A 72,089-nucleotide genomic window follows, 5' to 3' on the forward strand; every position below is an offset into this window, starting at 1 on the left:
AAATTATTAGGTTTTGAATTAGTGTCAAAGCCTATATGGTTCCATCAGGTATTTCAATTTCATTTTTCACACTCGAAAATTTACAAGTGGGGACCTTCACTGTCATTTCAACAGACAAGTGGGGTCTTTAAACACACATTTTAAAATTTCATGTATATTTTAATTTTATAGTTTAAATATTGTTTATTATTATGAAATTTAGGTAATCGGACCTTTTAAAGGCTTAACACTTAAGTTTTGAGCTGATTTCAGGTTTACAAATGGGGACCTAAACCGTCTTCCTACCTTATATCTGGGGACATTTGTGTATAAATTTTTAGATTTTGAGTTTGTGTAAAAGCCTATATGGTTCCATCAAGTATTTCAATTTCATTTTTCACACTCGATAAATTTACAAGTGGGGACCTTCACAGTCATTTCAACAGACAAGTGGGGTCTTTTAAACACACATTTTCAAATTTCATGTATATTATAAATTTTTAGTTAAAATATTGATTATAAGAATGAAATTTAAGTAATCAGTCCTATTTCTAGCTTAACACTTACGTTTTGAGCTAATTTCAGGTTTACAAGTGGGGACCTAAACCGTCTTCCTACCTTATATCTGGGGACATTTGTGTATAAATTTTTAGATTTTGAGTTTGTGTAAAAGCCTATATGGTTCCATCAAGTATTTCAATTTAATTTTTCACACTCGATAAATTTACAAGTGGGGACCTTCACAGTCATTTCAACAGACAAGTGGGGTCTTTTAAACACACATTTTCAAATTTCATGTATATTATAAATTTGTAGTTAAAATATTGATTATAAGAATGAAATTTAAGTAATCAGTCCTATTTCTAGCTTAACACTTACGTTTTGAGCTAATTTCAGGTTTACAAGTGGGGTCCTAAACCGTCTTCCTACCTTATATCTGGGGACATTTGTGTATAAATTATTAGGTTTTGAATTAGTGTCAAAGCCTATATGGTTCCATCGAGTATTTCAATATCATTTTTCACACTCGATAAATTTACAAGTGGGGACCTTCACAGTCATTTCAACAGACAAGTGGGGTCTTTTAAACACACATTTTCAAATTTCATGTATTTCATAATTTTATAGTTAAAATATTGATTATCAGAATTAAATTTAAGTAATCAGTCCTATTTCTAGCTTAACACTTACGTTTTGAGCTAATTTCAGGTTTACAAGTGGGGACCTAAACCGTCTTCCTACCTTATATCTGGGGACATTTGTGTATAAATTATTAGGTTTTGAATTAGTGTCAAAGCCTATATGGTTCCATCGAGTATTTCAATATCATTTTTCACACTCGATAAATTTACAAGTGGGGACCTTCACTGTCATTTCAACAGACAAGTGGGGTCTTTAAACACACATTTTAAAATTTCATGTATATTTTAATTTTATAGTTTAAATATTGTTTATTATTATGAAATTTAGGTAATCGGACCTTTTAAAGGCTTAACACTTACGTTTTGAGCTAATTTCAGGTTTACAAGTGGGGACCTAAACCGTCTTCCTACCTTATATCTGGGGACATTTGTGTATAAATTATTAGGTTTTGAATTAGTGTCAAAGCCTATATGGTTCCATCGAGTATTTCAATATCATTTTTCACACTCGATAAATTTACAAGTGGGGACCTTCACTGTCATTTCAACAGACAAGTGGGGTCTTTAAACACACATTTTAAAATTTCATGTATATTTTAATTTTATAGTTTAAATATTGTTTATTATTATGAAATTTAGGTAATCGGACCTTTTAAAGGCTTAACACTTAAGTTTTGAGCTGATTTCAGGTTTACAAGTGGGGACCTAAACCGTCTTCCTACCTTATATCTGGGGACATTTGTGTATAAATTTTTAGATTTTGAGTTTGTGTAAAAGCCTATATGGTTCCATCAAGTATTTCAATTTCATTTTTCACACTCGATAAATTTACAAGTGGGGACCTTCACAGTCATTTCAACAGACAAGTGGGGTCTTTTAAACACACATTTTCAAATTTCATGTATATTATAAATTTTTAGTTAAAATATTGATTATAAGAATGAAATTTAAGTAATCAGTCCTATTTCTAGCTTAACACTTACGTTTTGAGCTAATTTCAGGTTTACAAGTGGGGACCTAAACCGTCTTCCTACCTTATATCTGGGGACATTTGTGTATAAATTTTTAGATTTTGAGTTTGTGTAAAAGCCTATATGGTTCCATCAAGTATTTCAATTTAATTTTTCACACTCGATAAATTTACAAGTGGGGACCTTCACAGTCATTTCAACAGACAAGTGGGGTCTTTTAAACACACATTTTCAAATTTCATGTATATTATAAATTTGTAGTTAAAATATTGATTATAAGAATGAAATTTAAGTAATCAGTCCTATTTCTAGCTTAACACTTACGTTTTGAGCTAATTTCAGGTTTACAAGTGGGGTCCTAAACCGTCTTCCTACCTTATATCTGGGGACATTTGTGTATAAATTATTAGGTTTTGAATTAGTGTCAAAGCCTATATGGTTCCATCGAGTATTTCAATATCATTTTTCACACTCGATAAATTTACAAGTGGCGACCTTCACAGTCATTTCAACAGACAAGTGGGGTCTTTTAAACACACATTTTCAAATTTCATGTATTTCATAATTTTATAGTTAAAATATTGATTATCAGAATTAAATTTAAGTAATCAGTCCTATTTCTAGCTTAACACTTACGTTTTGAGCTAATTTCAGGTTTACAAGTGGGGACCTAAACCGTCTTCCTACCTTATATCTGGGGACATTTGTGTACAAATTATTAGGTTTTGAATTAGTGTCAAAGCCTATATGGTTCCATCAGGTATTTCAATTTCATTTTTCACACTCGAAAATTTACAAGTGGGGACCTAAACCGTCTTCCTACCTTATATCTGGGGACATTTGTGTATAAATTATCAGGTTTTGAAACAGTGTCAAAGCCTATATGGTTCCATCGAGTATTTCATACTATTTTTCACACTCGATAAATTTACAAGTGGGGACCTTCACAGTCATTTCAACAGACAAGTGGGGTCTTTTAAACACACATTTTAAAATTTCATGTATATTTTAATTTTATAGTTTAAATATGGTTTATTATTATGAAATTTAGGTAATCGGACCTTTTAAAGGCTTAACACTTAAGTTTTGAGCTGATTTCAGGTTTACAAGTGGGGACCTAAACCGTCTTCCTACCTTATATCTGGGGACATTTGTGTATAAATTTTTAGATTTTGAGTTTGTGTAAAAGCCTATATGGTTCCATCAAGTATTTCAATTTCATTTTTCACACTCGATAAATTTACAAGTGGGGACCTTCACAGTCATTTCAACAGACAAGTGGGGTCTTTTAAACACACATTTTCAAATTTCATGTATATTATAAATTTGTAGTTAAAATATTGATTATAAGAATGAAAAAGTAATCAGTCCTATTTCTAGCTTCACACTTACGTTTTGAGCTAATTTCAGGTTTACAAGTGGGGTCCTAAACCGTCTTCCTACCTTATATCTGGGGACATTTGTGTATAAATTATTAGGTTTTGAATTAGTGTCAAAGCCTACATGGTTCCATCGAGTATTTCAATATCATTTTTCACACTCGATAAATTTACAAGTGGGGACCTTCACAGTCATTTCAACAGACAAGTGGGGTCTTTTAAACACACATTTTCAAATTTCATGTATTTCATAATTTTATAGTTAAAATATTGATTATCAGAATTAAATTTAAGTAATCAGTCCTATTTCTAGCTTAACACTTACGTTTTGAGCTAATTTCAGGTTTACAAGTGGGGACCTAAACCGTCTTCCTACCTTATATCTGGGGACATTTGTGTATAAATTATTAGGTTTTGAATTAGTGTCAAAGCCTATATGGTTCCATCGAGTATTTCAATATCATTTTTCACACTCGATAAATTTACAAGTGGGGACCTTCACTGTCATTTCAACAGACAAGTGGGGTCTTTAAACACACATTTTAAAATTTCATGTATATTTTAATTTTATAGTTTAAATATTGTTTATTATTATGAAATTTAGGTAATCGGACCTTTTAAAGGCTTAACACTTAAGTTTTGAGCTGATTTCAGGTTTACAAGTGGGGACCTAAACCGTCTTCCTACCTTATATCTGGGGACATTTGTGTATAAATTTTTAGATTTTGAGTTTGTGTAAAAGCCTATATGGTTCCATCAAGTATTTCAATTTCATTTTTCACACTCGATAAATTTACAAGTGGGGACCTTCACAGTCATTTCAACAGACAAGTGGGGTCTTTTAAACACACATTTTCAAATTTCATGTATATTATAAATTTTTAGTTAAAATATTGATTATAAGAATGAAATTTAAGTAATCAGTCCTATTTCTAGCTTAACACTTACGTTTTGAGCTAATTTCAGGTTTACAAGTGGGGACCTAAACCGTCTTCCTACCTTATATCTGGGGACATTTGTGTATAAATTTTTAGATTTTGAGTTTGTGTAAAAGCCTATATGGTTCCATCAAGTATTTCAATTTAATTTTTCACACTCGATAAATTTACAAGTGGGGACCTTCACAGTCATTTCAACAGACAAGTGGGGTCTTTTAAACACACATTTTCAAATTTCATGTATATTATAAATTTGTAGTTAAAATATTGATTATAAGAATGAAATTTAAGTAATCAGTCCTATTTCTAGCTTAACACTTACGTTTTGAGCTAATTTCAGGTTTACAAGTGGGGTCCTAAACCGTCTTCCTACCTTATATCTGGGGACATTTGTGTATAAATTATTAGGTTTTGAATTAGTGTCAAAGCCTATATGGTTCCATCGAGTATTTCAATATCATTTTTCACACTCGATAAATTTACAAGTGGCGACCTTCACAGTCATTTCAACAGACAAGTGGGGTCTTTTAAACACACATTTTCAAATTTCATGTATTTCATAATTTTATAGTTAAAATATTGATTATCAGAATTAAATTTAAGTAATCAGTCCTATTTCTAGCTTAACACTTACGTTTTGAGCTAATTTCAGGTTTACAAGTGGGGACCTAAACCGTCTTCCTACCTTATATCTGGGGACATTTGTGTACAAATTATTAGGTTTTGAATTAGTGTCAAAGCCTATATGGTTCCATCAGGTATTTCAATTTCATTTTTCACACTCGAAAATTTACAAGTGGGGACCTAAACCGTCTTCCTACCTTATATCTGGGGACATTTGTGTATAAATTATCAGGTTTTGAAACAGTGTCAAAGCCTATATGGTTCCATCGAGTATTTCATACTATTTTTCACACTCGATAAATTTACAAGTGGGGACCTTCACAGTCATTTCAACAGACAAGTGGGGTCTTTTAAACACACATTTTAAAATTTCATGTATATTTTAATTTTATAGTTTAAATATGGTTTATTATTATGAAATTTAGGTAATCGGACCTTTTAAAGGCTTAACACTTAAGTTTTGAGCTGATTTCAGGTTTACAAGTGGGGACCTAAACCGTCTTCCTACCTTATATCTGGGGACATTTGTGTATAAATTTTTAGATTTTGAGTTTGTGTAAAAGCCTATATGGTTCCATCAAGTATTTCAATTTCATTTTTCACACTCGATAAATTTACAAGTGGGGACCTTCACAGTCATTTCAACAGACAAGTGGGGTCTTTTAAACACACATTTTCAAATTTCATGTATATTATAAATTTGTAGTTAAAATATTGATTATAAGAATGAAAAAGTAATCAGTCCTATTTCTAGCTTCACACTTACGTTTTGAGCTAATTTCAGGTTTACAAGTGGGGTCCTAAACCGTCTTCCTACCTTATATCTGGGGACATTTGTGTATAAATTATTAGGTTTTGAATTAGTGTCAAAGCCTACATGGTTCCATCGAGTATTTCAATATCATTTTTCACACTCGATAAATTTACAAGTGGGGACCTTCACAGTCATTTCAACAGACGAGTGGGGTCTTTTAAACACACATTTTCAAATTTCATGTATTTCATAATTTTATAGTTAAAATATTGATTATCAGAATTAAATTTAAGTAATCAGTCCTATTTCTAGCTTAACACTTACGTTTTGAGCTAATTTTAGGTTTACAAGTGGGGACGTAAACCGTCTTCCTACCTTATATCTGGGGACATTTGTGTATAAATTATTAGATTTTGAATTAGTGTCGAAGCCTATATGGTTCCATCAGTTATTTCAAATTCATTTTTCACACTCGATAAACTTACAAGTGGGGACCTTCACTGTCATTTCAATAGACAAGTAGGGTCTTTTAAACACACATTTTATAATTTCATGTATATTTTAATTTTATAGTTTAAATATTTTTTATTATTATGAAATTTAGGTAATCGGACCTTTTAAAGGCTTAACACTTAAGTTTTGAGCTGATTTCAGGTTTACAAGTGGGGACCTAAACCGTCTTCCTACCTTATATCTGGGGACATTTCTGTATAAATTATTAGATTTTGAATTAGTGTCGAAACCTATATGGTTCCATCAGGTATTTCAATTTCATTTTTCACACTCGATAAATTTACAAGTGGGGACCTTCACTGTCATTTCAACAGACAAGTGGGGTCTTTTAAACACAGATTTTATAATTTCATGTATATTTTAATTTTATAGTTTAAATATTGTTTATTATTATGAAATTTAGGTAATCGGACCTTTTAAAGGCTTAACACTTAAGTTTTGAGCTGATTTCAGGTTTACAAGTGGGGACCTAAACCGTCTTCCTACCTTATATCTGGGGACATTTGTGTATAAATTTTTAGATTTTGAGTTTGTGTAAAAGCCTATATGGTTCCATCAAGTATTTCAATTTAATTTTTCACACTCGATAAATTTACAAGTGGGGACCTTCACAGTCATTTCAACAGACAAGTGGGGTCTTTTAAACACACATTTTCAAATTTCATGTATATTATAAATTTGTAGTTAAAATATTGATTATAAGAATGAAATTTAAGTAATCAGTCCTATTTCTAGCTTAACACTTACGTTTTGAGCTAATTTCAGGTTTACAAGTGGGGTCCTAAACCGTCTTCCTACCTTATATCTGGGGACATTTGTGTATAAATTATTAGGTTTTGAATTAGTGTCAAAGCCTATATGGTTCCATCGAGTATTTCAATATCATTTTTCACACTCGATAAATTTACAAGTGGCGACCTTCACAGTCATTTCAACAGACAAGTGGGGTCTTTTAAACACACATTTTCAAATTTCATGTATATTATAAATTTGTAGTTAAAATATTGATTATAAGAATGAAATTTAAGTAATCAGTCCTATTTCTAGCTTCACACTTACGTTTTGAGCTAATTTCAGGTTTACAAGTGGGGTCCTAAACCGTCTTCCTACCTTATATCTGGGGACATTTGTGTATAAATTATTAGGTTTTGAATTAGTGTCAAAGCCTACATGGTTCCATCGAGTATTTCAATATCATTTTTCACACTCGATAAATTTACAATTGGGGACCTTCACAGTCATTTCAACAGACAAGTGGGGTCTTTTAAACACACATTTTCAAATTTCATGTATTTCATAATTTTATAGTTAAAATATTGATTATCAGAATTAAATTTAAGTAATCAGTCCTATTTCTAGCTTAACACTTACGTTTTGAGCTAATTTTAGGTTTACAAGTGGGGACGTAAACCGTCTTCCTACCTTATATCTGGGGACATTTGTGTATAAATTATTAGATTTTGAATTAGTGTCGAAGCCTATATGGTTCCATCAGTTATTTCAAATTCATTTTTCACACTCGATAAACTTACAAGTGGGGACCTTCACTGTCATTTCAATAGACAAGTAGGGTCTTTTAAACACACATTTTATAATTTCATGTATATTTTAATTTTATAGTTTAAATATTTTTTATTATTATGAAATTTAGGTAATCGGACCTTTTAAAGGCTTAACACTTAAGTTTTGAGCTGATTTCAGGTTTACAAGTGGGGACCTAAACCGTCTTCCTACCTTATATCTGGGGACATTTCTGTATAAATTATTAGATTTTGAATTAGTGTCGAAACCTATATGGTTCCATCAGGTATTTCAATTTCATTTTTCACACTCGATAAATTTACAAGTGGGGACCTTCACTGTCATTTCAACAGACAAGTGGGGTCTTTTAAACACAGATTTTATAATTTCATGTATATTTTAATTTTATAGTTTAAATATTGTTTATTATTATGAAATTTAGGTAATCGGACATTTTAAAGGCTTAACACTTAAGTTTTGAGCTGATTTCAGGTTTACAAGTGGGGACCTAAACCGTCTTCCTACCTGATATCTGGGGACATTTGTGTATAAATTATTAGATTTTGAATTAGTGTCAAAGCCTATATGGTTCCATCGAGTATTTCAATATCATTTTTCACACTCGATAAATTTACAAGTGGGGACCTTCCCAGTCCATTCAACAGACAAGTGGGGTCTTTTAAACACACATTTTCAAATTTCATGTATATTATAATTTTATAGTTAAAATATTGATTATCAGAATGAAATTTAAGTAATCAGTCCTCATTCTAGCTTAACTCTTACGTTTTGAGCTAATTTCAGGTTTACAAGTGGGGACCTAAACCGTCTTCCTACCTTATATCTGGGGACATTTGTGTATAAATTATTAGGTTTTGAATTAGTGTCAAAGCCTATATGGTTCCATCAGGTATTTCAATTTCATTTTTCACACTCGAAAATTTACAAGTGGGGACCTTCACTGTCATTTCAACAGACAAGTGGGGTCTTTAAACACACATTTTAAAATTTCATGTATATTTTAATTTTATAGTTTAAATATTGTTTATTATTATGAAATTTAGGTAATCGGACCTTTTAAAGGCTTAACACTTAAGTTTTGAGCTGATTTCAGGTTTACAAGTGGGGACCTAAACCGTCTTCCTACCTTATATCTGGGGACATTTGTGTATAAATTTTTAGATTTTGAGTTTGTGTAAAAGCCTATATGGTTCCATCAAGTATTTCAATTTCATTTTTCACACTCGATAAATTTACAAGTGGGGACCTTCACAGTCATTTCAACAGACAAGTGGGGTCTTTTAAACACACATTTTCAAATTTCATGTATATTATAAATTTTTAGTTAAAATATTGATTATAAGAATGAAATTTAAGTAATCAGTCCTATTTCTAGCTTAACACTTACGTTTTGAGCTAATTTCAGGTTTACAAGTGGGGACCTAAACCGTCTTCCTACCTTATATCTGGGGACATTTGTGTATAAATTATTATGTTTTGAATTAGTGTCAAAGCCTATATGGTTCCATCAGGTATTTCAATTTCATTTTTCACACTCGAAAATTTACAAGTGGGGACCTAAACCGTCTTCCTACCTTATATCTGGGGACATTTGTGTATAAATTATTAGATTTTGAGTTTGTGTAAAAGCCTATATGGTTCTATCAAGTACTTCAATTTCATTTTTCACACTCGATAAATTTACAAGTGGGGACCTTCACAGTCATTTCAACAGACAAGTGGGGTCTTTTAAACACACATTTTCAAATTTCATGTATATTATAAATTTGTAGTTAAAATATTGATTATAAGAATGAAATTTAAGTAATCAGTCCTATTTCTAGCTTAACACTTACGTTTTGAGCTAATTTTAGGTTTACAAGTGGGGACCTAAACCGTCTTCCTACCTTATATCTGGGGACATTTGTGTATAAATTATTAGGTTTTGAATTAGTGTCAAAGCCTATATGGTTCCATCGAGTATTTCAATATCATTTTTCACACTCGATAAATTTACAATTGGGGACCTTCACAGTCATTTCAACAGACAAGTGGGGTCTTTTAAACACACATTTTCAAATTTCATGTATATTATAAATTTGTAGTTAAAATATTGATTATAAGAATGAAATTTAAGTAATCAGTCCTATTTCTAGCTTAACACTTACGTTTTGAGCTAATTTCAGGTTTACAAGTGGGGACCTAAACCGTCTTCCTACCTTATATCTGGGGACATTTGTGTATAAATTTTTAGATTTTGAGTTTGTGTAAAAGCCTATATGGTTCCATCAAGTATTTCAATTTCATTTTTCACACTCGATAAATTTACAATTGGGGACCTTCACAGTCATTTCAACAGACAAGTGGGGTCTTTTAAACACACATTTTCAAATTTCATGTATATTATAAATTTGTAGTTAAAATATTGATTATAAGAATGAAATTTAAGTAATCAGTCCTATTTCTAGCTTAACACTTACGTTTTGAGCTAATTTCAGGTTTACAAGTGGGGACCTAAACCGTCTTCCTACCTTATATCTGGGGACATTTGTGTATAAATTATTAGGTTTTGAATTAGTGTCAAAGCCTATATGGTTCCATCAGGTATTTCAATTTCATTTTTCACACTCGAAAATTTACAAGTGGGGACCTAAACCGTCTTCCTACCTTATATCTGGGGACATTTGTGTATAAATTATTAGATTTTGAGTTTGTGTAAAAGCCTATATGGTTCTATCAAGTATTTCAATTTCATTTTTCACACTCGATAAATTTACAAGTGGGGACCTTCACAGTCATTTCAACAGACAAGTGGGGTCTTTTAAACACACATTTTCAAATTTCATGTATATTATAAATTTGTAGTTAAAATATTGATTATAAGAATGAAATTTAAGTAATCAGTCCTATTTCTAGCTTAACACTTACGTTTTGAGCTAATTTTAGGTTTACAAGTGGGGACCTAAACCGTCTTCCTACCTTATATCTGGGGACATTTGTGTATAAATTATTAGGTTTTGAATTAGTGTCAAAGCCTATATGGTTCCATCGAGTATTTCAATATCATTTTTCACACTCGATAAATTTACAAGTGGGGACCTTCCCAGTCCATTCAACAGACAAGTGGGGTCTTTTAAACACACATTTTCAAATTTCATGAATATTATAATTTTATAGTTAAAATATTGATTATCAGAATGAAATTTAAGTAATCAGTCCTATTTCTAGCTTAACACTTACGTTTTGAGCTGATTTCAGGTTTACAAGTGGGGACCTAAACCGTCTTCCTACCTTATATCTGGGGACATTTGTGTATAAATTATTAGATTTTGAATTAGTGTCGAAGCCTATATGGTTCCATCAGTTATTTCAAATTCATTTTTCACACTCGATAAACTTACAAGTGGGGACCTTCACTGTCATTTCAATAGACAAGTGGGGTCTTTTAAACACACATTTTATAATTTCATGTATATTTTAATTTTATAGTTTAAATATTTTTATTATCATGAAAATTAGGTAATCGGACCTTTTAAAGGCTTAACACTTAAGTTTTGAGCTGATTTCAGGTTTACAAGTGGGGACCTAAACCGTCTTCCAACCTTATATCTGGGGACATTTGTGTATAAATTATTAGATTTTGAATTAGTGTCGAAGCCTATATGGTTTCATCAAGTATTTAAATTTTATTTTTCACACTCAATAAATTTACAAGTGAGGACCTTCACAGTCATTTCAAAAGACAAGTGGGGTCTTTTAAACAAACATTTTAAAATTTCATGTATATTATAAATTTGTAGTTAAAATATTGATAATAAGAATGAAATTTAAGTAATCAGTCCTATTTCTAGCTTAACACTTACGTTTTGAGCTAATTTCAGGTTTACAAGTGGGGTCCTAAACCGTCTTCCTACCTTATATCTGGGGACATTTGTGTATAAATTATTAGGTTTTGAATTATTGTCAAAGCCTATATGGTTCCATCGAGTATTTCAATATCATTTTTCACACTCGATAAATTTACAAGTGGGGACCTTCACAGTCCATTCAACAGACAAGTGGGGTCTTTTAAACACACATTTTCAAATTTCATGAATATTATAATTTTATAGTTAAAATATTGATTATCAGAATGAAATTTAAGCAATCAGTCCTATTTCTAGCTTAACACTTACGTTTTGAGATAATTTCAGGTTTACAAGTGGGGACCTAAACCGTCTTCCTATCTTATATCTGGGGACTATTATGTATAAATTATTAGGTTTTGAATTAGTGTCAAAGCCTATATGGTTCCATCGAATATTTCAATATCATTTTTCACACTCGATAAATTTACAAGTGGGGACCTTCACAGTCATTTCAACAGACAAGTGGGGTCTTTTAAACACACATTTTCAAATTTCATGTATTTCATAATTTTATAGTTAAAATATTGATTATCAGAATTAAATTTAAGTATTCAATCCTATTTCTAGCTTAACACTTACGTTTTGAACTAATTTCAGGTTTACAAGTGGGGACCTAAACCGTCTTCCAACCTTATATCTGGGGACATTTGTGTATAAATTATTAGATTTTGAATTAGTGTCGAAGCCTATATGGTTCCATCAGGTATTTCAATTTCATTTTTCACAGTCGAAAATTTACAAGTGGGGACCTTCACTGTCATTTCAACAGACAAGTGGGGTCTTTAAACACACATTTTCAAATTTCATGAATATTATAATTTTATAGTTAAAATATTGTTTATTATTATGAAATTTAGGTAATCGGACCTTTTAAAGGCTTAACACTTATGTTTTGAGCTGATTTCAGGTTTACAAGTGGGGACCTAAACCGTCTTCCTACCTTATATCTGGGGACATTTCTGTATCAATTATTAGATTTTGAATTAGTGTCGAAACCTATATGGTTCCATCAGGTATTTAAATTTCATTTTTCACACTCGATAAATATACAAGTGGGGACCTTCACTGTCATTTCAATAGACAAGTGGGGTCTTTTAAACACACATTTTCAAATTCCATGTACATTATAAATTTGTAGTTAAAATATTGATTATCAGAATGAAATTTAAGTAATCAGTCCTATTTCTAGCTTAACACTTACGTTTTGAGCTAATTTCAGGTTTACAAGTGGGGTCCTAAACCGTCTTCCTACCTTATATCTGGGGACATTTGTGTATAAATTATTAGGTTTTGAAACAGTGTCAAAGCCTATATGGTTCCATCGAGTATTTCATACTATTTTTCACACTCGATAAGTTTACAAGTGGGGACCTTCACAGTCATTTCAACAGACAAGTGGGGTCTTTTAAACACACATTTTCAAATTTCATGTAGATTATAAATTTGTAGTTAAAATATTGATTATAAGAATGAAATTTAAGTAATCAGTCCTATTTCTAGCTTAACACTTACGTTTTGAGCTAATTTCAGGTTTACAAGTGGGGACGTAAACCGTCTTCCTACCTTATATCTGGGGAGATTTGTGTATAAATTATTAGATTTTGAATTAGTGTCGAAGCCTATATGGGGGAGGTACTAATTTGCAGGATTTTTTTTTGCAAACTTTTTTTACAAACTTGCAGAACCTTCGAGTACCGTACCCCTCGAAAAGTTTGCAATTTCATACCCTAATTTACAGGAGCTTTCTTACAAACTTGCAGAACTTTTTGTTTGCAATTCTACACCCTAATTTGCAGGATCTTTTTTACGTCATCTAAAAAGGTAATTAAGTTAGTTATCTTTAATTTTTTTAATTAAAAATAAAACAATGAAAATATAAGCCTTTAACATCGTAAGTTACCGAAATATTTCATCAGAATACATCTTGGATGATTAATTTGAAACTCTTAAATGTTTGCTATGAGTTTTGTGACTAAATATTAAAGGTTGACCCTTAACCCATAGTCGTGGTATGCTACTAAAGTTAAATTTAAGCTATCGATACTATATAATTATGGTTTCTTACTGACGAGTTAAATACAAATAATAAGGGTTAATGGCGTATTTGACACTGTTCAACGTAATGAATTAACATATTTTTATAAGGCTCTCTGAGGTGAAGAGCATTCCTACAATATATATTTAAATTAAAGAGTGTTAGGATACTTTCGTTTGAACCAACTTGGGTGAGTGTATGTTCTGACTTGTTTATGAAATTTATTAACAATTATACTTTCCATTATTTATTTTTTTGGTAGTTTTTTACGCAGAAAACCTCTTGCAGAACCTTGAATATTTTTTGCAAACTTTTTAAAAAACCGGTTTTTTTCAATGGAAACGGTACGGATTGGTTCATAAAATTAAATAAGAATTAATTATAACTTTTTTTTATTTTTTTCGTAGTTTTTTAAGCAGAAAACCTCTTGCAGAACCTTGAATATTTTTTGCAAACTTTTTAAAAAACCGGTTTTTTTCAATGGAAACGGTACGGATTGGTTCATAAAATTAAATAAGAATTAATTATAACTTTTTTTTATTTTTTTCGTAGTTTTTTAAGCCGAAAACCTCTTGCAGATCCTTGAATATTTTTTGCAAACTTTTTAAAAAACCGGTTTTTTTACATGAAAACGGTACGGATTGGTTCATAAAATTAAATAAGAATTAATTCTAACCATGATTTAATTTTTTGGTGGTTTTTTACGCAGAAAACCTCTTGCAGAAAATTGAATATTTTTTGCAAACTCTTTAAAAAACCGGTTTTTTTCCAATGGAAACGGTACGGATTGGTTCATAAAATTAAATGAGAATTAATTATAACCATGATTTAATTTTTTGGTGGTTTTTTACGCAGAAAACCTCTTGCAGAACCTTGAATATTTTTTGCAAACTTTTTAAAAAACCGGTTTTTTTACAATAGAAACGGTACGGATTGGTTCATAAAATTAAATAAGAATTAATTATAACCATTTTTTATTTTTTTCGTAGTTTTTTAAGCCGAAAACCTCTTGCAGATCCTTGAATATTTTTTGCAAACTTTTTAAAAAACCGGTTTTTTTACATGAAAACGGTACGGATTGGTTCATAAAATTAAATAAGAATTAATTCTAACCATGATTTAATTTTTTGGTGGTTTTTTACGCAGAAAACCTCTTGCAGAACCTTGAATATTTTTTGCAAACTTTTTAAAAAACCGGTTTTTTTACATGAAAACGGTACGGATTGGTTCATAAAATTAAATAAGAATTAATTCTAACCATGATTTAATTTTTTGGTGGTTTTTTACGCAGAAAACCTCTTGCAGAACCTTGAATTTTTTTTTGCAATCTTTTTAAAAAACCGGTTTTTTTCAATGGAAACGGTACGCATTGGTTCATAAAATTAAATGAGAATTAATTATAACCATTGTTTATTTTTTTCGTAGTTTTTTAAGCCGAAAACCTCTTGCAGAACCGTGAATATTTTTTGCAAACTTTTTAAAAAACCGGTTTTTTTTCAATGGAAACGGTACGGATTGGTTCATAAAACTAAATAACATTTAATTATAACCATTTTTTATTTTTTCGTAGTTTTTTAAGCCGAAAACCTCTTGCAGAACCTTGAATATTTTTTGCAAACTTTTAGAAAAACCGGTTTTTTTCAAATTAAACGGTACTAATCAGTTCATTAAATTAAATAAGAATTAATTCTAACCATCATTTAATTTTTTGGCAGTTTTTATGCCGAAAAACTCTTGCAGAACCTTGAATTATTTTTGCAAACTTTTTAAAAAACCGGTTTTTTTACATGAAAACGGTACGGATCAGTTCATAAAATTAAATAAGAATTAATTCTAACTATTATTTATTTTTTTGGCAGTTTTTATGCCGAAAAACTCTTACAGAACCTTGAATATTTTTTACATGAAAACGGTACTGATCACTTGACAAAAATAAATAAGAGTTATTTATAACCATAGTCCACTTTTTTCCTACATTTTCATGCCGAAAACCTCTTGCTGAACTTTGAATCTTTTTTGCGATCCATTTGTCAAAATATCATGCATTATATTTGCATAATAATTTGCAAAACGTTTGGCAAAGCATATTCGCCAAAGAAATTTTGCAAAGCTATTTTGCAAACCTTTTCATATTATTTTTTTGCAAAAACTATTTTCAAGATTTTAGACACATCATTTTTTGCAAACAATTTTGCAAAATGGTTTTGACAAATAGTTTGCAAAATATTTTTGCAAAAATTGTTTGCAAAAGCTGTCTAAAATAATATGCAAATATTTGCAAAAATATTTTGTAAACTCTTAGTCCTATAATTTTTTGCAAAGCTATTTGGTAAACTCTTAGTCCTATAATTTTTTGCAAAGCTATTTTGCAAACCTTTTTTATTTTCAAGATTTTGCAAGTTTTTCAAAAATCTTTGCAAAAATTTTGCAAAAATATTTGAAAACGTTTTCCAAAAATATTTGCAAAAATTTTGCAAAAATATTTGAAAACGTTTTCCAAAAATATTTGCAAAAATATTTGCAAAAGTTTTGTAAAAATCTTTGCAAAAGTTTTGCGAAAATGTTTTGCAAAAGTTTGCAAAAATGTTTTGCAAAAATCTTTGCAAATGTTTTGCAAAAATCTTTGCAAAAGTTTTGCAAAAATGTTGTATAAGTTTTGATAAAATCTTTGCAAAAGTTTTGCAAAAATGTTTGCAAAAGTTTTGCTAAAATATTTGCAGTTTTGCTAAAATATTTGCAAAAGTTTTGCTAAAATCTTTGCAAAAGTTTTGCAAAAATGTTTGCAAAAATCTTTGCAAAAGTTTTGCAAAAATCTATTGCAAAAGTTTGCAAAAATGTTTTGCAAAAATCTTTTCAAATGTTTTGCAAAAATCTTTGCAAAAGTTTTGCAAAAATCTTTGCAAAAGTTTTGCAAAAATCTTTGCAAAAGTTTTGCAAAAATGTTTGCAAAAGTTTTGCAAAAATGTTTGCAAAAGTTTTGCAAAAATGTTTGCAAAAGTTTTGCAAAAATGTTTGCAAAAGTTTTGCAAAAATGCTTGCAAAAGTTTTGCAAAAATGTTTGCAAAAGTTTTGCAAAAATGTTTGCAAAAGTTTTGCAAAAATCTTTGCAAAAGTTTTGCAAAAATGTTTGCAAAAGTTTTGCAAAAATGTCTGCAAAAGTTTTGCAAAAAATGTTTGCAAAAGTTTTGCTAAAATCTTTTGCAAAAATCTTTGCAAAAATCTTTTGCAAAAATGTTGGTAAAAGTTTTGATAAAATCTTTGCAAAGGTTTTGCAAAAATGTTTTGCAAAAATCTTTGCAAAAGTTTTGCAAAAATGTTTTGCAAAAATGTTTTGCAAAAATCTTTGCAAAAGTTTTGCAAAAATGTTTTGCAAAAATGTTTTGCAAAAATCTTTGCAATTGCAAAGTTTTGTAAAAATATTTTCAAAACTGCAAAAGTTTTGCAAAAAATATTTTCAAAACGTTTCTGCAAATATATTTTTGGAAAACATTTATCTTTAAATATATGTTGGCAGAAATGTTTTGTAAAATATTATTGCAAATTTTTGCGTTTATTGAAGCATAATAATGTTCATTTGCAAAATACTACTTGTAAAAAAATAGAGTAGGGCAACCAGCTTATAACTATTTCGCGAAATCCTAAAAGAAGCTGTCGTCGCCTTGATTTTGAAATCTTGATCTCGAACGAGTCGTCCCCCCTAACGAGTGAGTTGGGCCTCCTTGTGTAAATCCTGAAGCCTGCCTGTCTGTCTGTGTAAATGGTATTTATCCTCCTAGTCTGTAATCTATGTTTTAGCATGGCCACGGGATCTAGGGATGTGTTTATGAGGTGTTAGGTTATGAGTAATTTGGACACCCGGGTCCCTACACTTATTAACTTCCAGTATGGTTTGTCCGTTTAAATAGTAAGGGGAGGGGTTGTCAATGGTCCACATATTTTTTTGGATGCCCAAGACCGCAGATTTTGTCGGAACGGGACATTTGGGCGCCGACATTTAGGCACCGCCACTTAGGCGCCGGGACAGTTAGGCTCCGCGACAATTTGGTGCCGCGACATTTAGGCTCCGCGACCACTTTGGCACCGAGACATTTAGGCTCCGCAACAATTTGGCACCGAGACATTTAGGCGCCGAGACAATTAGGCGCCGCGACATTGCCGTAAAATTTTCGTGAAAGATTTGAGATATTTAATTAACGAACATGACAAGTACTTTTAGGCTTATATTCTTTTTATTCAACTGACATCAGAGTTCAACCATGTTGTTGTTTATCTTCATTGACTTCCCAAAATAATATGCCTTTTCCAAAATATTGTTGTTTATCTTCATTGACTTCCCAAAATAATATGCCTTTTCCAAAATATTGTTGTTTATCTTCATTGACTTCCCAACTTAGGTTAGGTTAGGTTATGTTTTTTTAGGGCTGTGCGAATACTCGAATTTTCGAATACTATTCGTTTAATTCGAATCGAGTATTTGATTCGACGAATCGAATTTGCCATTTTGACAAAAACGAGTATTCGATTCACAAAACGGTTATTCGAAAAGAAATTCGAATAACCGTTTTAAAAACGAATATAGTTCCATAAACCGAGTAATCGTTTCCTAGGTGCTAAATTCCAATAGTAAACGAGTATTCGATTGAAAATGTTAAGGACTAGTATGGTCACATAACATATATAAAGCGGTTTCTTTTTTTTTTCTTTTTGAATTTCAACGCGAATGCGCAGTTCCCGGTGTTTTGCTTTTCCTTCACGAAATACTCAGTCTTAGCACGGAGGTGTGTTGTAGAAGGAGTAGAGACTGGGCCTCTAGGGCCGAGACATATGCGTACTAGTCATTTAGTGTTCCTCGCATAATTTTTGCGCATACCGAGCCTACAATCTCTGACGTCATTTCTCCATTCTCCTAGAGGACACGCGTTTTAAAGAAGGCGTAGTTTTCTTTTTTCCCGGCTTAACTCTTTGAATATTTTCCATATTATTAGAAAAAAATATAAATAGAAAAAATAGTAAAGGCATTTTAAATAAGATTTGCAAACGCTTGAGAAATTCCCGGCACTCAGACTCGATACACTAGGGATGTCAAATACCGCCCGGTTTAACCGAAACCGGTTTTTTTTACTCTTCGGAGCACCGTTTTTTAATTCTTAGGTTTTAATCGGTTTTTTCAATTCACAAAATTAAAAGTTTTAGTTTTTCGACAGTTGTTACTTACCTTCTGTTTACTACTAGCAATCTACCACCAAGGGCACATATCAATTTTAAAGGAACTTTCGTTCTCACTCCAAGAAAAATCTGTGGAGTAATTTTCCATTGGTATATTCTAGAATAACAATGGAAAACGGCACTAGTTATCGATTACTCGTACTAATATTCGGTCTTCGGGTCTATGTTGGAATATAGCATTTTTCAACATCTATCATAAACGGCCGGATAAAAACCGGTTTTCTGACAAACCAGTTTTTTGTCCAATTTTTTGGAGCGGTTAAAACGGCCATTTAAATTAATCGGTGAACCGAAAACCGGTTTCAACGTCAGTGGCTCGCGGTCATCTTTCATGTTTACAAGGGCTCGTCTAGTTACGGAGGGAGGATCAAAATGCATACCCCTTTTTATGGACAAACAAGGTCTAGCTTTTTAGTAGAGGGGAAGCTACAAGTCTCTAATCGTTCTACAACACACTTCCCTATGCTCGAACTACATTACTTTAAAAACGAATAATATTCGTTTAAACGAGTACTCGATTCGGATTTCGAATAGGAGATTTACTAAATGTCACGGACCGGATTTCGTATCATTAAACGGGCCGATGATAGATCGCACTGAGGTCTCTTTGTAACACAGAAAAAGATCTAAGGAAACAACAGATGGTAAGTCGTTAATGTAAAGGACAAACAGAAGGGGCCCGAGAACACTGCCCTGAGTGCCTCCCTCAAGACTGGGAGGATGTCACTCTTACCGACTGGTACCTATTAGGTAACTCTTGATCCAGTGGAAAATGTTGTTAAAGACTCCAAAGAAGAGATTCTTGGCCAGCATCGAAGGTTTCCATCCAACAATGCAGAGCAGGGAGAAAGTTGGTCTCCACCGATCTATTGTTGAGAAAACCATGCTGGAATTCACTGATAAATGGGTGGACGTGAAGCATAAGGGCTGATCGAATACATCGTAGACAGGAACAAAAACCTCAATGCAGCGAAAGAGATGGGAACTAAAGTGGTCCCAAGCATCATCAATAGAAAGGGTAGAAATTGGTAAGCAGTCAACATGGCCAGAATCGCACTGAGTGCATTGAAATCAGCGCGGGAGTAATCATAGTTTTTATTGAAGGCACGCGGCTGAGTGTCGCATTGTGAATCTGATAGGAGAAATAAGATTTGAGGGTCAGATGATCGCTACCTCCTAACGATGGGAAGGCTAATAAAGTTGGAAGTACTGTAGCATTAGTAATGCCGAGGTCCAGAACGTTACTACTGATGTTGCTGCGGGCGGAATGTAGCTGCTGGGAAAGAGGCGTCCCCACGACTCGTTCGAGATTTCCCGACATCCCCACGACAGAGGGTTTTCGACAGTGTCGTAGGCTTGTGGACAGCCTGTTTGTCGTTTCGCACCTGATGGAAATGGTGCAACATGACGAGTGTCCCCTTGAGGTTGAGAAATTGGCCTCTACTGTGGCGCTCTTGGACAAGCGCTCACCACAACAACAACCCTCATTTCTTGATGATCTCTTGGCACTGTCCACTACGGTCTCCAACCTGACGGTTCAGCTTACCGAATCTCAAGCTAATTATGATTCGTCTTTGACGCTGCTCCGCTCGGAGGTTCAGAAGATGAAGTCTCTCTCCTTGCCTCCGGATCTCCAGTCTGAGTTGGCGCTTCTCAAGTCTTCTCTTACCCTCCCTCCTGACTCCTCAACCAAATATAATACCCTGGAAGCTGAACTCAACTGTCTCAAGGACCTAGTCTCAAACTTGTCTTCCCACTCCGCTGATCGCGATTTGGATTCTCGCCCGCCTTTCCCTGCGGGTACTACCGCTACTGCTACCCGTTACGACTCTTCGCACCACGACGCCTCTGAAGCCTTTCGAATACAACGCCGTAAGCTCAACGCTCTTATTTTCAACTACCCGGACGACGACTCTCCTGCTGAGGACAACCGTTTTGCGCGTATTATTCTTCGTGACTCTGGTTTCTCCGCATCTGACATTAGCCAGGTTTCGGTCTCGCGCCGCGGTCGCTACCTTCCCAATGGTGAGAAAATCCGACCCCTCGTGTTCACCTTCAGTCGCGTTACGGATCGTAAATATTTCATCTCACAACTACACGAATTGCGTTCAGACTCAGCCTACAATTTTCCCTACTCTTACACAATTGACCGCACTACTACCCAGCAGCGGGTGCACTATGATCTTCGCCAACAACTTAAACAACTCAACTCTAGTGGCCTTCAAAAGTACTCTATCGTTCGCGGTGAAATAGTCCCAATCTCTACCCCGGCTGACCCCCAGACCACATGCGTTATGGAAGTCATCTCTACAAAAAACTAGATGCTCCCTCTTTCGCGTCTCAACCAATATCGCCCATTTCCCTCTCATTCGCGAAAAGACTTTTTCAGGCCTTCTTTCCCCCAATGTATTGTTCCCTTGAATATTTATGTTTTTAATGCGCAGAGTGTACTCTCAAAGTTCGGAGAGTTGACCGCCCGCGTTGCTGAATGGCATGCCGACGTTATTTGTGTTATGGAATCGTTCGCTAAGCCCAGTATCCCGGATTCCTCCCTCCATCTTCAGGGTTACTCCCTCTTTCGTAAGGACCGGACCTCCTCTCATGGCGGGGGCCTCTTGGTGTACACTAAATCTCGTATTCACGCCCACGTATTTACCCTCGAAATCCCCTCCTTCCCTGAACAGCTTTGCCTTACGCTTCGTCTAACAACAAATGACCCCCCGTTGTTTCTCTGCTGCGCCTACCGATCTCCTGACACTACCCTGGACACTGCGCTCCTCCTCAGCAATTTTGGCTCTTATGCGCGAAAGTTCCCTAATTTACTAATTGCTGGCGACCTAAACCTACCCTCTATTGATTGGTCCTTCCCTATGGCGCTCCCCGGCGCCTCGCTAGACCACAGGTCCTTGATAACCCTGTTGCAAACCTCATTTTTAAAACAGCATGTTCTCTTTCCCACACGTTACAGCCAAACCAGATCAAACTCCTGTAACGTCCTAGACTTAGTTATAACCCACGACAACGTTGAACCAGAGGTTTGTGAGGAAATTCCCCTAGGCCGTAGCGACCACGTCGTCCTCTCCATTGCTTACCCATTGCTAAGCGCCACTCCTACCCATGGGACTGAAGCTAGTTCTTACAATTTTTCTGCTGCTGACTATGATAACATTAACAAGGCCATTGCTGAAACAAATTGGGATTCTCTATTGGACACGCCAAATTTTCCTTGTGGCTGATCAAACTTCCTCACCCGTCTCTACTCCATTATAGACACCCACGTTCCAAAGACTACTCCCACCCCTGGCCCTAACCGTTGCAAGCCTTGGATCTCCCGCTAAACTAAACGCACCCTTCGCAGAAAGGAACGTCTGTGGCGGAAATTAAGAATAGCAATCTCAGCCGATAGGCCAGCTCGTGTGGCTGCCCTTCGTATTGCATACAATGCTGCAGTTGCTGATGCTAAGGCTGCGATCTTCAAGGCTCACCGTCAGCGTGACAGACGGAAGTTCAAACAGCTCCGCTCAAACCCTGCGATTTTCTGGAAGTTTGTAAATCGCAGGCTTAAACCCCCAAACTCTGGCCCCTCCATAAAACTACCTGACGGGTCCATCCCGCCCCCTCTGGCTTCAGCCAATTTATTTAATGCACGCTTCCATCAAAATTTTTCGCGATTGCCCTGCTCCTCCTCTGCTAATTTACCTGAAATTTGCCCTCACCAACTCATTTTTACTCCCCCTACTCGTTCCGAGATCCGTCTTATCCTCAAGAACTTAAAAGCACCATCCGCTGCTGGCCCTGACCATGTCCCAAATCGTTTCCTCCGTGGCTGCGCCAATACCATCTCTCGCCCCTTAGAAATACTGTTCTCGCGTTCCCTAGAAGAAGGTGTTCTGCCTGAAGACTGGCTCACGGCTCACGTCGTCCCCGTTTATAAAAAGTCCGGTTAAAAAAGTGACCCGCAAAACTACCGCCCAATTAGCTTGACCTCCGCAATTTGTAAAGCCCTTGAACAACATATCAAAAACGTTCTACACAACCACGTCAAGTCCTATCTTCACGCTTCCTAGCACGGCTTTTTAAAGGACCCTGCGGCTCTATCATCTGCCCCTGTGAATTGTTTTTTCTGCGCAAAATTTTATAGCCAGATAGTGCTGGTCCCTTTCGGTGGGTTTGAGAACTATCCATAAGAAGCAACTAGGGTCCATTGCCCCGTTTTGGATTTGCTACTAAAATGGAGTATTTCCCTCTGTCGTTGGGAGGGGCTAAATTTTGTACCCACATCGCCTATGAAAGGTTTTGAGAAGTTGCGCTTGGTCTTGGTGTAAAGAAACGCGCGCCGTGCCTATGCAAATTTTACCTTGAAGAACTATCTCTCTTTGCACTAATGTGAAGTGCAGGCACAGTGGGGTTCTAAAGTCATTTTCCTCTGAATACCAACCCTTTTTCTCGAAGGACAGCTTGTTCTGTATATACTCTGTTACAACAACGGTTGTCAGAACGCGCAAAGCTACGTCTCTATGTAACCTAACATTGTGCGTGCTGACAATAGACCAAAACTTTAGGATTTTCAGGATTTAAAATATCCGCAAGTTTTTTAGCTTGAGTGCACGGACCTCTAGGCTATAGTTTCACACGCATTTGAAACTAAGGCCTAGAGGTCCTTGCTCTCGAGCTAAAAAACTGGCGGATATTTTAAATCCTTATTTTCTTTGTCTCTTGTCAGCACGCACAAAACTAGGTTACATAGATACCTAGTTTTGCGCGTGCTAATAACCGATGTTGTTACAAAGTATATACAGAACAAGCTGTCCTTCGAGAAAGGGAGTTGCCTATCCTATAGCGCGAAAAGAAATTTCCTCACGCGCATTCTTTATTCATGGTACACCTATTACTATTCATCTGTTAATAATTTTACCACTGTCTAGGGCCTCTAAAGGTTACATAATAAATTTATTGATGTAAATGAATTAAATATAATTAATTGAGCCACCGGCTTCCTGGATTACGGTCAGTCTCTTTTTGACAGTGAGCGATAAAGATCTTCAATCACGTTACATACACAAGCGTAACTTTCATGCTTTAGTACAGTCAAGGTTACAACGTGTGTACCTACTAGTCTTCGCGGAATAATCCCCATAGAGGCAATAATTTTCATTCGGTAATTAAATATTCACGTAAATTTGATACAATTAAAATTAAATTACATTTTTCAGTCTTTCGGGAATAATGCCTTATACCATGAAAAAAATCTGTTTGGCTACCCGCTTCATTCATTGATTTCAAATCTGTATTTGCCCTAAAATGATTACTATGTTGAAATTAAAGTACTTAGAGAAGGAGTATAGCGAAACCTACAAATTGTTTAAAAGTAAGGTAGCAAAATCTTCATTAGTTAACTTTCGCTTTTCTCTTTCACAAGCCCATCTTTGGTACTCGTGTTTTATATCAACGCGATGAATTTTATTTTCTGCAGGAATTTTAAACCGTAATTACATATAAATTACACTTTATAATTAGAAATATATATTTACCTTTTAGACTCATTTCGAGTTTTTACTTTATAGAAAATGCAAGAAATATTTCTAGTAGGTACCAACTCAAACAATTTATGCATTTAGTATTTATAAAATGCCCGCGCGCGGAATCTATCAATAATTCTTTTTGAACCGTAATAAATAAACCGAAATAGATTCTCACTGCTTGAACCTTCTAACATAGGCCTAGATCGAACAGCATTCTGCGCCAATTTTTGAACTCAAGAATCGTGATGGGATTATTTACGCTATTGTTGAATGTAAAAAAAAAAAAATAAAAACCACCCCAATTTTAGATATATTTAAAACGAGCATCGCTTGTCAGTAATATATTGGGCGTATTGTATGAAATAAGCTAGGCGAGTAGGGTCATTTGACAACGGCGATACAACTTCTCAAAACCTTTCTATCGGAGAGGGTTAGATATTTTTTACCCCACTCCGCCCCAATGGGCGATATGACAACAAAAGACTCTATCCAACAACTGATAAGATCTTAGGTGGTTTTCAGGGGGAAAAAAATCTACTACTTTACTCAAAGAATAGAGACAGATTTTGGATTGTAAACTACTTTTCCTTCAATGAAAATTTCCATACTCGAAAAGTATTAAAGAGCTAACTTGCCAGTCCATCTAGGAAGCCTCTTTTATTGGCCTTCCTATGAACGAAAATATTCAAATTTCGCGCCTCGATATTTTAACCAATAAGCCGAAATACCAGAGTTGTACAACTGCGTCGCCAGCGCAGCCTAGTGGCAAAATGACTGAACTAACAGCGACCGCGTGGGACTTTAAAAGGTAAATCCACCACCACCAACTTGCTTACTACTTTCCACACCTGGCTGGAAGCTTTTGATGCAGGTTTCCCTGTTGATGTCATATACCTTGACATTTCCAAGGCTTTCGACTCCGTTCCCCATGCTCGTCTCCTTTCTAAACTAGCTTCCTATGGCATCCACGGAGCCCTGCTACATTGGCTTTCAATCTATTTGACTAAGCGCTCTCAACGGGTCTCTCTCTCCGGGATTCTCAGCGATCCAGTTGATGTTGCTAGTGGGGTCCCACAGGGTAGCGTTTTGGGCCCGCTCTTATTCCTGCTCTACATCAATGACATGCCCACTGAAATACTCAGTCCGATAGCCCTTTACGCTGATGATATTAAGATGTTTCGGGTGATCACATCGTACGAGGATGTTAAAACGTTGCAAGATGACCTTGCGCGCTTACACGTATGGGTCACCCTAAATGGCCTATCTTTCAATTGTTCAAAATCCTACCATCTAAAACTGTCCCCGTCATCCTCGCCATCGCCCGGTTCGATCTCCCCTTATTTCTTGAATGGTTTCAGGTTAGAACGCGTTTGTGATCATCGCGACCTAGGCGTCATCGTTTCTTCTGACCTTTCCTCCTCCAAACACTGCGCCACGCTTGCGTCCCGTACCAGTATTGTTGTCGGTGCACTTAGCCGAAATTTCTCCTACCTCGACCAGTCCTCCCTTACCCTCCTCTACAACCAATTTGTGCGGCCCATACTTGAATATTGCTCCCCGATTTGGCGACCTCATCTCGTTAAGGACTACTCATCACTAGTCTCAATCCAATCTCGTGCCACCAAGATCCTCCCAGCCCTGCGTGGGGTTCCCCGCGAACTACGACTTGAAGAGTTGGGCTGGTCTTCCGTCCACTCTCGTTGGGATACCATTGACCTCATCCTCCTATTCAATATCCTTTCCGATCCCTCCCAACGTTACTTTGTGGCTAACCATTCCTCCACGCGCGGTCACTCTCGAAAACTTTTCATTAAACGTCCACGACTTAACGTCGTTAAGCAGTCTTTTTTTTATCGGGTCGTTCCCTTATGGAATTCCCTACCCAATGATATTGTAATTTCGCCCTCTGCAAAATCTTTTAAAATCAGGCTAAAAACCCACCTCTGGAATATGTAACTTTTATAACCCAAATTTCCTGGTGTACACTTTAATTTCTATTTTAATCTGACCCATACCTACCAACTATGTCAATGTTTTTCCCGATACTATTATTGTCTAATTTTAAATATGTCTCACGGAGCTGTTATGGCCTGCGCCCTAGCTCCAACCCAGAAAAAGAAAAAGAAAAAGAAAAGAAAAAAAGAAAAAGGTTGTCTACGTGGACATATACGAAAGCAACAATCGATCCACCCTTTGGGCTACCCTTGCTTCCAAAGGTATACCACCGTCCATCATCGACGGGATTCGGAACCTCTACGGTGGGTGCACATATGCCTATTCACTCAACGACCATACGACTATGGGGCTGACGCTATGGGGCTTCAATTCAGTCGGGAGAAATTAAACTCCCTGGCCTTCAATAGAGATGGCCCTTGTCCCGCCTACCGTTTGCAGGGCTTTTCGGTCCCTGAAGTTACAGAATACGTGTACCTTGGGGTTAAATTCTCCAATATGGGGCACTACCTCTCTCGTGCAGCCACAGAGCTCGGCAAAATGTGCAACAGCCTCCGGTGGGCCGTGCGCAACCTCGCAGACGTGGCCTATAATCGGTATTCCGTTGGTCGCACGTTGTGGAAGGCCGTAGCGGTACCGGCTCTAACGCATGGCAACGAGGTTCTATGTTTCCCGGCTCATATCATGACAGCCCTTGAACGCACCCAAACCATGGTGGTCGCACCGCGCTCAATGCGGGCCCCATGGCGGCGAATTCGGCGGTACAGGGCAAAATGGGATGGAGCTCCTTGGAGGTACGCGAGGCGAGGTCAAAGCTCCGACATCATTGCCGCCGAATCACATTGCCAAGCAAGTGTACGATTCTATCCGTGCAAATGGCCAGACCACTTCTTGGACTGCTCGGATTTCGGCCCTCGATCGTAAATACGGGGTTGGTACCGAACGCGGCAGGCCATCCTCCGGCGCTGAATGGGAGGCTCTCGTAGACGGCGAGACCATGGAACATGCGCAGAGGATATGGCGCTCTGCGGTTGCTAAAAAATCTAGTCTCTGCCACTACAGTGCCAAACCTTTCCCGACCGTGGAATCCTTCTACGATGGCTCCCACGGGGGTGGCCTCCTCTTCCAAGCACGCACCGGCTCCCTGCTAACCGGCACCCGTCAATCAACCCTCGGTGACTTCTCCCCTGCGTGCCGCCTCTGCGGCCACGCTGAGGAAGAACTCGGGTATGTCAACTTCGACTGCCCCACCACGTGCCCTGGGATGCCACCGAGTGGCGCGCCAAGTCTCGTAGACACCCACTCCCCGATGTCCTTGGACTTACGGGTTCCCCGTCGGATTTCCCCGTAGTGCGGGCCATCCATGAATTATGGTGGTCCAAGAAGCGAGCCTGGCGACGCGAACACCTAATTGCGCCGGGCTCCTTGTTCGACGCTATTCCATCTCCCTGTTCATCGCCTTGCCTGGTTTAGCCCAGACTCCCGAGACCCAGACAGTCATCCCCTCCCTGTCTTCACGTTGTAAATTTGTATTTCACATTGTCACTTGTAAATAGTCAATTATACTTTGTAATTTTTGCTACATTTCTGCTGAGCTCCCCCGACAGGGGAGCCGTCCTGTTTCGAAAGGGTGTACTAAGTACGGCAAACATTAAACCTGTAAACCTGTATAAAAGATTTCTCGACATCGCGACAACTCGTTCGAGATTTCCCGACGACTCGTTCGAGATTTCTCAACAACGCGATCAACATTTCAAAAACAAGGCGACGACAGCTTCTTTTACGATTACGCGAAATAATTATATATGTAGCTGGTTGCCCTACTTTTCTATTTTTTTTTACAAGTAGCATTTTGCAAATGAAAATTTTTGTTAGTAGTGGTGTTAAAAATAGTATGCTGCAAAAAATGCAAAAATATTTTTCAAAACATATTTGCACAAAATATTTTTAAAGATAAATGTTTTCCAAAAATATATTTGCAGAAACGTTTTGAAAACTTTTGCAAAGATTTTTGCAAAACTTTTGCAAAGATTTTTGCAAAACTTGCAAATATTTTTACAAAACCTTTGCAAATATTTTTTTGCAAAACTTTTGAAAAAAGATTTTTGCCAAACGTTTTGAAAAATATTATACAAATATTTTCGCCAATTGTAGGGCAAAAAATTTTCTTCAAAATATTTGAAAAATATTTTATGCAAAAAGGTTTTGCAAATTTTAGTCAGACAATTTTTTTGCAATAAAACTTGGTACAGTAATTTTGCAAAAAACATTTTTTAACAAATACTTCACGAAAAAGATTTTAAATAAAATATTTTTCAAAAATTTGCCAAAAATTACAAAAATATTTAAATTCCAAAATAATTTCTCCCAAAAATATTGATGAAAGAAAAAACAGTTTTAGTAAAAGTTGGCAAAAAGATTCAAAGTTCTGCAAGACGTTTTCGGCATAAAAAAATAGGAAAAAATTGGACGATGTTTATAAATAATTCTTATTTAATTGAGTGAAGAGATCAGTAGCATTTTCCTTGAAAAAAAACGGTTTTTCTAAAAGTTTGCAAAAAATATTCAAGGTTCTGCAAGAGTTTTTCGGCATAAAAAACTACCAAAAAATTAATGATGGTTAGAATTAATTCTTATTAAATTTAATGAACTGATTAGTACCGTTTCATTTGAAAAAAACCGGTTTTTCTAAAAGTTTGCAAAAAATATTCAAGGTTCTGCAAGAGTTTTTCGGCATAAAAAACTGCCAAAAAATTAAATGATGGTTAGAATTAATTCTTATTTAATTTCATGAACTGATCCGTACCGTTTTCATGTAAAAAAACCGGTTTTTCTAAAAGTTTGCAAAAAATATTCAAGGTTCTGCAAGTGTTTTTCGGCATAAAAAACTGCCAAAAAATTAAATGATGGTTAGAATTAATTCTTATTTAATTTAATGAACTGATTAGTACCGTTTCATTTGAAAAAAACCGGTTTTTCTAAAAGTTTGCAAAAAATATTCAAGGTTCTGCAAGAGTTTTTCGGCATAAAAAACTGCCAAAAATTAAATGATGGTTAGAATTAATTCTTATTTAATTTAATGAACTGATTAGTACCGTTTCATTTGAAAACAAACCGGTTTTTCTAAAAGTTTGCAAAAAATATTCCAGGTTCTGCAAGAGTTTTTCGGCATAAAAAACTACCAAAAAAATTAATGATGGTTAGAATTAATTCTTATTTAATTTAATGAACTGATTAGTACCGTTTCATTTGAAAAAAACCGGTTTTTCTAAAAGTTTGCAAAAAATATTCAAGGTTCTGCAAGAGTTTTTCGGCATAAAAAACTGCCAAAAAATTAAATGATGGTTAGAATTAATTCTTATTTAATTTAATGAACTGATCAGTAGCATTTTCCTTGAAAAAAACCGGTTTTTTTAAAAGTTTGAAAAAAATATTCAAGGTTCTGCAAGAGTTTTTCGGCATAAAAAACTGCCAAAAAATTAAATGATGGTAAGAATTAATTCTTATTTAATTTAATGAACTGATTAGTACCGTTTCATTTGAAAAAAACCGGTTTTTCTAAAAGTTTGCAAAAAATATTCAAGGTTCTGCAAGAGTTTTTCGGCATAAAAAACTGCCAAAAAATTAAATGATGGTTAGAATTAATTCTTATTTAATTTAATGAACTGATCCGTACCGTTTTCATGTAAAAAAACCGGTTTTTCTAAAAGTTTGCAAAAAATATTCAAGGTTCTGCAAGAGTTTTTCGGCATAAAAAACTGCCAAAAAATTAAATGATGGTTAGAATTTATTCTTATTTAATTTAATGAACTGATCCGTACCATTTTCATGTAACAAAACCGGTTTTTCTAAAAGTTTGCAAAAAATATTCAAGGTTCTGCAAGAGTTTTTCGGCATAAAAAACTGCCAAAAAATTAAATGATGGTAAGAATTAATTCTTATTTAATTTAATTAACTGATTAGTACCGTTTCATTTGAAAAAAACCGGTTTTTCTAAAAGTTTGCAAAAAATATTCAAGGTTCTGCAAGAGTTTTTCGGCATAAAAAACTGCCAAAAAATTAAATGATGGTAAGAATTAATTCTTATTTAATTTAATGAACTGATTAGTACCGTTTCATTTGAAAAAAACCGGTTTTTCTAAAAGTTTGCAAAAAATATTCAAGGTTCTGCAAGAGTTTTTCGGCATAAAAAACTGGCGAAAAATTAAATGATGGTAAGAATTAATTCTTATTTAATTTAATGAACTGATTAGTACCGTTTCATTTGAAAAAAACCGGTTTTTCTAAAAGTTTGCAAAAAATATTCAAGGTTCTGCAAGAGTTTTTCGGCATAAAAAACTGCCAAAAAATTAAATGATGGTTAGAATTAATTCTTATTTAATTTAATGAACTGATCCGTACCATTTTCATGTAAAAAAACCGGTTTTTCTAAAAGTTTGCAAAAAATATTCAAGGTTCTGCAAGAGTTTTTCGGCATAAAAAACTGCCAAAAAATTAAATGATGGTAAGAATTAATTCTTATTTAATTTAATGAACTGATTAGTACCGTTTCATTTGAAAAAAACCGGTTTTTCTAAAAGTTTGCAAAAAATATTCAAGGTTCTGCAAGAGTTTTTCGGCATAAAAAACTGCCAAAAAATTAAATGATGGTAAGAATTAATTCTTATTTAATTTAATGAACTGATTAGTACCGTTTCATTTGAAAAAAACCGGTTTTTCTAAAAGTTTGCAAAAAATATTCAAGGTTCTGCAAGAGTTTTTCGGCATAAAAAACTGCCAAAAAATTAAATGATGGTAAGAATTAATTCTTATTTAATTTAATGAACTGATCAGTAGCATTTTCCTTGAAAAAAACCGGTTTTTTTAAAAGTTTGAAAAAAATATTCAAGGTTCTGCGAGAGTTTTTCGGCATAAAAAACTGCCAAAAAAATTAATGATGGTTAGAAATAATTCTTATTTAATTTAATGAACTGATTAGTACCGTTTCATTTGAAAAAAACCGGTTTTTCTAAAAGTTTGCAAAAAATATTCAAGGTTCTGCAAGAGTTTTTCGGCATAAAAAACTGCCAAAAAATTAAATGATGGTTAGAATTAATTCTTATTTAATTTAATGAACTGATCCGTACCGTTTTCATGTAAAAAAACCGGTTTTTCTAAAAGTTTGCAAAAAATATTCAAGGTTCTGCAAGAGTTTTTCGGCATAAAAAACTGCCAAAAAATTAAATGATGGTTAGAATTAATTCTTATTTTATTTAATGAACTGATCCGTACCGTTTTCATGTAAAAAAACCGGTTTTTCTAAAAGTTTGCAAAAAATATTCAAGGTTCTGCAAGAGTTTTTCGGCATAAAAAACTGCCAAAAAATTAAATGATGGTAAGAATTAATTCTTATTTAATTTAATGAACTGATTAGTACCGTTTCATTTGAAAAAAACCGGTTTTTCTAAAAGTTTGCAAAAAATATTCAAGGTTCTGCAAGAGTTTTTCGGCATAAAAAACTGCCAAAAAATTAAATGATGGTAAGAATTAATTCTTATTTAATTTAATGAACTGATTAGTACCGTTTCATTTGAAAAAAACCGGTTTTTCTAAAAGTTTGCAAAAAATATTCAAGGTTCTGCAAGAGTTTTTCGGCATAAAAAACTGCCAAAAAATTAAATGATGGTAAGAATTAATTCTTATTTAATTTAATGAACTGATTAGTACCGTTTCATTTGAAAAAAACCGGTTTTTCTAAAAGTTTGCAAAAAATATTCAAGGTTCTGCAAGAGTTTTTCGGCATAAAAAACTACCAAAAAAATTAATGATGGTTAGAATTAATTCTTATTTAATTTAATGAACTGATTAGTACCGTTTCATTTGAAAAAAACCGGTTTTTCTAAAAGTTTGCCAAAAATATTCAAGGTTCTGCAAGAGTTTTTCGGCATAAAAAACTGCCAAAAAATTAAATGATGGTTAGAATTAATTCTTATTTAATTTAATGAACTGATCCGTACCGTTTTCATGTAAAAAAACCGGTTTTTCTAAAAGTTTGCAAAAAATATTCAAGGTTCTGCAAGAGTTTTTCGGCATAAAAAACTGCCAAAAAATTAAATGATGGTTAGAATTAATTCTTATTTAATTTAATGAACTGATTAGTACCGTTTCATTTGAAAAAAACCGGTTTTTCTAAAAGTTTGCAAAAAATATTCAAGGTTCTGCAAGAGTTTTTCGGCATAAAAAACTGCCAAAAAATTAAATGATGGTTAGAATTAATTCTTATTTAATTTAATGAACTGATTAGTACCGTTTCATTTGAAAACAAACCGGTTTTTCTAAAAGTTTGCAAAAAATATTCCAGGTTCTGCAAGAGTTTTTCGGCATAAAAAACTACCAAAAAAATTATTGATGGTTAGAATTAATTCTTATTTAATTTAATGAACTGATTAGTACCGTTTCATTTGAAAAAAACCGGTTTTTCTAAAAGTTTGCAAAAAATATTCAAGGTTCTGCAAGAGTTTTTCGGCATAAAAAACTGCCAAAAAATTAAATGATGATAAGAATTAATTCTTATTTAATTTAATGAACTGATCAGTAGCATTTTCCTTGAAAAAAACCGGTTTTTTTTAAAAGTTTGAAAAAAATATTCAAGGTTCTGCAAGAGTTTTTCGGCATAAAAAACTGCCAAAAAAATTAATGATGGTTAGAATTAATTCTTATTTAATTTAATGAACTGATTAGTACCGTTTCCGATGAAAAAAACCGGTTTTTCTAAAAGTTTGCAAAAAATATTCAAGGTTCTGCAAGAGTTTTTCGGCATAAAAAACTGCCAAAAAATTAAATGATGGTTAGAATTAATTCTTATTTAATTTAATGAACTGATTAGTACCGTTTCCGATGAAAAAAACCGGTTATTTTAAAAGTTTGTAAAAAATATTCAAGGTTCTGCAAGAGGTTTTCGGCATAAAAAACTACCAAAAAATTAAACCATGGTTAGGATTAATTCTTATTTAATTTTATGAACTGATCAGAACATACACTCACCCAAGTTAATACAAAGGAAAGTATCCTAACAGTCTTTAATTTAAAATCCTCAAGCATCAACAGTAGAAGACCATGACTTTATTAGTAGCAGACCACGACTATGGGTTAAGGGTCAATCAAAAATATTTAGTCTGATAACTCAAAGCAAACATTTAAGAGTTTCAAAATAATCTTCCAAGATGTATTCTAATGAAATATTTCAGTAACTTCCGTTGTTAAAGGCCTATATTTTCATTGTTTTATTGTTTAATTAAAAAAAATTAAAGATAACAAACTTATTTACCTTTGTTGATGAAAAAAGATCCTGCAAATTAGGGTGTAGAATTGCAAACAAAAAGTTCTGCAAGTTTATAAAAAAGGTCCTGCAAATTAGGGTATGAAATTGCAAACTTTTCGAGGGGTACGGTACTCGAAGGTTCTGCAAGTTTGTAAAAAAAGTTTGCAAAAAAAAGTCCTGCAAATTAGTACCTATATGGTTCCATCAGCTATTTCAATTTCATTTTTCACACTCGAAAATTTACAAGTGGGGACCTTCACTGTCATTTCAACAGACAAGTGGGGTCTTTAAACACACATTTTAAAATTTCATGTATATTTTAATTTTATAGTTTAAATATTGTTTATTATTATGAAATTTAGGTAATCGGACCTTTTAAAGGCTTAACACTTAAGTTTTAAGCTGATTTCAGGTTTACAAGTGGGGACCTAAACCGTCTTCCTACCTTATATCTGGGGACATTTGTGTATAAATTATTAGATTTTGAGTTTGTGTAAAAGCCTATATGGTTCCATCAAGTATTTCAATTTCATTTTTCACACTCGATAAATTTACAAGTGGGGACCTTCACAGTCATTTCAACACACAAATGGGGTCTTTTAAACACACATTTTAAAATTTCATGTATATTATAAATTTGTAGTTAAAATATTGATTATAAAAATGAAATTTAAGTAATCAGTCCTATTTCTAGCTTAACACTTACGTTTTGAGCTAATTTCAGGTTTACAAGTGGGGTCCTAAACCGTCTTCCTACCTTATATCTGGGGACATTTGTGTATAAATTATTAGGTTTTGAATTAGTGTCAAAGCCTATATGGTTCCATCGAGTATTTCAATATCATTTTTCACACTCGATAAATTTACAAGTGGGGACCTTCACAGTCATTTCAACAGACAAGTGGGGTCTTTTAAACACACATTTTCAAATTTCATGTATTTCATAATTTTATAGTTAAAATATTGATTATCAGAATTAAATTTAAGTAATCAGTCCTATTTCTAGCTTAACACTTACGTTTTGAGCTAATTTTAGGTTTACAAGTGGGGACGTAAACCGTCTTCCTACCTTATATCTGGGGACATTTGTGTATAAATTATTAGATTTTGAATTAGTGTCGAAGCCTATATGGTTCCATCAGTTATTTCAAATTCATTTTTCACACTCGATAAACTTACAAGTGGGGACCTTCACTGTCATTTCAATAGACAAGTGGGGTCTTTTAAACACACATTTTATAATTTCATGTATATTTTAATTTTATAGTTTAAATATTTTTTATTATTATGAAATTTAGGTAATCGGACCTTTTAAAGGCTTAACACTTAAGTTTTGAGCTGATTTCAGGTTTACAAGTGGGGACCTAAACCGTCTTCCTACCTTATATCTGGGGACATTTCTGTATTAATAAAAACTGTCTTTGTACACAAAGACGCGAAAAAGTATGAGATAAGTGTAGAAAATTAATTGTTTGAAGTAACAGATATTCAAATTTTCATTTTTGAAGACGTGATTATAAAACATCAATTATTTGAAAAATTTCTTATCTTAGTTTTTTTCACCAAAATTCCTTAAGTTAAATATTTTATCCTTAGACATGTGCATCATTTTAAAAGTAAAAAACGTATGCATTTTATTTCTATTTAAAATTTAGAGTTAGTTTGAGTATTCGGGCCCATAAGGAGAATAAAATGGGCAGAAAATTGTTGATAGCAGACAGAACAAGTTGGGAAAACCAAAATATTACCTCTCCGTGTCGAGAAGATTATATAAACTTAAGTATCCAATGAAAACGTCGACCTTTTTGCCCTCATCCTTTCCCGCGCTTTGCGCTTCCGCATTTCATCCTCTCTCAACATTATCTTCCTCCATTTTACATACAAAAATCAAATACTCACAAAAAGAAGCGGCAAAAACCTGCTGGCTCTTTACAACCACTTAATTTGACTTAATATCCAATTTCCAACAACAATAATATACCGGTAGTTTAATTGACAACCTACTAGCATCGAAATTCCCTTTAAGAATGGCTCCCGCGCATAAAAAAGGGCAATTTTCAACTAGGTGGGCGTTATCTCATTAGATTTGAAAAATATCATTTTTCTTTTTTACCAATGCCTAACCGTTTGGATTTTTTTAAAGCAATCTTAGCAGCAAAAAATATTTTTTGATACAAAATAAATGTTTTATATTCTTATTAAGAATAAAACAAGAGGATAAAAAAGGTCTGTCCTCTCGTAATTTTTTAAGCTTTTATCATGATTACTCTATACAACAGTAACAAGGAGTATAAACCCATTAATGGAAGCAGTATTTTTTTTCCGATACAATCTCGCTTATGTTTATCCTCTCTAGACTTCGCTAAAATCCTATTACTCCTACGTATGTGGGGTGGCGTAGCGGTTAGCGCTTTCGCCTCGCAGCAAGAGGATCCCGGGTTCGATCCCGGACTGTGGCACCGGGTGAAAATCTGGGAACAAATCCTTTTGCGTAGAGTATGCAAGTTCTCTCCCCGCTTGTTAAAGGAGTTTTCCTCCGCGGTCTAACCCGGTTTCTCCTTTCCACCAAAACTTCCAGAGGTTAACGGTAATAGTTAGTATAGGGCGCTGTCGGTTAGCTGTGGCATAGGGGCTAGCCACCACCCCTCTATGCATTGTAATGGGACCCACCTGTAAACAAGCCACAGGCTTAGTGTGAAAATCCCTTCATAGGCAAAGCTTAGATTATTATTATTATTATTATAAAATATTAATAGACAGGCAAGGATTCATACCATTAAAGAAGGAGCGCAATATTATCCATATTTTCATTTCATATACAGAGAAAAGAAATTATTATGTTTCTGAGAGGAGCTTCCCATTTTTGTTGTTGTTTTGAAAAATATATCGCAATGCACGGGCCTTGATAGATATAGGAGGCAATGAATGAAATATATCACAATGCACGCGCCTTGATAGATGTAGGAGGCAATGAAGGAAATATATCGCATGCACAGGCCTTGATAGATATAGGAGGCAATGATAATCTCTCTCTTTGCACGTGAGGTTTATCTTTAATATTTAAATAAATATATTTATTTTTAATTATTTTAATCTTCAATAATTAACATTAATAATAGTTAAATCGTTTAAAATAAAGTTATACCTATTATCATCTCAAACTTTGCTAATATTGACGTTTAAAGTGAAGGGTACCCCTCTTGCCCGCTTTCTTCAAATTTTGGGGTATATATACGATTCGTTTCCATTATAATAGTAAGGAAAAAGTGCAATTGCGAAAACCTTTGGTGGCGATCCCACCTTAGGGAGGCTAGACGTTTCTCGTAACCCTAGCTGATCGCCGCGTATATCCTAAAACCAAACGATGATAATGGAGTAGAAGCCAATGATACAGATTGGTGTCTATGTGGAATAGACGGAAGACCAGTGGATGGTGATGTTAGAAGCCAATGATACAGATTGGTGTCTTTGTGGAATAGACGGAAGACCAGTGGATGGTGGTGTTAGTAGCCAGTGTAAGTGCAGATTGACAAAGAACAGAAGATGGTGGTGATTAGAAGCCAGTAAGAACAGACTGGTGTCCAAGTGGAAAGGACAAAGACCAGAAGATGGTGGTGTGAGAACTCAAGTAGAGGAGCCATTTCCGTGACTGTGAAAGCAGTTCGGAAATGGCGAAAACGTTTGCTCCGTTACGCAAACTGCGAACGCGGTCACGTGGGTGTAACAACAGACAGACACACAGACACGGCCGTTACAGAACCTCTCCTGGACTACGTCACACGGAGAGGTAATAAAACAAGCATGAAAACTTAACAAAACGTGTTTGTTTAGTTTGAAGTTTTCGAGGCTTCAAAAATTAACGTGTTGTATATCTCTCAAAAGATCACAATCAAGCTACAGATCCTTTTGACTCTAATAACTACAACACAGTCAAAGGGCGAATGTAATTTTCGGTTCGCAATACTTTCAATTTTAAAATATAAAAATAAATATTTCTAGCTCTATTTTTCAGATATCCGAGTATTTGAACTTCCTCGAAGCAAATGTTTCTCGAAAATAAACAGTAGTATCAAGGTAGTTTCTCTGAAATTTTTGTGAAAAAAAACTAAGATAAGAAATTTTTTCAAATAATTGATGTTTTATAATCACGTCTTCAAAAATGAAAATTTGAATATCTGTTACTTCAAACAATTAATTTTCTACACTTATCTCATACTTTTTCGCGTCTTTGTGTACAAAGACAGTTTTTATTAATATCTGTAACTTCAGTCTTAATATGAATTAAAACTGTTTAGAAACTAGTATTTTAAAACGTATACTGAAAAGCAGGCCCTCCATTTAAGTCTTGTGGTGTTGCGCGTTTATTAGTTACCGCGTTTGAACTTGATTGCTTACACGCCCAGTCCAACTCAAATTGCCTTCCCGTCGTTTTCACATGCAAAGCATAGTGGATGCAATAATACAAATAGATTCCGAAGACTTAGGCTAAAAAATTATTACGTAGACCTGTGTACCAAAACAATCTATACACCTGTGCACAAACGTATTCCATAGACCTGCGCTGGGTGACCACATTTCCTAAATTTTATAATTTTTCTTATTTTCGGATGTCTTCCTATTAGTTCCTATAATTTCGATAATTTTCCTATATTTTCCTATTTTTTGAAATTGTAGATATTTTGTGCGCTCTCACTTTTGGTTTTGTTATATATCACCAAAGCTATGGAAGCCTCTAAAAATATTTGTCACGGAAGTCCATGATGTTTTAAATTTATAGCATATGTTTCTAAGATTACGTTCCATAAGTATGACACTTCCTATATTTCAAAATGCTAGAGACTTAATGAGAGCTAGTTCGAGAACGACGCGAGAATTGACTACACGCGATTTTCTACTCCATCTTCCTATTTTGTCTGTACTAAGCTTTTGACAGGGCCTCAACAGGCGTCGCTTTACGAGAATCTATGAAGTTTCATTTACGTCACTTCGAGACAAGCTCTCAGTTTCCAGTGACAAATTTATGTAACATATCTTACGAACTTATGGTTATAATTAAACCAAAGCTCCTTTGTAAATCTTGTTTTATTACTTTCAAATCATTTGCAACCTATATTTTGCTATTTTTTCAAGAGTAGTTCGCTTGTCTTTTCCTGTTTTTTTAATTATACATCTATATCTATATAAATCAAAGTCCTGACTGACTGACAGACTGACTGATAATCATCGCCCAGCCCAAACTACTGGCCCCAGAAGGCTGAAAATTTGGAGGAACGTTACTCGTAAGTAGTAGGCGCGTAATAAGAACGATTTTTCCAATCCGCCGCCATCTTCATAAATGGCGCCCAGAAATGTAACAAATCTTCTCTTTGTAAGGAAGTCCGCGAGTTGCAACCGATTTCACAAATATTTAGTACACTGGATTCCTTTAACCTATAGACGGGCTGAATGGTCTTTCGGGATCGATTTGTTGCCATCATTTTAAATGGCGGCCAGATATTTAAAAACCTTTCTTTATAGAATGTCTGCGTGTAAAGTAATTAAAAATGTCCCGACGAGCTGATGGGCGACGCCGAGTGCCTTCGCTATTATTATGCTACAAAAATATTAGTCGAATCAGTAAAATGTACGCATACTTGATGGAAGTTTTTACTACACTCAAGCGATGCCGCGGGTAACAGCTAGTCTCCTATAATTTCCTGTAAATCAATTGTAAATTTCCTATTTTCCTATAACTATTACAAGGTTATTTGTAGTCACCCTGAGTACACAAACATATTTCGTAGATAACATAGACTTGTGAAAACACATGTCATATAATTGTGTACAAACTGATCCCGTAGACTTGTGCACAAACAGATCCTTTAGAATTGAGCACAAACTGATGTAATAGACTTGCGCACATAATGATGTCATAGACTTGCGCACACACTGATGTCATAGACTTGCGCACACACTGATGTCATAGACTTACGCACGAACAGATGTCATAAACTTGTGCAAAAAGAGATGTTATATACCTGTACACAAAAGATTCCATGGACCTCTGCAGAAAAATATTCCATACCCCTATGCTCAAAAATATGCTCAAGAATATCTCGTACACCAGTGCACAAAAATACTGCATATCCATATGCACAAAAATATCCCGTATCCATTTTCAGAAAAATGTTCTTTAGACCTGTGCACAAACAGACGCAGTGGCCTTTGCAAAAACAGATTCGTTAGGCCTCTGCACAAACCGATTCAGTAGGCCTGTGCACAAAAATATTCTTTAGACCTAAGCACATAAATATTCCGAAGACCTGTGCACAAAAATATTCCGTAGACCTGTGCACAAACAGATACCGTAGACATGTGCATAAACAGATTCCGGAGACTTGTACACAAACGGAAGTCACAGGGTTGTGCACAAACAGATGTCATAGACTTGCGCAAAAAATACATCATAGACTTGCGCAAAAAGAGATGTCATGGATATGTGCACATCAGATTCCATGGACTAGTGCAAAAACAGAAGTCTTAGACTTGATTACAAACAGAAGTCTTAGACTTGATTACAAACAGAAGTCTAAGACTTGTTTACAAACAGAAGTCATAGACGTGTTTACATAAAGATTCAATAGACCGGTTTACATAAAGATTCCATAGACCGGTTTGCATAAAGATTCCATAGACCTGTTTACAAAAAGATTCCATACCCATTTGCGCAAAACAATTTCATACCCAACAGCACAAAACGATTCCATACTAATTTGCACAAAACGATTCGATACCCATTTGCACAAAACGATTCCATAGACCTGTGCACAAAAATATTCCATATACCTGTGCCCAAAGAGATTCCATAAAACTGTGCACAAAAAGATTCCCTAGACCTGTGCTCAAAAAATATGCCGTAGGCCTGTGCACAAACAGATGCCGTAGACCTATAAAGAAACAGATTCCGTAAACCTATGTACAAACAGATTCCGGAGATCTTTGCACAGATTCCGTAGCCATGTGCACAAACAAATTCCGTAGACTTGTACACAAGTGGAAGTCACAGGCTTCTGCACATGTGGAAGTCACAGGCTTGTGCACAAGTGGAAGTCACAGGCTTGTGCACAACAGATGTCATAGACATGTTCAAACCAGATTCCATAGTTTTGTGCACAAGCAGAAGCCATAGACCTGTGCACAAAAAACATTCTATAGACTTGTGCATATCAAGTTTCCATAGACCTGTGCACAAAAATATTCGCTATCCATTTTCACAAAAATATTCCGTACGCCTGTGCACAAAAATATTCCAAATCCATTTTCACCATAATATTCCCTACATCTGTGAAAAAACTATTCCAAATCCATTTTCACCATAATATTCCGTACACCTGTGAACAAAAACAGTTCGTACACCTGTGCACAAAATTATTCCAAATCCAGTTTCACCTATAATATTTCGTAAACCTGTGAACAAAAACAGTTCGTACACCTCTGCACAAAAATATTCCGTACACCTATGCATAAAAATATTTCGTTCACTTGTGCACAAATAGAAATCACAGGCTTGCGCACAAAGAAATGTCGTAGACTCGCGCAAAAAGAGATGTTATAGACATGTGCACATCAGATTCCATAGATTTATGCACAAACATTTTCAATACCCCTGTGCTAAAAAAGATTTCAAACCCTTATGCTCAAAAAGATTACATACCCATTTGCACAAAAATAATCCGTAGACCCGTGCTCAAAAATATTCCGTCGACCCTTGCTCAGACAGAAGTCACTCGCGTGTGCACAAACAGATGTCATAGACTTGTGAATAACCAGATGTTATAGACTTGTGCACAAAGAGATGTTATAGACTTGTTCACACACAGGTGTTATAGACTTGTTCACACACAGGTGTTATAGAATTGCTCACAAACAGGTGTTATAGAATTGCTCACAAACAGGTGTTATAGAATTGCTCACAAACAGTTGTTATAGACTTGTTCACAAACAGATGATTTAGACTTGTTCACAAACAGATGATTTAGACTCGTGCACAAACAGATGTTTTAGACTTGTGCATAAACAAATGTTTTAGTCTTGTGTACAAACAGATGTTTTAGTTTTGTGCACAAACAGATGCAGTGGCCTTTGCAAAAACAGATTCGTTAGCCTCTGCACAAACCGATTCAGTAGGCCTGTGCACAAAAATATTCCGTAGACCTAAGCACAAAAATATTCCGAAGACCTGTGCAAAAAAATATTCCGTAGACCTGTGCACAAACAGATACCGTAGAAAGGTGCATAAACAGATTCCGGAGACTTGTACACAAACGGAAGTCACAGGGTTGTGCACAAACAGATGTCATAGACTTGCGCAAAAAATACATCATAGACTTGCGCAAAAAGAGATGTCATGGATATGTGCACATCAGATTCCATGGACTAGTGCAAAAACAGAAGTCTTAGACTTGATTACAAACAGAAGTCTTAGACTTGATTACAAACAGAAGTCTAAGACTTGTTTACAAACAGAAGTCATAGACGTGTTTACATAAAGATTCAATAGACCGGTTTACATAAAGATTCCATAGACCGGTTTGCATAAAGATTCCATAGACCTGTTTACAAAAAGATTCCATACCCATTTGCGCAAAACAATTTCATACCCAACAGCACAAAACGATTCCATACTAATTTGCACAAAACGATTCGATACCCATTTGCACAAAACGATTCCATAGACCTGAGCACAAAAATATTCCATATACCTGTGCCCAAAGAGATTCCATAAAACTGTGCACAAAAAGATTCCCTAGACCTGTGCTCAAAAAATATGCCGTAGGCCTGTGCACAAACAGATGCCGTAGACCTATAAAGAAACAGATTCCGTAAACCTATGTACAAACAGATTCCGGAGATCTTTGCACAGATTCCGTAGCCATGTGCACAAACAAATTCCGTAGACTTGTACACAAGTGGAAGTCACAGGCTTCTGCACATGTGGAAGTCACAGGCTTGTGCACAAGTGGAAGTCACAGGCTTGTGCACAACAGATGTCATAGACATGTTCAAACCAGATTCCATAGTTTTGTGCACAAGCAGAAGCCATAGACCTGTGCACAAAAAACATTCTATAGACTTGTGCATATCAAGTTTCCATAGACCTGTGCACAAAAATATTCGCTATCCATTTTCACAAAAATATTCCGTACGCCTGTGCACAAAAATATTCCAAATCCATTTTCACCATAATATTCCCTACATCTGTGAAAAAACTATTCCAAATCCATTTTCACCATAATATTCCGTACACCTGTGAACAAAAACAGTTCGTACACCTGTGCACAAAATTATTCCAAATCCAGTTTCACCTATAATATTTCGTAAACCTGTGAACAAAAACAGTTCGTACACCTCTGCACAAAAATATTCCGTACACCTATGCATAAAAATATTTCGTTCACTTGTGCACAAATAGAAATCACAGGCTTGCGCACAAAGAAATGTCGTAGACTCGCGCAAAAAGAGATGTTATAGACATGTGCACATCAGATTCCATAGATTTATGCACAAACATTTTCAATACCCCTGTGCTAAAAAAGATTTCAAACCCTTATGCTCAAAAAGATTACATACCCATTTGCACAAAAATAATCCGTAGACCCGTGCTCAAAAATATTCCGTCGACCCTTGCTCAGACAGAAGTCACTCGCGTGTGCACAAACAGATGTCATAGACTTGTGAATAAACAGATGTTATAGACTTGTGCACAAAGAGATGTTATAGACTTGTTCACACACAGGTGTTATAGACTTGTTCACACACAGGTGTTATAGAATTGCTCACAAACAGGTGTTATAGAATTGCTCACAAACAGGTGTTATAGAATTGCTCACAAACAGTTGTTATAGACTTGTTCACAAACAGATGATTTAGACTTGTTCACAAACAGATGATTTAGACTCGTGCACAAACAGATGTTTTAGACTTGTGCATAAACAAATGTTTTAGTCTTGTGTACAAACAGATGTTTTAGTTTTGTGCACAAACAGATGCAGTGGCCTTTGCAAAAACAGATTCGTTAGCCTCTGCACAAACCGATTCAGTAGGCCTGTGCACAAAAATATTCCGTAGACCTAAGCACAAAAATATTCCGAAGACCTGTGCAAAAAAATATTCCGTAGACCTGTGCACAAACAGATACCGTAGAAAGGTGCATAAACAGATTCCGGAGACTTGTACACAAACGGAAGTCACAGGGTTGTGCACAAACAGATGTCATAGACTTGCGCAAAAAATACATCATAGACTTGCGCAAAAAGAGATGTCATGGATATGTGCACATCAGATTCCATGGACTAGTGCAAAAACAGAAGTCTTAGACTTGTTTACAAACAGAAGTCTAAGACTTGTTTGCAAACAGAAGTCATAGACGTGTTTACATAAAGATTCCATAGACCGGTTTACATAAAGATTCCATAGACCTGTTTACAAAAAGATTCCATACCCATTTGCACAAAACAATTCCATACCCAATAGCACAAAACGATTCCATACCCATTTGCACAAAACGATTCCATAGACCTGTGCACAAAAATATTCCATATACCTGTGCCCAAAGAGATTCCATAAAACTGTGCACAAAAAGATTCCCTAGACCTGTGCTCAAAAAATATGCCGTAGGCCTGTGCACAAACAGATGCCGTAGACCTATAAAGAAACAGATTCCGTAAACCTATGTACAAACAGATTCCGGAGATCTGTGCACAGATTCCGTACCCATGTGCACAAACAAATTCCGGAGACTTGTACACAAGTGGAAGTCACAGGCTTGTGCACAAGTGGAAGTCACAGGCTTGTGCACAAGTGGAAGTCACAGGCTTGTGCACAAGTGGATGTCACAGGCTTGTGCACAAGTGGAAGTCACAGGCTTGTGCACAACAGATGTCATAGACATGTTCAAACCAGATTCCATAGTTTTGTGCACAAACAGAAGCCATAGACCTGTGCACAAAAAACATTCTATAGACTTGTGCACATCAAGTTTCCATAGACCTGTGCACAAACGATCTCATGGAGATGTGCATAAAAGATTTCATGGAACTGTGCACAAAACATTATATAGGCTTGTGCACATAAAGATTCCTTAGACCTGTGTACATAAAGATTTCATACCCATAGCACAAAACTATTCCATAACCATTTGCCCAGAAATATTCCCTAGACCTGCGCACAAAAATATTTCATAAAACTGTGCACAAAATGATTCCATTGACCTATGCAAAAAATATTCTATTGGCTATAGTATAAACATGTGACATAGACCTGTGTACAAAAATAATCCATGGACCTGTGCACAAAAACATGCCTTGGACCTGTTCAGAAACATTCCATACCCCCATACGCTCAAAAATATTTCACACCCATTTGCACAAACATTTTCCGTAGACCCGTTCACAAACAGATGCCGTAGACTAGCGCATAAACAGATTCCATAGATTTGCGCACAAATATAATAAGTAGACTCGTGCACAAATAGATTCCACAGACTTGTACACAAACGGAAGTCACACGGTTTTGCACAATCCGATGTTAAAGACTTGTGCACAAACAGATGTCATATGCTTATGTAAAAACTAATTGCATAGACTTGCTCAAAAAGACATTTGCACATGAGATTCCGTAGACTTGTGCACATAAAGATTCTTTAGACTTGTGCGCAAATATATTTTGTAGACCTGTACACACACAAATACCATAGACTTGTGCAAAAATAGATGTCAAATATTTGTGCAAAAATAGATGTTAAATATTTGTGCAAAAATAGATGTCAAATATTTGTGCAAAAATAGATGTCAAATATTTGTACAAAAACACATCCCTTAGACTTTTGCACAAAATGATGCCATAGACTTGTGCAAAATCATATGTCCTAGACCGGTGTACAAAATATTCTATAGATTTGTGCACAAACATGAGTCATATACCAGTACACAAAAATATTTCACGGACTTCTGCACAAAAACCTTCCATATACCTGTACACAAAAATATTCCATTGACCTCTGCACAAAAACATTCCATAACCCTATTCTCAAAACTTTTCCTTACCCATTTGCACAAAAATATCACGTACACCTGTGCACAAAAATATTCGGTATCCATTTTCACAAAATTATTCCATTGACCTCTGCACAAAAACATTCCATAACCCTATGCTCAAAAATTTTCCTTACCCATTTGCGCAAAAATATCACGTTCACCTGTGCACAAAATATCACGTACACCCTTGCACAAGAATATCACGTACACCTGTGCACAAAAATATTCGGTATCCATTTTCACAAAAATATTCCGTACACCTGTGCACAAAAATATTCCAAATCCATTTTCACAATAATATTCCGTACACCTGTGAACAAAAATATTCCAAATCCATTTTCACCATAATATTCCGTACACCTGTGAACAAAAACAGTTCGTACACCTCTGCACAAAAATATTCCGTACAAAAATATTCCGTACACCTATGCATAAAAATATTTCGTTCACTTGTGCACAAATAGAAATCACAGGCTTGTGCACAAAGAAATGTCGTAGACTCGCGCAAAAAGAGATGTTATAGACATGTGCACATCAGATTCCATAGATTTATGCACAAGCATTTTCAATACCCCTGTGCTAAAAAAGATTTCAAACCCTTATGCTCAAAAAGATTCCATACCCATTTGCACAAAAATAATCCGTAGACCCGTGCTCAAAAATATTCCGTCGACCCTTGCTCAGACAGAAGTCACTCGCGTGTACACAAACAGATGTCATAGACTTGTGAATAAACAGATGTTATAGACTTGTGCACAAAGAGATGTTATAGACTTGTTCACACACAGGTGTTATAGACTTGTTCACAAGCAGGTGTTATAGAATTGCTCACAAACAGGTGATATAGAATTGCTCACAAACAGGTGATATAGAATTGCTCACAAACAGGTGTTCTAGAATTGCTCACAAACAGGTGTTATAGACTTGTTCACAAACAGATGATTTAGACTTGTTCACAAACAGATGATTTAGACTTGTGCACAAACAGATGATTTAGACTTGTGCACAAACAGATGATTTAGACTTGTGCACAAACAGATGTTTAAGACTTGTGCAAAAACAGATGTTTTAGTCTTGTGTACAAACAGATGTTTTAGTTTTGTGCACAAACAGTTGTTTTAGTCTTGTGTACAAACAGATGTTTTAGTTTTGTGCACAAACAGATGTTTTAGTCTTGTGTGCAAACAGATGTTTTAGTTTTGTGCACAAACAGATGTTTTAGTCTTGTGCACAAACAGATGTTTTAGACTTGTGCATAAACAAATGTTATTGACTTGCGCAAAAAGAGATGTCATAGAAATGAGCAAATCAGATTCCAAAGGCCTGTGCATAATCAGAGGTCGTAGGCCTGTGCACAAACAGAAGTCGTAGACCTGTGCAAATAAAGATTCTTCAGACTTGTGTGCACATAAAGATTCTTCAAACTTGTGCACATAAATATACCATAAACCCATGAACAAAAAATTCCATAGACCTGTGCACAGAAGATTCCATACTCCTATACTCAAAAGTACTTCATGCAGATTTGCACAAAAACATTACGTAGACCTGTGTAAAACAATATTCCATAGGCCTGTGCACGAAGATTCCATAGACCTGGAAACAAAAAAATTGCATAGGCCTCTGCACAAAGAGATTTTATACCCCTTTGCACAAAAATATTCTGTAGGTCTGCGCTTAAACAGATTCCGTAGACTTGTACACAAACAGATGTTATAGTTTAGACTCGTGTAAAAATTTAATTACCTATAATTGGTAATTATCTTTAATTGCTTATTTTGTTTAATTAAATTTAATCTGTACTTCGCAACTAAATTAGTTGGACGCGCAAAAGTTATAATGACAATTAAGGTAGCTAATTGCCCTACCAATTTGATTATCCGCAGTAAAACGACGTAAGTCCTAGAATGACGTTCTTTATTACTTAACCCAAGCAAAAAAGTCTTAAGTTCCACAGTTTAAAGGTAAACTACGTAATTCGGAGCAGGTAATTAAAACTATTAAAAACAATACTTAAACTTTGTTTTTCTTAATGAAACCAAAATTGGCGCCCACTGTAAAAATGGGGCTTTCATTTAAGACCATTTTCAAATCAATCAAACGTATAGTTATTTTTGTAAGGGTAGTTACAAAATGGGTAAGTTTGGAAAATTTCCCATGTTATTTCTATGGAGATTCTCTAGTTTTTCGCCAAAATCTGTGATTAATTTTATGGAAATGAAAACCACACTTAGCAACTTTATGCTTTATAAAATAAACTAATAGGTGGATCATCTTGGAATTTTTACCACATATTAAGGTCCCGGAGTTTAGTTCAGTGGAAAAATTTCGAAACAATAAACTTAATACGAAAAAAGTTAAAACCAATCCAAAAACCTTTCTTATACATTAAAGCCGTCATCAGGCCTTATCTAAGGGAGCTACCGCTCCCTTAGAATAAATTATTAGATTTTGAATTAGTGTCGAAACCTATATGGTTCCATCAGGTATTTCAATTTCATTTTTCACACTCGATAAATTTACAAGTGGGGACCTTCACTGTCATTTCAACAGACAAGTGGGGTCTTTTAAACACACATTTTATAATTTCATGTATATTTTAATTTTATAGTTTAAATATTGTTTATTATTATGAAATTTAGGTAATCGAACCTTTTAAAGGCTTAACACTTAAGTTTTGAGCTGATTTCAGGTTTATAAGTGGGGACCTAAACCGTCTTCCTACCTTATATCTGGGGACATTTGTGTATAAATTATTAGGTTTTGAATTAGTGTCAAAGCCTATATGGTTCCATCAGGTATTTCAATTTCATTTTTCACACTCGAAAATTTAAGAGTGGGGACCTTCACTGTCATTTCAACAGACAAGTGGGGTCTTTTAAACACACATTTTCAATTTCATGTATATTATAATTTTGTAGTTTAAATATTGATTATTATAATGAAATTTAGGTAATCGTACCTATTAAAGGCTTAACACTTAAGTTTTGAGCTGATTTCAGGTTTACAAGTGGGGACCTAAACCGTCTTCCTACCTTATATCTGGGGACATTTGTGTATAAATTATTAGATTTTGAGTTTGTGTAAAAGCCTATATGGTTCCATCAAGTATTTCAATTTCATTTTTCACACTCGATAAATTTACAAGTGGGGACCTTCACAGTCATTTCAACAGACAAGTGGGGTCTTTTAAACACACATTTTGAAATTTCATGTATATTATAAATTTGTAGTTAAAATATTGATTATAAGAATGAAATTTAAGTAATCAGTCCTATTTCTAGCTTAACGCTTACGTTTTGAGCTAATTTCAGGTTTACAAGTGGGGTCCTAAACCGTCTTCCTACCTTATATCTGGGGACATTTGTGTATAAATTATTAGGTTTTGAATTAGTGTCAAAGCCTATATGGTTCCATCGAGTATTTCAATATCATTTTTCACACTCGATAAATTTACAAGTGGGGACCTTCACAGTCATTTCAACAGACAAGTGGGGTCTTTTAATTTAAACACACATTTTCAAATTTCATGTATTTCATAATTTTATAGTTAAAATATTGATTATCAGAATTAAATTTAAGTAATCAGTCCTATTTCTAACTTAACACTTACGTTTTGAGCTAATTTTAGGTTTACAAGTGGGGACGTAAACCGTCTTCCTACCTTATATCTGGGGACATTTGTGTATAAATTATTAGATTTTGAATTAGTGTCGAAGCCTATATGGTTCCATCAGTTATTTCAAATTCATTTTTCACACTCGATAAACTTACAAGTGGGGACCTTCACTGTCATTTCAATAGACAAGTGGGGTCTTTTAAACACACATTTTATAATTTCATGTATATTTTAATTTTATAGTTTAAATATTTTTTATTATTATGAAATTTAGGTAATCGGACCTTTTAAAGGCTTAACACTTAAGTTTTGAGCTGATTTCAGGTTTACAAGTGGGGACCTAAACCGTCTTCCTACCTTATATCTGGGGACATTTCTGTATAAATTATTAGATTTTGAATTAGTGTCGAAACCTATATGGTGCCATCAGTTATTTCAAATTCATTTTTCACACTCGATAAACTTACAAGTGGAGACCTTCACTGTCATTTCAATAGACAAGTGGGGTCTTTTAAACACACATTATATAATTTCATGTATATTTTAATTTTATAGTTTAAATATTTTTTATTATTATGAAATTTAGGTAATCGGACCTTTTAAAGGCTTAACACTTAAGTTTTGAGCTGATTTCAGGTTTACAAGTGGGGACCTAAACCGTCTTCCTACCTTATATCTGGGGACATTTGTGTATAAATTATTAGGTTTTGAATTAGTGTCAAAGCCTATATGGTTCCATCGAGTATTTCAATATCATTTTTCACACTCGATAAATTTACAAGTGGGGACCTTCACAGTCATTTCAACAGACAAGTGGGGTCTTTTAATTTAAACACACATTTTCAAATTTCATGTATTTCATAATTTTATAGTTAAAATATTGATTATCAGAATTAAATTTAAGTAATCAGTCCTATTTCTAACTTAACACTTACGTTTTGAGCTAATTTTAGGTTTACAAGTGGGGACGTAAACCGTCTTCCTACCTTATATCTGGGGACATTTGTGTATAAATTATTAGATTTTGAATTAGTGTCGAAGCCTATATGGTTCCATCAGTTATTTCAAATTCATTTTTCACACTCGATAAACTTACAAGTGGGGACCTTCACTGTCATTTCAATAGACAAGTGGGGTCTTTTAAACACACATTTTATAATTTCATGTATATTTTAATTTTATAGTTTAAATATTTTTTATTATTATGAAATTTAGGTAATCGGACCTTTTAAAGGCTTAACACTTAAGTTTTGAGCTGATTTCAGGTTTACAAGTGGGGACCTAAACCGTCTTCCTACCTTATATCTGGGGACATTTGTGTATAAATTATTAGGTTTTGAATTAGTGTCAAAGCCTATATGGTTCCATCGAGTATTTCAATATCATTTTTCACACTCGATAAATTTACAAGTGGGGACCTTCACAGTCATTTCAACAGACAAGTGGGGTCTTTTAAACGCACATTTTCAAATTTCATGTATTTCATAATTTTATAGTTAAAATATTGATTATCAGAATTAAATTTAAGTAATCAGTCCTATTTCTAGCTTAACACTTACGTTTTGAGCTAATTTCAGGTTTACAAGTGGGGACATAAACCGTCTTCCTACCTTATATCTGGGGACATTTGTGTATAAATTATTAGGTTTTGAATTATTGTCAAAGCCTATATGGTTCCATCGAGTATTTCAATATCATTTTTCACACTCGCTAAATTTACAAGTTGGGACCTTCACTGTCATTTCAACAGACAAGTAGGGTCTTTTAAACACACATTTTCAATTTCATGTATATTATAATTTTGTAGTTTAAATATTGATTATTATAATGAAATTTAGGTAATCGTTCCTATTAAAGGCTTAACACTTAAGTTTTGAGCTGATTTCAGGTTTACAAGTGGGGACCTAAACCGTCTTCCTACCTTATATCTGGGGACATTTGTGTATAAATTATTAGATTTTGAGTTTGTGTAAAAGCCTATATGGTTCCATCAAGTATTTCAATTTCATTTTTCACACTCGATAAATTTACAAGTGGGGACCTTCACAGTCATTTCAACAGACAAGTGGGGTCTTTTAAACACACATTTTCAAATTTCATGTATATTATAAATTTGTAGTTAAAATATTGATTATAAGAATGAAATTTAAGTAATCAGTCCTATTTCTAGCTTAACACTTACGTTTTGAGCTAATTTCAGGTTTACAAGTGGGGTCCTAAACCGTCTTCCTACCTTATATCTGGGGACATTTGTGTATAAATTATTAGGTTTTGAATTAGTGTCAAAGCCAATATGGTTCCATCGAGTATTTCAATATCATTTTTCACACTCGATAAATTTACAAGTGGGGACCTTCACAGTCATTTCAACAGACAAGTGGGGTCTTTTAAACACACATTTTCAAATTTCATGTATTTCATAATTTTATAGTTAAAATATTGATTATCAGAATTAAATTTAAGTAATCAGTCCTATTTCTAGCTTAACACTTACGTTTTGAGCTAATTTTAGGTTTACAAGTGGGGACGTAAACCGTCTTCCTACCTTATATCTGGGGACATTTGTGTATAAATTATTAGATTTTGAATTAGTGTCGAAGCCTATATGGTTCCATCAGTTATTTCAAATTCATTTTTCACACTCGATAAACTTACAAGTGGGGACCTTCACTGTCATTTCAATAGACAAGTGGGGTCTTTTAAACACACATTTTATAATTTCATGTATATTTTAATTTTATAGTTTAAATATTTTTTATTATTATGAAATTTAGGTAATCGGACCTTTTAAAGGCTTAACACTTAAGTTTTGAGCTGATTTCAGGTTTACAAGTGGGGACCTAAACCGTCTTCCTACCTTATATCTGGGGACATTTGTGTATAAATTATTAGGTTTTGAATTAGTGTCAAAGCCTATATGGTTCCATCGAGTATTTCAATATCATTTTTCACACTCGATAAATTTACAAGTGGGGACCTTCACAGTCATTTCAACAGACAAGTGGGGTCTTTTAAACACACATTTTCAAATTTCATGTATTTCATAATTTTATAGTTAAAATATTGATTATCAGAATTAAATTTAAGTAATCAGTCCTATTTCTAGCTTAACACTTACGTTTTGAGCTAATTTCAGGTTTACAAGTGGGGACATAAACCGTCTTCCTACCTTATATCTGGGGACATTTGTGTATAAATTATTAGGTTTTGAATTATTGTCAAAGCCTATATGGTTCCATCGAGTATTTCAATATCATTTTTCACACTCGCTAAATTTACAAGTTGGGACCTTCACTGTCATTTCAACAGACAAGTAGGGTCTTTTAAACACACATTTTCAATTTCATGTATATTATAATTTTGTAGTTTAAATATTGATTATTATAATGAAATTTAGGTAATCGTACCTATTAAAGGCTTAACACTTAAGTTTTGAGCTGATTTCAGGTTTACAAGTGGGGACCTAAACCGTCTTCCTACCTTATATCTGGGGACATTTGTGTATAAATTATTAGATTTTGAGTTTGTGTAAAAGCCTATATGGTTCCATCAAGTATTTCAATTTCATTTTTCACACTCGATAAATTTACAAGTGGGGACCTTCACAGTCATTTCAACAGACAAGTGGGGTCTTTTAAACACACATTTTCAAATTTCATGTATATTATAAATTTGTAGTTAAAATATTGATTATAAGAATGAAATTTAAGTAATCAGTCCTATTTCTAGCTTAACACTTACGTTTTGAGCTAATTTCAGGTTTACAAGTGGGGTCCTAAACCGTCTTCCTACCTTATATCTGGGGACATTTGTGTATAAATTATTAGGTTTTGAATTAGTGTCAAAGCCAATATGGTTCCATCGAGTATTTCAATATCATTTTTCACACTCGATAAATTTACAAGTGGGGACCTTCACAGTCATTTCAACAGACAAGTGGGGTCTTTTAAACACACATTTTCAAATTTCATGTATTTCATAATTTTATAGTTAAAATATTGATTATCAGAATTAAATTTAAGTAATCAGTCCTATTTCTAGCTTAACACTTACGTTTTGAGCTAATTTTAGGTTTACAAGTGGGGACGTAAACCGTCTTCCTACCTTATATCTGGGGACATTTGTGTATAAATTATTAGATTTTGAATTAGTGTCGAAGCCTATATGGTTCCATCAGTTATTTCAAATTCATTTTTCACACTCGATAAACTTACAAGTGGGGACCTTCACTGTCATTTCAATAGACAAGTGGGGTCTTTTAAACACACATTTTATAATTTCATGTATATTTTAATTTTATAGTTTAAATATTTTTTATTATTATGAAATTTAGGTAATCGGACCTTTTAAAGGCTTAACACTTAAGTTTTGAGCTGATTTCAGGTTTACAAGTGGGGACCTAAACCGTCTTCCTACCTTATATCTGGGGACATTTCTGTATAAATTATTAGATTTTGAATTAGTGTCGAAACCTATATGGTTCCATCAGGTATTTCAATTTCATTTTTCACACTCGATAAATTTACAAGTGGGGACCTTCACTGTCATTTCAACAGACAATTGGGGTCTTTTAAACACACATTTTATAATTTCATGTATATTTTAATTTTATAGTTTAAATATTGTTTATTATTATGAAATTTAGGTAATCGGACGTTTTAAAGGCTTAACACTTCAGTTTTGAGCTGATTTCAGGTTTACAAGTGGGGACCTAAACCGTCTTCCTACCTTATATCTGGGGACATTTGTGTATAAATTATTAGGTTTTGAATTAGTGTCAAAGCCTATATGGTTCCATCGAGTATTTCAATATCATTTTTCACACTCGATAAATTTACAAGTGGGGACCTTCACAGTCATTTCAACAGACAAGTGGGGTCTTTTAAACACACATTTTCAAATTTCATGTATTTCATAATTTAATAGTTAAAATATTGGTTATCAGAATTAAATTTAAGTAATCAGTCCTATTTCTAGCTTAACACTTACGTTTTGAGCTAATTTTAGGTTTACAAGTGGGGACGTAAACCGTCTTCCTACCTTATATCTGGGGACATTTGTGTATAAATTATTAGATTTTGAATTAGTGTCGAAGCCTATATGGTTCCATCAGTTATTTCAAATTCATTTTTCACACTCGATAAACTTACAAGTGGGGACCTTCACTGTCATTTCAATAGACAAGTGGGGTCTTTTAAACACACATTTTATAATTTCATGTATATTTTAATTTTATAGTTTAAATATTTTTTATTATTATGAAATTTAGGTAATCGGACCTTTTAAAGGCTTAACACTTAAGTTTTGAGCTGAGTTCAGGTTTACAAGTGGGGATCTAAACCGTCTTCCTACCTTATATCTGGGGACATTTCTGTATAAATTATTAGATTTTGAATTAGTGTCGAAACCTATATGGTTCCATCAGGTATTTCAATTTCATTTTTCACACTCGATAAATTTACAAGTGGGGACCTTCACAGTCATTTCAACAGACAAGTGGGGTCTTTTAAACACACATTTTCAAATTTCATGTATATTATAAATTTGTAGTTAAAATATTGATTATAAGAATGAAATTTAAGTAATCAGTCCTATTTCTAGCTTAACACTTACGTTTTGAGCTAATTTCAGGTTTACAAGTGGGGTCCTAAACCGTCTTCCTACCTTATATCTGGGGACATTTGTGTATAAATTATTAGGTTTTGAATTAGTGTCAAAGCCAATATGGTTCCATCGAGTATTTCAATATCATTTTTCACACTCGATAAATTTACAAGTGGGGACCTTCACAGTCATTTCAACAGACAAGTGGGGTCTTTTAAACACACATTTTCAAATTTCATGTATTTCATAATTTTATAGTTAAAATATTGATTATCAGAATTAAATTTAAGTAATCAGTCCTATTTCTAGCTTAACACTTACGTTTTGAGCTAATTTTAGGTTTACAAGTGGGGACGTAAACCGTCTTCCTACCTTATATCTGGGGACATTTGTGTATAAATTATTAGATTTTGAATTAGTGTCGAAGCCTATATGGTTCCATCAGTTATTTCAAATTCATTTTTCACACTCGATAAACTTACAAGTGGGGACCTTCACTGTCATTTCAATAGACAAGTGGGGTCTTTTAAACACACATTTTATAATTTCATGTATATTTTAATTTTATAGTTTAAATATTTTTTATTATTATGAAATTTAGGTAATCGGACCTTTTAAAGGCTTAACACTTAAGTTTTGAGCTGATTTCAGGTTTACAAGTGGGGACCTAAACCGTCTTCCTACCTTATATCTGGGACATTTCTGTATAAATTATTAGATTTTGAATTAGTGTCGAAACCTATATGGTTCCATCAGGTATTTCAATTTCATTTTTCACACTCGATAAATTTACAAGTGGGGACCTTCACTGTCATTTCAACAGACAAGTGGGGTCTTTTAAACACACATTTTATAATTTCATGTATATTTTAATTTTATAGTTTAAATATTGTTTATTATTATGAAATTTAGGTAATCGCACGTTTTAAAGGCTTAACACTTCAGTTTTGAGCTGATTTCAGGTTTACAAGTGGGGACCTAAACCGTCTTCCTACCTTATATCTGGGGACATTTGTGTATAAATTATTAGGTTTTGAATTAGTGTCAAAGCCTATATGGTTCCATCGAGTATTTCAATATCATTTTTCACACTCGATAAATTTACAAGTGGGGACCTTCACAAACATTTCAACAGACAAGTGGGGTCTTTTAAACACACATTTTCAAATTTCATGTATTTCATAATTTTATAGTTAAAATATTGATTATCAGAATTAAATTTAAGTAATCAGTCCTATTTCTAGCTTAACACTTACGTTTTGAGCTAATTTCAGGTTTACAAGTGGGGACCTAAACCGTCTTCCTACCTTATATCTGGGGACATTTGTGTATAAATTATTAGGTTTTGAATTAGTGTCAAAGCCTATATGGTTCCATCGAGTATTTCAATATCATTTTTCACACTCGATAAATTTACAAGTGGGGACCTTCACTGTCATTTCAACAGACAAGTAGGGTCTTTTAAACACACATTTTCAATTTCATGTATATTATAATTTTGTAGTTTAAATATTGATTATTATAATGAAATTTAGGTAATCGTACCTATTAAAGGCTTAACACTTAAGTTTTGAGCTGATTTCAGGTTTACAAGTGGGGACCTAAACCGTCTTCCTACCTTATATCTGGGGACATTTGTGTATAAATTATTAGATTTTGAATTAGTGTCGAAACCTATATGGTTCCATCAGGTATTTCAATTTCATTTTTCACACTCGATAAATTTACAAGTGGGGACCTTCACTGTCATTTCAACAGACAAGTGGGGTCTTTTAAACACACATTTTATAATTTCATGTATATTTTAATTTTATAGTTTAAATATTGTTTATTATTATGAAATTTAGGTAATCGGACGTTTTAAAGGCTTAACACTTCAGTTTTGAGCTGATTTCAGGTTTACAAGTGGGGACCTAAACCGTCTTCCTACCTTATATCTGGGGACATTTGTGTATAAATTATTAGGTTTTGAATTAGTGTCAAAGCCTATATGGTTCCATCGAGTATTTCAATATCATTTTTCACACTCGATAAATTTACAAGTGGGGACCTTCACAGTCATTTGAACAGACAAGTGGGGTCTTTTAAACACACATTTTCAAATTTCATGTATTTCATAATTTAATAGTTAAAATATTGGTTATCAGAATTAAATTTAAGTAATCAGTCCTATTTCTAGCTTAACACTTACGTTTTGAGCTAATTTTAGGTTTACAAGTGGGGACGTAAACCGTCTTCCTACCTTATATCTGGGGACATTTGTGTATAAATTATTAGATTTTGAATTAGTGTCGAAGCCTATATGGTTCCATCAGTTATTTCAAATTCATTTTTCACACTCGATATACTTACAAGTGGGGACCTTCACTGTCATTTCAATAGACAAGTGGGGTCTTTTAAACACACATTTTATAATTTCATGTATATTTTAATTTTATAGTTTAAATATTTTTTATTATTATGAAATTTAGGTAATCGGACCTTTTAAAGGCTTAACACTTAAGTTTTGAGCTGAGTTCAGGTTTACAAGTGGGGACCTAAACCGTCTTCCTACCTTATATCTGGGGACATTTCTGTATAAATTATTAGATTTTGAATTAGTGTCGAAACCTATATGGTTCCATCAGGTATTTCAATTTCATTTTTCACACTCGATAAATTTACAAGTGGGGACCTTCACAGTCATTTCAACAGACAAGTGGGGTCTTTTAAACACACATTTTCAAATTTCATGTATATTATAAATTTGTAGTTAAAATATTGATTATAAGAATGAAATTTAGGTAATCAGTCCTATTTCTAGCTTAACACTTCAGTTTTGAGCTGATTTCAGGTTTACAAGTGGGGACCTAAACCGTCTTCCTACCTTATATCTGGGGACATTTGTGTATAAATTATTAGGTTTTGAATTAGTGTCAAAGCCTATATGGTTCCATCGAGTATTTCAATATCATTTTTCACACTCGATAAATTTACAAGTGGGGACCTTCACAGTCATTTCAACAGACAAGTGGGGTCTTTTAAACACACATTTTCAAATTTCATGTATTTCATAATTTTATAGTTAAATTATTGATTATCAGAATTAAATTTAAGTAATCAGTCCTATTTCTAGCTTAACACTTACGTTTTGAGCTAATTTTAGGTTTAAAAGTGGGGACGTAAACCGTCTTCCTACCTTATATCTGGGGACATTTGTGTATAAATTATTAGATTTTGAATTAGTGTCGAAGCCTATATGGTTCCATCAGTTATTTCAAATTCATTTTTCACACTCGATAAACTTACAAGTGGGGACCTTCACTGTCATTTCAATAGACAAGTGGGGTCTTTTAAACACACATTTTATAATTTCATGTATATTTTAATTTTATAGTTTAAATATTTTTAATTATTATGAAATTTAGGTAATCGGACCTTTTAAAGGCTTAACACTTAAGTTTTGAGCTGATTTCAGGTTTACAAGTGGGGACCTAAACCGTCTTCCTACCTTATATCTGGGGACATTTCTGTATAAATTATTAGATTTTGAATTAGTGTCGAAACCTATATGGTTCCATCAGGTATTTCAATTTCATTTTTCACACTCGATAAATTTACAAGTGGGGACCTTCACTGTCATTTCAACAGACAAGTGGGGTCTTTTAAACACACATTTTATAATTTCATGTATATTTTAATTTTATAGTTTAAATATTGTTTATTATTATGAAATTTAGGTAATCGGACCTTTTAAAGGCTTAACACTTAAGTTTTGAGCTGATTTCAGGTTTACAAGTGGGGACCTAAACCGTCTTCCTACCTTATATCTGGGGACATTTGTGTATAAATTATTAGGTTTTGAATTAGTGTAAAAGCCTATATGGTTCCATCAAGTATTTCAATTTCATTTTTCACACTCGATAAATTTACAAGTGGGGACCTTCACAGTCATTTCAACAGACAAGTGGGGTCTTTTAAACACACATTTTCAAATTTCATGTATATTATAAATTTGTAGTTAAAATATTGATTATAAGAATGAAATTTAAGTAATCAGTCCTATTTCTAGCTTAACACTTACGTTTTGAGCTAATTTCAGGTTTACAAGTGGGGTCCTAAACCGTCTTCCTACCTTATATCTGGGGACATTTGTGTATAAATTATTAGGTTTTGAATTAGAGTCAAAGCCTATATGGTTCCATCAAGTATTTCAATTTCATTTTTCACACTCGATAAATTTACAAGTGGGGACCTTCACAGTCATTTCAACAGACAAGTGGGGTCTTTTAAACACACATTTTCAAATTTCATGTATATTTTAATTTTATAGTTTAAATATTGTTTATTATTATGAAATTTAGGTAATCGGACGTTTTAAAGGCTTAACACTTCAGTTTTGAGCTGATTTCAGGTTTACAAGTGGGGACCTAAACCGTCTTCCTACCTTATATCTGGGGACATTTGTGTATAAATTATTAGGTTTTGAATTAGTGTCAAAGCCTATATGGTTCCATCAGGTATTTCAATTTCATTTTTCACACTCGAAAATTTACAAGTGGGGACCTTCACTGTCATTTCAACAGACAAGTGGGGTCTTTTAAACACACATTTTCAATTTCATGTATATTATAATTTTGTAGTTTAAATATTGATTATTATAATGAAATTTAGGTAATCGTACCTATTAAAGGCTTAACACTTAAGTTTTGAGCTGATTTCAGGTTTACAAGTGGGGACCTAAACCGTCTTCCTACCTTATATCTGGGGACATTTGTGTATAAATTATTAGATTTTGAGTTTGTGTAAAAGCCTATATGGTTCCATCAAGTATTTAAATTTCATTTTTCACACTCGATAAATTTACAAGTGGGGACCTTCACAGTCATTTCAACAGACAAGTGGGGTCTTTTAAACACACATTTTCAAATTTCATGTATATTATAAATTTGTAGTTAAAATATTGATTATAAGAATGAAATTTAGGTAATCAGTCCTATTTCTAGCTTAACACTTCAGTTTTGAGCTGATTTCAGGTTTACAAGTGGGGACCTAAACCGTCTTCCTACCTTATATCTGGGGACATTTGTGTATAAATTATTAGGTTTTGAATTAGTGTCAAAGCCTATATGGTTCCATCGAGTATTTCAATATCATTTTTCACACTCGATAAATTTACAAGTGGGGACCTTCACAGTCATTTCAACAGACAAGTGGGGTCTTTTAAACACACATTTTCAAATTTCATGTATTTCATAATTTTATAGTTAAATTATTGATTATCAGAATTAAATTTAAGTAATCAGTCCTATTTCTAGCTTAACACTTACGTTTTGAGCTAATTTTAGGTTTAAAAGTGGGGACGTAAACCGTCTTCCTACCTTATATCTGGGGACATTTGTGTATAAATTATTAGATTTTGAATTAGTGTCGAAGCCTATATGGTTCCATCAGTTATTTCAAATTCATTTTTCACACTCGATAAACTTACAAGTGGGGACCTTCACTGTCATTTCAATAGACAAGTGGGGTCTTTTAAACACACATTTTATAATTTCATGTATATTTTAATTTTATAGTTTAAATATTTTTAATTATTATGAAATTTAGGTAATCGGACCTTTTAAAGGCTTAACACTTAAGTTTTGAGCTGATTTCAGGTTTACAAGTGGGGACCTAAACCGTCTTCCTACCTTATATCTGGGGACATTTCTGTATAAATTATTAGATTTTGAATTAGTGTCGAAACCTATATGGTTCCATCAGGTATTTCAATTTCATTTTTCACACTCGATAAATTTACAAGTGGGGACCTTCACTGTCATTTCAACAGACAAGTGGGGTCTTTTAAACACACATTTTATAATTTCATGTATATTTTAATTTTATAGTTTAAATATTGTTTATTATTATGAAATTTAGGTAATCAGTCCTATTTCTAGCTTAACACTTACGTTTTGAGCTGATTTCAGGTTTACAAGTGGGGACCTAAACCGTCTTCCTACCTTATATCTGGGGACATTTGTGTATAAATTATTAGGTTTTGAATTAGTGTCAAAGCCTATATGGTTCCATCGAGTATTTCAATATCATTTTTCACACTCGATAAATTTACAAGTGGGGACCTTCACTGTCATTTCAACAGACAAGTGGGGTCTTTTAAACACACATTTTATAATTTCATGTATATTTTAATTTTATAGTTTAAATATTGTTTATTATTATGAAATTTAGGTAATCGGACCTTTTAAAGGCTTAACACTTAAGTTTTGAGCTGATTTCAGGTTTACAAGTGGGGACCTAAACCGTCTTCCTACCTTATATCTGGGGACATTTGTGTATAAATTATTAGGTTTTGAATTAGTGTAAAAGCCTATATGGTTCCATCAAGTATTTCAATTTCATTTTTCACACTCGATAAATTTACAAGTGGGGACCTTCACAGTCATTTCAACAGACAAGTGGGGTCTTTTAAACACACATTTTCAAATTTCATGTATATTATAAATTTGTAGTTAAAATATTGATTATAAGAATGAAATTTAAGTAATCAGTCCTATTTCTAGCTTAACACTTACGTTTTGAGCTAATTTCAGGTTTACAAGTGGGGTCCTAAACCGTCTTCCTACCTTATATCTGGGGACATTTGTGTATAAATTATTAGGTTTTGAATTAGAGTCAAAGCCTATATGGTTCCATCGAGTATTTCAATATCATTTTTCACACTCGATAAATTTACAAGTGGGGACCTTCACAAACATTTCAACAGACAAGTGGGGTCTTTTAAACACACATTTTCAAATTTCATGTATTTCATAATTTTATAGTTAAAATATTGATTATCAGAATTAAATTTAAGTAATCAGTCCTATTTCTAGCTTAACACTTACGTTTTGAGCTAATTTCAGGTTTACAAGTGGGGACCTAAACCGTCTTCCTACCTTATATCTGGGGACATTTGTGTATAAATTATTAGGTTTTGAATTAGTGTCAAAGCCTATATGGTTCCATCAGGTATTTCAATTTCATTTTTCACACTCGAAAATTTACAAGTGGGGACCTTCACAAACATTTCAACAGACAAGTGGGGTCTTTTAAACACACATTTTCAAATTTCATGTATTTCATAATTTTATAGTTAAAATATTGATTATCAGAATTAAATTTAAGTAATCAGTCCTATTTCTAGCTTAACACTTACGTTTTGAGCTAATTTCAGGTTTACAAGTGGGGACCTAAACCGTCTTCCTACCTTATATCTGGGGACATTTGTGTATAAATTATTAGGTTTTGAATTAGTGTCAAAGCCTATATGGTTCCATCAGGTATTTCAATTTCATTTTTCACACTCGAAAATTTACAAGTGGGGACCTTCACTGTCATTTCAACAGACAAGTGGGGTCTTTTAAACACACATTTTCAATTTCATGTATATTATAATTTTGTAGTTTAAATATTGATTATTATAATGAAATTTAGGTAATCGTACCTATTAAAGGCTTAACACTTAAGTTTTGAGCTGATTTCAGGTTTACAAGTGGGGACCTAAACCGTCTTCCTACCTTATATCTGGGGACATTTGTGTATAAATTATTAGATTTTGAATTGGTGTCGAAGCCTATATGGTTCCATCAGTTATTTCAAATTCATTTTTCACACTCGATAAACTTACAAGTGGGGACCTTCACAGTCATTTCAACAGACAAGTGGGGTCTTTTAAACACACATTTTCAAATTTCATGCATTTCATAATTTTATAGTTAAAATATTGATTATCAGAATTAAATTTAAGTAATCAGTCCTATTTCTAGCTTAACACTTACGTTTTGAGCTAATTTTAGGTTTACAAGTGGGGACGTAAACCGTCTTCCTACCTTATATCTGGGGACATTTGTGTATAAATTATTAGATTTTGAATTAGTGTCGAAGCCTATATGGTTCCATCAGTTATTTCAAATTCATTTTTCACACTCGATAAACTTACAAGTGGGGACCTTCACTGTCATTTCAATAGACAAGTGGGGTCTTTTAAACACACATTTTATAATTTCATGTATATTTTAATTTTATAGTTTAAATATTTTTTATTATTATGAAATTTAGGTAATCGGACCTTTTAAAGGCTTAACACTTAAGTTTTGAGCTGATTTCAGGTTTACAAGTGGGGACCTAAACCGTCTTCCTACCTTATATCTGGGGACATTTCTGTATAAATTATTAGATTTTGAATTAGTGTCGAAACCTATATGGTTCCATCAGGTATTTCAATTTCATTTTTCACACTCGATAAATTTACAAGTGGGGACCTTCACTGTCATTTCAACAGACAAGTGGGGTCTTTTAAACACACATTTTATAATTTCATGTATATTTTAATTTTATAGTTTAAATATTGTTTATTATTATGAAATTTAGGTAATCGGACGTTTTAAAGGCTTAACACTTCAGTTTTGAGCTGATTTCAGGTTTACAAGTGGGGACCTAAACCGTCTTCCTACCTTATATCTGGGGACATTTGTGTATAAATTATTAGGTTTTGAATTAGTGTCAAAGCCTATATGGTTCCATCGAGTATTTCAATATCATTTTTCACACTCGATAAATTTACAAGCGGGGACCTTCACAGTCATTTCAACAGACAAGTGGGGTCTTTTAAACACACATTTTCAAATTTCATGTATTTCATAATTTTATAGTTAAAATATTGATTATCAGAATTAAATTTAAGTAATCAGTCCTATTTCTAGCCGTATTTTTCAGTTAGTTCTTGAAAAGGATTTTTATTTTCATTTGGTTTACTATATAATGACTTAGATGGATCTAAAAAAAGGCAGCTCACTAAGAAAATAATTTTTAAGTGGTAACCTATTATGCATTTCTATGGCACCCTGGATTTAAAATTTTAAGCAAACTTTCCTAATATCATTAACAGCTTCTTTGGGCAGAGTTTTCACAAAATTCTGACATTCAGGTCCAAGCTAGATTTCACTTAAATAGTTAACTTCTAGCTTTTTGAAAGACTCTGCGTTAATAAAATTTTCGCAAAATTCTTTATACAATTTTTTTGAGATGAATAAGAATTTTTTTTGATTGAAAAAGTGCGTTGAAGGAATTGAGAATGTTTAAAACCTATTTAAGGAATAGCAGATAGCGCTTATTAAACTCATTTCTCAGTTCTGAAAGTACATTTTTAGCCATTTTCAACCTGTCTTCAAACACTGCTATTTGAAAGTAGTTTTCAAGAGCAGTCCAGTTTTCTAATATTCGGCAGACACATTGATGTAGTGCTAGCCAACGAGTAGCTGCTGGTTTTAATATTTTTTTCTTTTCCTACATTAAAATTAAAAAATTCTTGCATTTCACATAATTGTGCACATCGTTTCGCCGAGCCAGAAAAATAGGTTGCAATGTTTCTTAGAAGGTCTTCAGGAGAATGTGGTAACTGTTCACAGGCTTTAGAAGCAATCAGAGCTGATGAGTGACAAATGCATTTTAACAGGGTTGCGTTCGGAAAATCTTTTTTAATACGAGAAAAAAATGAATTGCACCATCTGATACCACCCATTAGAAAATTTCTAAGGAGAAGTTGTACTTTTGTAAACAAGCCTATAACTTTTCATAAATCTTCTCGGCTGAGCACTCAGTCGCATGCAAAAGAACAAATTCAACACACACGGGTTCAACTCGCCTTGCAGCACACGGCTTTTCATTGGGGGGAGGATGTAATCGTCGACACCAGGCTTGTCCTTCCCGGGAAAAACAGCGTCGTCTGCTTTACTCATTTTTTATTTGTATACTAAATTTTGTATAATGCCAAATTGTTCCGAAGTGGCGCCTTAAGCACCCCTGCTGTCAAATTTGTTAAAAAACGTTTTCACGGGAATAAAAGCTTCCGCCTCCGTCTGTAACGGAGTCAGTTGTCAGTAGTTGGTTCATTTGTACTCGCGCTCCTGTTGAGACGTGTTTTTTGTTTCAAAATAAATACGAGTTTATTTCTATCACACTGCGTTTTCTTGTACAATGGATTACCTGGCAAATATTGCTAGTCATGGACAATAAGTTCTTTAAACGGGAACCTGGGAACTTCTTAGTTTTTCTAGTGTTAACTTAAATTCTTTGTGAGCCGTGAAATTAGGCCCCTTTTCCTACATTTAAATTTTTTTTGTACAGTCAAATATATTACGTTTAACCTTGTGGTCGAGAAGATAAATAACACCGAAAAACTCAAAAATCCAAAAAAAGTGACAAATAGTAACTAATTTTTGGAAAAGTGAATTTTAGTAACCGAATTTAAAAAAAGTGACTTAGTATCAGCCCTGCCTATGTCTTTGAATAGGCTTTTCTAGATTTAGACTCGGAAAATCTATTTATCGTCTCCTCCCAACTAATTTGGTGTAATAAATTGGTCTCGATAGCTAATATACCTATTTAAAAACGAAAAACAGTCCCGTAATCATTCAAAACTAACGTCATGTTTTTGAGTTTTTCGAAAATTTAATAAAACAATCGCTCAGATTTGGGTATCCTCATCTTCATCCACGGATGAATCATCTTATTCCCCGTACGAAAATATACCAGAGTCTTTTCCAGAAGTCTCTGATCTGCCTGATGAATCTGAACCAGACGGATTTGACTTATTCTCAGATCCTCCCGCGGTTTTCCGAGTGAATCGGATACCGCCAGACCTTTCTCCTTCTTCCTCTCCGGATAGGAGCTCGAGGGAGACTTCTCTCTCCTTCTTCCTCTCCGGATAGGAGCTCGAGGGAGACTTCTCTCCCTCCACCCTCTCCTCTGTCTCACCCTGACGATTCCAGTTCATCCTCTGTATCTGAGGAAGACGAAAATGAATTGTCCCGTTCCAATCCTTGTAAATCCTATGAGATTTGTCAATCCTTGTCGTAAAGGATGGAAACGTGAGATAGTACTGAGGAAGAATCCAAAGCCTGGAGGTCCTGAACTGGACATAAATTATCACCCTTCAGCGAAATTTCCTCATAAGACTCTACGGTCTCGCGCAGACGTGGAACAGTATTAACGCGTGCATGCAATCACAGATGTGACTTCCCGTGATTTTAACTTTTCGCGTCAAGCAATCTCGCGAGAACCACGGGAGACTGTACGGGACTACAAGTATATATGCAAGGGGATTCAGCATCGGCAATGCCGTTTCCCGTGGAACCCTCGGTGAGGCCCAAGACCACTCCACCGCACATGGTCCCTGATGAAAGGTACACTGCGAGGCATACAAGGCCCGCCGAAGGCACAGGACAAAGAAAGATGGCGCCGAATCTGCGCGGCCTAACACACACGGGTTCAACTCGCCTTGCAGCACACGGCTTTTCATTGGGGGGAGGATGTAATCGTCGACACCAGGCTTGTCCTTCCCGGGAAAAACAGCGTCGTCTGCTTTACTCATTTTTTATTTGTATACTAAATTTTGTATAATGCCAAATTGTTCCGAAGTGGCGCCTTAAGCACCCCTGCTGTCAAATTTGTTAAAAAACGTTTTCACGGGAATAAAAGCTTCCGCCTCCGTCTGTAACGGAGTCAGTTGTCAGTAGTTGGTTCATTTGTACTCGCGCTCCTGTTGAGACGTGTTTTTTGTTTCAAAATAAATACGAGTTTATTTCTATCACACTGCGTTTTCTTGTACAATGGATTACCTGGCAAATATTGCTAGTCATGGACAATAAGTTCTTTAAACGGGAACCTGGGAACTTCTTAGTTTTTCTAGTGTTAACTTAAATTCTTTGTGAGCCGTGAAATTAGGCCCCTTTTCCTACATTTAAATTTTTTTTGTACAGTCAAATATATTACGTTTAACCTTGTGGTCGAGAAGATAAATAACACCGAAAAACTCAAAAATCCAAAAAAAGTGACAAATAGTAACTAATTTTTGGAAAAGTGAATTTTAGTAACCGAATTTAAAAAAAGTGACTTAGTATCAGCCCTGCCTATGTCTTTGAATAGGCTTTTCTAGATTTAGACTCGGAAAATCTATTTATCGTCTCCTCCCAACTAATTTGGTGTAATAAATTGGTCTCGATAGCTAATATACCTATTTAAAAACGAAAAACAGTCCCGTAATCATTCAAAACTAACGTCATGTTTTTGAGTTTTTCGAAAATTTAATAAAACAATCGCTCAGATTTGGGTATCCTCATCTTCATCCACGGATGAATCATCTTATTCCCCGTACGAAAATATACCAGAGTCTTTTCCAGAAGTCTCTGATCTGCCTGATGAATCTGAACCAGACGGATTTGACTTATTCTCAGATCCTCCCGCGGTTTTCCGAGTGAATCGGATACCGCCAGACCTTTCTCCTTCTTCCTCTCCGGATAGGAGCTCGAGGGAGACTTCTCTCTCCTTCTTCCTCTCCGGATAGGAGCTCGAGGGAGACTTCTCTCCCTCCACCCTCTCCTCTGTCTCACCCTGACGATTCCAGTTCATCCTCTGTATCTGAGGAAGACGAAAATGAATTGTCCCGTTCCAATCCTTGTAAATCCTATGAGATTTGTCAATCCTTGTCGTAAAGGATGGAAACGTGAGATAGTACTGAGGAAGAATCCAAAGCCTGGAGGTCCTGAACTGGACATAAATTATCACCCTTCAGCGAAATTTCCTCATAAGACTCTACGGTCTCGCGCAGACGTGGAACAGTATTAACGCGTGCATGCAATCACAGATGTGACTTCCCGTGATTTTAACTTTTCGCGTCAAGCAATCTCGCGAGAACCACGGGAGACTGTACGGGACTACAAGTATATATGCAAGGGGATTCAGCATCGGCAATGCCGTTTCCCGTGGAACCCTCGGTGAGGCCCAAGACCACTCCACCGCACATGGTCCCTGATGAAAGGTACACTGCGAGGCATACAAGGCCCGCCGAAGGCACAGGACAAAGAAAGATGGCGCCGAATCTGCGCGGCCTAACACACACGGGTTCAACTCGCCTTGCAGCACACGGCTTTTCATTGGGGGGAGGATGTAATCGTCGACACCAGGCTTGTCCTTCCCGGGAAAAACAGCGTCGTCTGCTTTACTCATTTTTTATTTGTATACTAAATTTTGTATAATGCCAAATTGTTCCGAAGTGGCGCCTTAAGCACCCCTGCTGTCAAATTTGTTAAAAAACGTTTTCACGGGAATAAAAGCTTCCGCCTCCGTCTGTAACGGAGTCAGTTGTCAGTAGTTGGTTCATTTGTACTCGCGCTCCTGTTGAGACGTGTTTTTTGTTTCAAAATAAATACGAGTTTATTTCTATCACACTGCGTTTTCTTGTACAATGGATTACCTGGCAAATATTGCTAGTCATGGACAATAAGTTCTTTAAACGGGAACCTGGGAACTTCTTAGTTTTTCTAGTGTTAACTTAAATTCTTTGTGAGCCGTGAAATTAGGCCCCTTTTCCTACATTTAAATTTTTTTTGTACAGTCAAATATATTACGTTTAACCTTGTGGTCGAGAAGATAAATAACACCGAAAAACTCAAAAATCCAAAAAAAGTGACAAATAGTAACTAATTTTTGGAAAAGTGAATTTTAGTAACCGAATTTAAAAAAAGTGACTTAGTATCAGCCCTGCCTATGTCTTTGAATAGGCTTTTCTAGATTTAGACTCGGAAAATCTATTTATCGTCTCCTCCCAACTAATTTGGTGTAATAAATTGGTCTCGATAGCTAATATACCTATTTAAAAACGAAAAACAGTCCCGTAATCATTCAAAACTAACGTCATGTTTTTGAGTTTTTCGAAAATTTAATAAAACAATCGCTCAGATTTGGGTATCACCAGACATCTTGGGCGCCCCTATTTTGCTGGCGCCCGGGGGCAGGTGCCCCCTCTGCCCCCCCTTAATCCGGCCCTGACAGTGAACGGTATATTCTCCAAGTATGGCCGGAACTTTCCAACTCCCCAATAGACGGCAAGACATTCCTTTTCCGTCGTGGTATATCTTCTCTGGACGTCGGTCAGTTGTTTACTGGCCTAGGCGATAGGTACCTCGACGTCATCTTGAATTTGCGACCGGAAAGCTCCAAGTCCGGCGTCGCTAGCATCCGTTGTCAGGATACACGGCAACTTAGGGTTGTAAGTCACTAAAGGAGGCGCCATGCAGATCGCATCCTTGATGGCCTGGAACGGTTCCTGCTGTTCTTTCTTCCACTGGAACGGAACGTCCTTCTTCTTGAGGTGATTTAATGGGGCAACGATTTTGGAATACTGCGGGATGAATCGAGAGTGCCATCCCGCCATGCCCAGAAATCTTTGGATTTCTTTCACGTTCTTTGGGACGGGAAAGTGTACTATAGCCCTAGTCTTGGAAGGATCAATATGAATCCCTCGTTCATTGACAATATGCCCTAACACGGTCGCTTCGCTTTGCGCAAAGCGTCATTTTTTAGTCTGAAGCGTAAGTCCCGCTTCAGACAGTCGGTGAAAGACATATTCCAAGGCTTGTAAATGGTCTGCCCAAGTACTGTATGGAATGACGATGTCATCCAGATAGACACAGATGGAAAAGTGATGTCCATCCCTGAAGACTTCGTCGATGAGTCGTTGAAACGACGACGGCGCATTGCATAGACCGAACGGAAGTACTTCGAACTCGTACTTTCCCGCAAGCGTGATAAAAGCAGTCTTCGCTTTCGCCTGCGGATGGAGATCTATCTGCCAATAGCCGCTCTTTATTATTATTATTAGTGAGTAGGGGGGCTCGCGCCCTTGCACCGATGCCAAAAGGCATATTTTGCACCCACGTATTCAGGCCTTAAATAGACCCGTGGCCACAGCGTAGCGAAGAATTCGCTCCACCGTAATAGAGGAGACCCGCGAGGGTTCCAAAGTGTGTGAATCAAAATATTCTAGTCTAAGCGAGGCGAAGCAGTCGCACTCGCAAATTACGTGAGCGGATGTTTCTTCCTTCTCCTGACACGACCTACAGAGAGGGTCGTCGGCAAAACCCATCAGATGAAGGTGCCTATTAAGCCGACAGTGCCCGGTCAGAAGACGAGTGGCTAGCCTAATATCCCATCTGCTGAGCGAAATTAGGTCTCTAGCACGAGACCTGCAGGGACCATTGACTAACAGTTTTGTCTGTCTCTGGCCCTCCATGTTATGCCAGAGCTGGTTTTGTATGGCAGTCAACCTGTCATGCAGACACCGTTTGACGTGCCTGTAGGGGATGGGGACGGCCGGCTCCGGCCCCAAGAGCTTGGCCTCCGCACCCCTTTTCGCAAATCTATCGGCTTGCTCATTGCCATGATATCCGCTATGCCCTGGCACCCAGTACAATAGAACGCTGTTGCAGGATGCCAGTCGCGCTAGCAGATCAAGGCAACTGCGCACCAGTTGAGAGGTAATCTGACACTGGTTCAGCGCGTTCAGAGCGGCCTAACTCTCAGAATAAATTTTCACAGTCCGTCCGGTATACCCTTTGTTAATACAGTAATCTGCGCAATAACATATCGCTTCAATTTCCGCCTGGAACACACAAGCGAAGGTGCCCAGGCAAGCAGAAAAGCCGACCCTTGTGGTTTGGCAGTAATAGCCGGCGCCAGCGCCGGAATCAGTCTTGGAACCATCGGTGAACCAAATAGTTTCACCACCAGTGCCAAGAGGCAGCAGGTTAGTCCACTCTGCTCGACTGGGGAAGTGGATGCTGAATGGCTTAGTGAAATCAAAACTGGTGACGGTTTTGTCAGAGCACATCGTTAGCGACGGCTCAAGTGCGGCGTACTCCTTAAAGAGCTTCGTATGGCTGAAATCCCAAAGTCTTGGAACCCAGCAGCCACTAATGTTGAGCCTGTAGGCCCCCATGACAGCCTCCTCCTCAATGAAGAGATGAAGAGGAAGCATGTCAAGGAGCACCTCCAGGGAAGCAGTTGGGGTCGATCTCATGGACCCCGTAACACCAATGCAGGCAAGCCTTTGAAGCTTGCGCAGGGCAGCCTGCACCGTCTTAAGCCGGACCCTTGTCCACCAGACAAGTGCCCCGTAAGATAGTATGGGTCTGATGATCCCAGTATAGGGCCAGTGTACAGCCTTGGGGTTGAGGCCCCAAGTCTGGCCGACAGAGCTCCTGGTCCTCCAGAAGAGCATCTTGGCCTTCTTAATACACCGATCAAGATGCGGCTTCCATGTGAGTCTGCAATCAAAGGTCACCCCCAGGTATTTCACCTCGGAGGACTTTGTCAGGACCTGGCCAAAGAAAGAGATATCATTGAACAGATCCTTAGTATTCTTCCTCGTAAAGGGAAGAAGGACAGTTTTATCAGGATTAACGGTGAGGTTAACCGCCTGACACCATTGTTCCACGCTAGAGAGAGCAGATCTCATAAGCGCGGTAACAGTATCCGGGAACTTCCCGGTAAAGACTATCGCTACATCGTCCGCATACCCGAAGCAGCAGCAGCCCCCAGCACCCCCGAGCCTCCCCAAGAGTTCGTCCACCACCAGGCACCACAACAGGGGGGAGAGCACTCCACCCTGAGGGCAGCCCCTGCTGGTAGTCACCCCTAGAGAGTCCCCAAGGAGGGACGTCGACACCTCGCGGTCGGTAAGCATGGACTTGATCCAGCGGCCAAGAGTGTCGCTGATGCCAAATCTCTTAACAGCTTCAGTGATAACCGAGCTAGAGACCTTGTCAAAGGCCCCCTCAATGTCGAGGAAGACGGCCAGTGAAATTTCCTGAAACTTGAATGCCCTATCCAGGCAATTCGTAAGGCCGTGAAGGGCCGTCTCAGTGGATTTGCCTTTTTGGTAAGCAAATTGTGAAGAAGAGAGAGGAGTTACCGAAAGTACCTCGTCTCTAATGTACCTGTCCACCAGCTTCTCCAGAATTTTGAGGAAGAAGGAGGTCAGGCATATGGGCCTAAATGCCTTCGCCTCGAGATAGGAAGCCTTCCCGGGCTTGGGAATAAAGATGACCCTAGAGCGTTTCCAGTCACGAGGTATGTGACCGAGAGCAATGCAGAGACTTTAGATCCTGCATAGCAGAGAGGCGATGTGGTCTAAGCCCTCCTGCAAAAGCAGAGGGAAGACCCCA

General features: G+C 35.2%; 3 long non-coding RNA genes across 17 annotated transcripts; 1 reads left to right on the forward strand and 2 right to left on the reverse strand.

Moving 5' to 3' along the window:
- Window positions 1-13,358: 13,358 nt before the first annotated feature.
- LOC149632461 (uncharacterized) lies at window positions 13,359-15,602 on the forward strand. Of its 11 annotated transcripts, XR_016373883.1 has the most exons (9): window positions 13,359-13,954; window positions 14,027-14,108; window positions 14,184-14,253; window positions 14,317-14,398; window positions 14,754-14,835; window positions 14,911-14,980; window positions 15,190-15,272; window positions 15,335-15,416; window positions 15,480-15,602. It is a non-coding gene; the product is annotated as an uncharacterized LOC149632461 (long non-coding RNA). The 11 variants fall into 11 exon arrangements; XR_016373884.1 differs by lacking the exon at window positions 15,190-15,272; XR_016373881.1 differs by lacking the exons at window positions 14,317-14,398; window positions 14,754-14,835 and adding an exon at window positions 15,056-15,126.
- A 14,223-nt stretch (window positions 15,603-29,825) lies between these two features.
- LOC149632462 (uncharacterized) lies at window positions 29,826-31,105 on the reverse strand. 2 transcript variants are annotated; one of them, XR_016373891.1, is made up of 4 exons: window positions 30,867-31,105; window positions 30,142-30,223; window positions 29,997-30,078; window positions 29,844-29,933 (listed from the first exon to the last, which is right to left on the reverse strand). It is a non-coding gene; the product is annotated as an uncharacterized LOC149632462 (long non-coding RNA). The 2 variants fall into 2 exon arrangements; XR_016373893.1 differs by lacking the exons at window positions 29,997-30,078; window positions 30,867-31,105 and having other exon boundaries at window positions 29,826-29,933; window positions 30,142-30,289.
- A 1,966-nt stretch (window positions 31,106-33,071) lies between these two features.
- Window positions 33,072-33,922, reverse strand: LOC149632463 (uncharacterized). Of its 4 annotated transcripts, none has more exons than XR_016373898.1 (4): window positions 33,772-33,922; window positions 33,489-33,711; window positions 33,334-33,415; window positions 33,072-33,125 (listed from the first exon to the last, which is right to left on the reverse strand). It is a non-coding gene; the product is annotated as an uncharacterized LOC149632463 (long non-coding RNA). The 4 variants fall into 4 exon arrangements; XR_016373897.1 differs by lacking the exon at window positions 33,072-33,125 and adding an exon at window positions 33,189-33,270; XR_016373896.1 differs by lacking the exon at window positions 33,072-33,125 and having other exon boundaries at window positions 33,178-33,415.
- Between the last annotated feature and the right edge of the window lie 38,167 nt (window positions 33,923-72,089).

Source organism: Phalangium opilio, unplaced genomic scaffold (genome assembly GCF_054372755.1).
Source record: "Phalangium opilio isolate 3A_F unplaced genomic scaffold, DU_Popi_V2 ptg000100l_1, whole genome shotgun sequence".
NCBI lineage: Eukaryota > Metazoa > Arthropoda > Arachnida > Opiliones > Phalangiidae > Phalangium > Phalangium opilio.